The 72,089-nt window shown below is 36.7% G+C and overlaps 1 non-coding gene and 1 pseudogene across 1 annotated transcript; both read right to left on the bottom strand.

The window, feature by feature from the left end:
* Positions 1-38,826: 38,826 nt before the first annotated feature.
* Positions 38,827-38,933, bottom strand: LOC114006174 (U6 spliceosomal RNA). Its single transcript, XR_003547930.1, has one exon. It is a non-coding gene; the product is annotated as a U6 spliceosomal RNA (small nuclear RNA).
* Positions 38,934-40,260: 1,327 nt separating this feature from the next.
* On the bottom strand, positions 40,261-40,999 carry LOC102482396 (40S ribosomal protein S6 pseudogene; annotated as a pseudogene).
* Positions 41,000-72,089: the final 31,090 nt, after the last annotated feature.

The raw sequence follows: 72,089 nt of genomic DNA, 5'->3' as shown, positions 1-72,089 counted from the left end.
GGTGGCTGATTCCTTTGTAGTGGCAAGCTCTGAATAGTCTTTCTTCTAATTTTGTTGATTATTACTTCTTTCCACAGCTATAAAATACAATTTTCTTGATAAAAAATAATTTAAATACTACATATAGAAATGGGTATGCTTAAATAAACAACAGGAGCTGGCCCTGCAGTGCAGCAGTCAAACATTGAGCATGGGGAATCAGATCCCACATGGCCAACTGAAGTTCAGATTCTCACCCCAACCGCTTGAAAAATACACTGAGCACGTATGTAGGCATGCCCAAAGTCCATATGGGATGGGGAAATGGTAGAAAAAAGATTGCAACATGAACATACCATGTTAGGGGAGCCCTCTCCTTTTCTCTCACTGGCAAGCACATGTACCTTCTGGCAATTAAAAAAAAAAGAAAAGCTATGAAAAAATAAAGAAATATGAGATGAGCAATGGTGTAAGGTTATATCACTGGACTCATGTAGTTAACGGAGTCCCGGACCCAGCACTTTGAAACTCACATTGGGTATGTGTGCTTGCATGCCCAAGATCCTGCAAGGAGAATGGAGAAGGAATTGCAGTGTCTCTGTTTCTCTCTGTCTCTCCAGCAAGTGCACATGTCCTGTAACAAAAATCTCTCTAGAAAAAATAAAAATAAACAAGACTACACGTGCGATTTTGTTGAGGATAATCATATCAGGGATATAGGACAGCATGTATCAAATGACTAAAATAAAAAAAGATAATATGATGCCTTCATCTGACCATTCACATATATAGAACTAATTGCTATGTGAAATAAATTAACAGTTTAATGTAATATGATGGATATTTTAAAGATATTTATTGTATTCAAGTGGTCCATGTGACTATTTTCGGAGACATGTGACAGCTGTTCTTCTATGTGAATGGGAATTAGAAACGAAGAGTTCTTAAAACTACCGGAAAAAAATTTGTATTTTAACAAAAAATATTTTGCTTGGTGAGAAAAAAAGTCTTAAATGCTTTCCTGCTGTTCTTTTCAATATTCACTCTGTGTTTTCTTCTCAAGTTAGTCTTGGACACACACTAAAATGTCCTGTAGTTTTATCTTAAGTATTGCTATATCCAAAGGAACAAAGAATTTTTCTTATCAGCCCCTTCCTGCTGGACTTCCTAATGCATTTGATTCCTAGCTATTAACCCAAGAGACCTATGTTCACAGTCACTTTATGTTTCTTAAAATCCTACAGGTTTAGTCATGTGTAGACATTTTTATAAAGATCATTATTTTTTTTTGACTCAAACGTGTTTGCCAATATTCCCATGGTTTGTGGCTAAAAGATGACTAGCAGATCAACCAGTCAAACCACTAAGGATTTCAGCTATTCTCTGGGAACGTTGTTTGCTTGAAGGGGAAAACCTCCCTGGGAATATGAACTTGTAGCAATGGTACCTGGTGCTCTTTTGTTAGGAAAGGGAAAAAACCATCCATGTGTTAGTCAGTTATTAAGCTTTAAATGGCTTCGAAAGAGTGTTCAGCAACTCTTAACAAATAAAAAATGCGTACTTGTAACAAAATAATTGCAGTCAAAGAAAACAGATCATTTCAAGTTTTGGTGAATGATTGCAGGAAACTCATACAATTCAGCACCTTTCCCAAACCCTTTACTATTTACAAGATATTAAAAAAATTAAAAAGGAGAAAATTATTTTGGGCTGCTTGTGTGTATGCATGTGCATGCATTTTAAGTATATTTTTCTTCCATGAGTAAAAGAGAGAGAAATGGAGAGAAAGGATTCGTAAGAGGGTCTTCTCTCTGCATTCCACCCCCATTTTCAGCCCGTCCCAGAGGTTGTCTGGGCTATTCAGGGAGATCTCCAGCACAAACCCAGAACCTTCCCATGTGAGTCAGCTTTGCAGAGTTGTGTTTCTACTGCACCAATATCCCTTCTCCAAAATTGTTTTAATTCATAACTGTATGATTTTTTTCCTTCCCTTTAAAAAGTCCTCTAAGCTAAAAATTGTCTTTTTTTTTTTTTTTGGAGAGGTTTTTGCTATAGGGCGCGTGTGCTCGCCAGACAGGCAGAGAGAGACAGAGAGACAGAAAGCGAGAAATCACCCCCCAGAGGGGATGGCCACGACACAATCCCTTTTCCTCCATTATCCTCTCGGGATCTTAGGCACACATGCACATGTGCCCGGCGTGAGTTTTAAGCCACTGGGTCCGGGACGTGAACCGCAATCGACTACGTGGGAGTCCAGTGACATAGCCATTATGCTAACTGCTGGTCCCATCACTTTTTTTTTTTTTTTAAGAGAGATATTTGCTGTAGAGCACATGCACCCAGTGACACAGAAGAGAGACAGAGAGAGAAAATAAGAAATCACTCCTCTGGGGGGTGGGGTGGGGGGCCATGCCCCAATTCCCTCTCATATATTCTTCTCTTGAAATTTTGAGCACACATGCACACATGCCCAATGTGAGTTTCAGGTTCAGGACTTAAAGTGCAGTCAGACATGTGGGAGTCCAGCTCCTTAACCATTATGCCACCTGCTGGCCTCCCTAAATTGAAACTTTTATAAATGAAAAACCTACAGCATAGGCTTTATTTATGAACTATCTTGATTCCAAGATGTACTTAAGGTTTTCAAATAACTTCTTGGTGTGCATATCTAACATTCCACTTGTCTCTACAGAACAAAAATAAATAAGTTATTTCACCTACTCTTACAAGAGTCTTGGGAACTCAAGTAGAAAATGTTTTTTAGATCTTACTTAGGGTCACTTTCATCAATTATAGTAGGATATATGTACAAAAATTTCAAATGGCTCTCAGTCGGTCGTTATTCACAAAGGTCACATGGACAATATGTACAAAGGCTTTGAGTTGAAATTTAAAGTTTTTTGAACTAACAAATATGTAATCATTGCTACAAAATATGTATTGCCTATTTCAAAGTGTGCTAGGATAAAATTATGAGTGAAGGAAAAAGCAGCAACGACAAGTCAAATGAGCCAGGTATACTTTGTTTCTGGAAAAGTAATAGTTCTATTATTTAGCCTTCTGAATTCCATGTAAGATTTTTCTAGTTTTTATTTAATTTTCCTTTTTAACAGAAGAGGCAAAGGGTTGGTTGTCTGTGGTCACAAAATGCTGAGAACTGTTTACTTCCTTTCAAAATATGTATATGTATATATATAATTAAGAGATTTACATAAAATCTCACTTTTTAGAGTAATTATGTTAAACCACTCAAAATGTGTACTTTAGGGTCTTAAGTGTTTTCTTTTTTTTTTTTTTGGACAGATTGTTTGGATTGACTACCATTTACAAAGATGGTGGAGATACAAAAAGTAGTTATTTGAAATGAAGGTGTTGCAGGATTCTGAATTTATCTGCTGTTTGATTCTATTCCAACTTAAACTATGCATTCCTATGTCATTTATTGCCATGGTAACTGGATACTCATTTTAAAATCACATCAAAATGTGAGTAAAGATGGAATATTTAACTGAAAAACTCATAATGTGATAGAAAACATTCTAATGATAAATGAATATTTAAACAAACATCCTTATGTGATAATCATAAACTAATACATTGATATCTGTGATTACTATTATATCCCCCATTCATATAAACATTGCTCTTGTTTTTATATAACATCAATTATTTTCTTCTCATTTAAATAATATATCTAACTTCTAAAAAAATGGAAAATAGGGGATCAGCAGTTAGCGTAATGGCTGTGTCACTGGACTCCCATGTAGTCGACCACGGTTCGCGTCCCGGACCCAGTGGCTTAAAACTCACGCCGGGGGCGTGTGCGTGTGTGCCCAAGATCCTGAGAGGAGAATGGAGGAGAAGGGATTGCAGTGTGACCATCCTCTCTGGGGGGTGATTTCTCGCTTTCTGTCTCTGTGTCTCTCTCTGTCTGTCTGGTGAGCGCACGCGCCCTATAGTTGGGGGGGTGGGGAAAAACTCTCCAAAAAAAAAAAAAAGGAAAATACAAAATGCATAAGAAAATGTTACCCAAGGATTTTCAATATACAAGGATAACTTGCATAGGTTTTAAGATATTTACTTCTAGCTTTAATAGATTTATTTACTTAGATATACTTATTAGATGTGAAGAACATTCTGAAGGAATGACAAAGGTTTTATGAAGACATGATTGAGAAAAAAGAAAATAGAATAAGATTTATATTAATTTATAGGAATATGTCACTTAATGGCAGGGATGTATTTTGAGAATGCATCACTGGGTGATTATATTACTATGGAAACATCGTAGAGTATACTTACATAAACTTATATGGGGTAGCCCAGGTGTGCAGTTACCCCTAAGTTACAAACCTGTCAGTGTGTATTGAATATTACAGGCAACTGTAACACAATGGTATTTGTATATCTGAATATATCTACAAGTAGAAAAGGGATAGTAAAATTATGGTATAAGAGATTTTTTTAAAATGGCACACTTGCATAGGGTACTTACAATGTAAGGAGCTTACAGAGTAGAAGTTGCTTTGGGTGAGCAAATGAGTAGCAAGTAAATGTGAAGGCCTAGACGTTACTGAGCCCAACTGTAGACTTTCTAATTACTGTATACTAGGTTACACTGAATTTACTTTTTAAAATGTCTTCAATAAAAAATTCACCTTTATTACAGTTTTATTTTATGAACTTATTTTTTCTTTTAATCTTTTGGCTCTTTGGTAATAACAACTTAAAACACAAATACACTGCACAAAAATATTTTATTTTTCTGATCCTTATTCTATAAACTTTTTCTATTTTTAAAGACTTTTACTTTGTATTTACTTTAACTTAGTTTAACATTTTTGACTTTTTAATTTTTTTTTGTTTTTGTTTCACTAGAAAGAGACAGAGAAGGAAAGTGAGAAATCATCCCCCAAGAGAATGGCCATGCAGCAACCCCTGTCCTCCATTCTCTTCTTGGCATTTTGGGAATGTACATGCATGTGACCAGTGTGATCTTCAAGCCTATGGGTCTGGGACTCAAACTGCAATTGACCATATAACAGTCCAGCCCCTTAACCAACACGCCAACTGCTAGCCACTACTTTTTAATTAAAAAAAAAAATATGTTAAAAACGACTATGCAAACACAAGATACTATACAAACAACCACATTAGTCTAGGCCTACTCAGGGTTAGGATCATGAATACTACTATCTTTCACCTCCATATCTTGTCCCATTGGAAGATCTTCAAGGACAGTAACACTCAGAGCTCTCATCTCTTGTGACAACAATGTCTTTTGGAATACCTCCTAAAAATACTTTTGTAAGAGTCTCAGTGTAGTATACTGTTTACACCAGCACTCCCACAAGCAGGTGACTAATGTGTTTCATTACATTACCATGACATTCCAGCTCCATTACAATCTTTTTTTTTTTTAATTTTTATTATCATCATAATCTTCTTTATATTACATTGGATTACATATAACTTTACAGTGTATTACATTGTTTTTTCAAAAGGGAATGCCATGCATGTCAGTCAGTACAGAGACATTAATCTCCCCACTTCAACATTCCATATCTTTTCTGTTTTCCCCAATCATTATTTTTATTATTCTAATTATTTTTATAAAACAGTCAATTGCTATTTCTCGTTTTGCTTGTAAAAATACATTGCCCATCATGAAATAATTCTCAGACCAATCCAGTTGAGAATACTATACATGTCATCAACAGTTAATAAGCCCTATCTGTTTCTCACTAATGTCCTATCTCTCTATTGTTCACTTGCTATCTTTCTCTATCCTCTTCTCTTCACTTACCCCATTCCACACTGTCCTATTCTCATTAAGTACCTTCACTGTTTTTATGTCCTCCGATTTTTTGCTCTCTATTATAGAGTGCGGATAGTCGGTATATATTGAGTGGATACATACAATATCTTTCTTTCATAGCCTGGCTTACTTCACTCCAGCTCCATTACAATCTTATGAGACCATTGTTGACTGTTGTATACCTGGTTCACCATTGATTAAAACATCATGTGGTGCATGACTATATTTCATTGGAGAAAAATTCAAAGGGGATATTTCAGAACTATTAACTCTGCCTAACTATTGATAATACCTAAGTAATAGCAATTTTTAGAAAAAAAATATTCTTATGCCAAGAAAATTGAGGTACTCCATAAAAAAGTTGTGTAACTATCCAATGATAATATCATCAAGAATATTTATATATAATCACTCTGATAGCCCTTAATATACTGACTTTTCACCTCATGCTGCCAACAAGGCTTCATGGCTTCCTCTCTGGTTGAAAGCAAAAGGAAAGAGAAAGGACAAAGCAACTGAGATACCAGAGACAGTATTGGAGGAGGTTGGGATTGGCAGATGGTGAGACGTAGGGAATAAAGTGGTGGGGGGAGGGAGGGAGAAACAAGTAATGGAAAATTATTTGTTGACGATAACACATATGGAAATATCCTTGATTGAGCCAATACACACTGTACTCTGGATGAAAAATTTCATCTCATACTTTAATGATGTACAGTGAATTAATATAATAAAATAAATTTAAAAAGCATATGAAAATAATGATGATGATAAATAAAATAAATAAATCTTTTTTTTTTTGAGAGGTTATTTTTTGCTATAGGGTGCATGCACTTGCCAAAAAGACAGAGAGAGAAAGAGAGACAGAAAGTGAGAAATCACCACCCCCCTCCATGGGGGACAACCACGCGACAATCCATTCTCCTCTCGGGATCTGGGGCATGCACTCACACATGCCCGGTGTGAGTTCAAGCCACCGGGTCTGGGACTTGAACTGCGGTCAACTACATGGGAGTCCAGTGACATAGCCATTACGCCAACTGCTGGTCCCATAAATAATTCTTAAAAAACAAACAAACAAACAAACAAAAAAACGGAAAGAGAAAGGACAGAAGCCAAGAATCTGTTCCTTTTATGAGGATAGCATACGTTTTTCTTATGGTCATCCTAATAGACTTCCCCTTTAGTTTTGCTGATCAGGTCAAATTTATACCTCTATCTTTGTTGATACACCAATTATTAACCACTGCTCTCTCTCTCCTACCACAACAAAGGCAAAATATTAGTACTAGGTTTAGAGTTTTGTTTTGTTTTTTGTTTTTTTTTTAAGTCCTTCTTGGGAAAGTGGACAAGGGACAAAAGTGCTTGGAAATGTATTAGTTTGCTGGGGCTGCTGTCAAAATACCACAGTCTGAGAGGTTAAAACAACAAAATATATTGTCTCAGTTCCAGAAATTGGAATCCAAAATCCAGGTATTAGCAGGAGCAGTTCCTCCTAAGACTGTGATTTGTAGATGGTCATCTTTTCTCTTTGCCTCTTTCAATTATCTTTCCTCTGTGCTAGTCTTTGGGTCCCAATTTTCTTTTCTTTCTTTCTTTTTTTTTTTTTTTAACAAAAACTCTATTGACTTCACTTTCTCTTCATTATATCTGCAAAAGACCTACCTCCTCCAAACAAAGTTATGTTATGAGGTTCTGGGAGTTTAGTACTTCACCATGTGAATGGAAGGAAGCACAATTCAACCCATAATAGAAACAGGGTAGAGGGGTATGTGGGACTCTTTGTAACTGTCTCCTCATGCAGACCATGTTCACACTCCAAACTTCTCAGAGCATGCATGATGATGCAGTTTGGAATAAAGAGCTGAGATGGTCACAGTCCATGAATTGAAGCTGAACCTGCCGTCTGAGTGGCAGCACTCAGGCTCAGTATGTGATAGTTCTTGGGGGTCTCCAGGAGATATCTTGGTACAATTAATAAGATATTTCCCGATCATTTAGGATTGCCTCTTTAATGATTCAAAGAATATCTAGTGAAAAGAATTCAATAATTAATTGTAAATGCCTCATTTGAATACTTAGTGATCAAGAAAATCATGTTGAATATCCTAATGTGCCTATTATGAGTTTTGAATATTATCCAAAAGGGAATGCTGTGGTTACTGGAGGTTGATAAAAAAATTAAATTGGCAAATCTCTTTGTAACACAGGAAATCTTTTCAGCCTAAAAAGAAATGAACATCTTTGTTCTCAACAGACAGACATCTGGCATGAACGGTCGTATAGGATTTAAATAATACATATATTTTATATAATCACATATATAATTTATGAAGTTTATATTCTACATTTTTCTCATTTTTAGACTTATATAAAGGATATATTGAATAAAATATTATTCAGAGGAATCAGAAATGTAAGTTTTTAGTACATTGTTTAAGGTAAAATTTCTATAACATAAAATCAACTCAGCTACTTGACTTATCATAGGGTCACATCATGATAAACCCATCATAAATTGAAGATATCCTTAAGTCAAAAATGCCTTTAATAAACCTAAACCGCCAAACATCATAGCTTAGCTTAGTCTACCTTAAATGTACTCAGAACACTTATATTAGCCTAGAGTTGAGCTAAATCATCTTAACACAAAGCCTACTTATAATAAAATGTTGAATATCTTAGATTAGATTAAGGCACGAATGCATTCATCAAAACATTTTTTTTAAATCCATGAAGTTTGTTCATAATATGCATTATCCCTAAATTTTGGAGACCCTCCCTTATATGCGTTTGCCTGTTTTCAATTATTATTTTTTCATAGCATGGTTGTTTATTGTAAGTATTAATGTACTGTACATAATAGTATTGCTGTACTCTTTTATGACTAGCAGCACCATGGATTTGTTCACAGCTGCACCACCAGAAACACATGAGTAATGCATTGTGCTGTGATGTTAAGACGGCTACAGTATCAGGAGGTGATAGAAAATTTTTCAGCTCCATATAATCTTATGAGATTACAATTATTTTTGGTATATACCTAAGACTATACTCACGAGAACATGTGATACTTTTATGGTTAACATTTTTTTTCATGGTGGGTGAATCATTTTATATTACTATTGGTAATGTACAAAAATTCCAATGTGTCCACACCTTTACCAACATTTATTACTCTCTGGTTTATTGTTCTTATTGCCCTCCCAGTGGGTGAGAAATGGAAACTACTTGGTCTTGATCTGCTTCTGCCTGAAGAGTAATAATGTTGGGCAGCTTTTCATGTTCTTATTTCCCATTTGTGTATCTTTGGAGAAATGTTTGTTCAGCTCCTTCATCTATTTCTTAATAGGGCTGTCTTTCCATTAAGTTTTAAGGAATTTCTGTATAATTTAAATACTAGACCCTATGAGCTATATAAGGGGACTTCAAAAAGGTCTTGGAAAATAAAATTAAGGTTTGAGTTCATGGGGCCAGCACATGGTATAGTGATTATGACATGGTATTCCCACAAGGTCGACCATAGTTCGAGTCCTAAACCCAGTGGCTTGAAACTCATATGGGACGCAAGTGTGTGTGTATGCCCCAAATCCTGAGAGGCAAATAGAGAAGAAAGGATCACAGTGTAGCCGTCCCCACTGGGAGGTGATTTCTCATTTTCTGTCTTTGTCTCTTCAGTGAGCATATGCACCCTATAATAAAAAAAATATCTTAAAATAAAGAAACTGAGTTCAACAGAGGGCATAGTGGTCACATCACTGGACTCCCACAAGGCCAACTGTAGTTCAAGTTCTGGACCAGGTGGCTTAAAAATCATGCCAAGCATGTGTGCCCAAGATTCTGGGAGAAGAATGGATGAGGAGAGATTGCAGTGTGATCATCCCCCCAGGAGGTGACTTCACACCTTTCCTCTCACTGTCTCTGTCTCTAAAAAGTGTGTGCATCCTCAGGCAAAGATCTCTTTTTTAAAAAATCTATTTATTATCATCATAATCTTGTTTATATTATGTTGAAGCACATATAACTTTACATTTATTTTTCCAGAAGGAATACCAAGCATATCCTAAGGCAAAGATTTCTCTAAAAACAAAGAGTTGGGAACCAGCAGTTAGCGTAATGGCTATGTCGCTGGACTCCAATGTAGTTGACCACAGTTCGCGTCCCGGATCGGGTGGCTTAAAACTCATGCCGGGCACGTGTGCATGCATGCCCAAGATCCCGAGAGGAGAATGGAGGAGAAGGGATTGCGGCGTGATCATCTCCCCTGGGGGGTGATTTCTCGCTTTCTGTCTCTATGTCTCTCTCTGTCTGTCTGGCGAGCGCATGCGCCCTATAGCGAAAACCTCTCAAACAAACAAAAAACAAAGAGTTCATTTTAGTGGATATTTCTTTAAAAAATTCATGAATGTAAGCCACTGGGTGTGCGACTCGAACCGCTGTCAACTACGTGGGAGTCCAGCAACATAAACATTGCACTGTCTGCTGGTCTGAGCACACTACATTTAACAGAAGTCTTTTTCCTTTTTCCATATCACCTCGTAAGATTGACTTGTCGGGAGGACGAACCATGGGACCCAAGGCTTAGAGCAACCTGGAGGATTTGAACCCCGGTTAGAGGCGTGATCCTGCACCAGTAGGTTGTGCTCTTGTTCGTCCCAGGGACGTTCAGAAGGAATGCGGATCCTGACAACCGTAATTTGTCCAGCTTTGTTTCACATTTTTGGCATTACCAGTCATTATTCAATACCCCCCTGCCCTAGCCTTTACTGGTTTATTTCATCGTCTTCATTCTAACAAAAAGTAGTTACTGGGACCAGCCCATGGTGTAGTGGTTATGTTGCCAGACTCCCACATGGCTGACTGTGGTTCAAGTGCCAGACCTGGGGCCTTGAAACTCAGGCCGGATGCTTGTGCATGTGTGGCCAAGATCCCAGGAGAACGGCGACGGGATTGTGGAGTGATTTCTCATTTTCTGTCTTTGTCTCTTCAGTGAGCATATGCACCCTATAATAAAAAAAATATCTTAAAATAAAGAAACTGAGTTCAACAGAGGGCATAGTGGTCACATCACTGGACTCCCACAAGGCCAACTGTAGTTCAAGTTCTGGACCAGGTGGCTTAAAAATCATGCCAAGCATGTGTGCCCAAGATTCTGGGAGAAGAATGGATGAGGAGAGATTGCAGTGTGATCATCCCCCCAGGAGGTGACTTCACACCTTTCCTCTCACTGTCTCTGTCTCTAAAAAGTGTGTGCATCCTCAGGCAAAGATCTCTTTTTTAAAAAATCTATTTATTATCATCATAATCTTGTTTATATTATGTTGAAGCACATATAACTTTACATTTATTTTTCCAGAAGGAATACCAAGCATATCCTAAGGCAAAGATTTCTCTAAAAACAAAGAGTTGGGAACCAGCAGTTAGCGTAATGGCTATGTCGCTGGACTCCCATGTAGTTGACCACAGTTCGCGTCCCGGATCGGGTGGCTTAAAACTCATGCCGGGCACGTGTGCATGCATGCCCAAGATCCCGAGAGGAGAATGGAGGAGAAGGGATTGCGGCGTGATCATCTCCCCTGGGGGGTGATTTCTCGCTTTCTGTCTCTATGTCTCTCTCTGTCTGTCTGGCGAGCGCATGCGCCCTATAGCGAAAACCTCTCAAACAAACAAAAAACAAAGAGTTCATTTTAGTGGATATTTCTTTAAAAAATTCATGAATGGTTTTTCCATAATATGCATTTTCAACGAACTTTTTGAAAATCTCATTCATGATTTACAAATATTTTTCCCATTTCACAGGTTGTCTTTTAACTTTTTTGATGATGTTCTTTGATGGTGTCTTTTGACAGACAAATGTTTTACATTTTGATAAAATCCAATTAATCTATTTGCTCTTTTGTTGCTTATGCTTTTGGTGAATAAGCATTTGTTAATAATATACATCTCTTTTGCCCTTTCTCATACACACATACACAAATGGTAAGCAAGTAGTTATTCTGTTTGTATGAGCTATTTTTTTCAGAATATCAGAATGCATGTTAATAAAAATATAATCAGTTTATTTTGCTTCAATGGACCTGGTCATTATTAAATGAATTTATTACTTTAATCACATATTTTCTATCAAAATGAAAACAGAATATTATCTTTCTGTAAAGTACAAAACAATGGAATATAAGATTTTCTCATTTATTTGATCATTTTTGAGAATCTACAATATATAGGTACTCAAAATTCTAGACAATGGAGACATGCTGATGAAAAGATAGACAGTTTCCCCACCCTCAATGAGCTTAAATTATTATGAATAAATTCAAATAAAATTAATGTAAATACATAAATCCAGGTGATAATAAATAAAAGGAAAAATTAAGGTAGACTAATGACTTAGCCAGTGGGCTATTTTAACTACAGTGACCAAGGAAAAGCTACTGATAATATAACAATTAAACTGAGACCTGAAAAACATTAATGAGACTTAGGAAGTAAGCATCCCAGGTAAGAAAATCACAAATGCAAAGGTTCTAAAGTGTGAATGAATGCTGAATTTTCCACTTATAAAACAAAGGGCTACTATGGCTCATGCGCAGATAATGCTTATCTTGGAGTAAGGCAATGACAGACATAACATGTAGAAAGTAAATGGTTGTTGTTGGCCATTGGAGTTACTCAACCATAAATTGGGCATTAAACACTGTGATACTTATACAGGGTTAAGGGAGAAAATTGGGGGGTTGAATTGGAAAAGAAGGATGCAAGAATGAAGATGAAACTACCCTCATCTCCATGGTGATGCACTCCAGTAAGTATTTTATTAAGAAATCATCTAGCCATCACATAAGGCAGATGAAAGGTCAAGTATTAAGGGTTGAATCAGGGAAGCTTCTTGATCTTGTATTTGAAGTAGAAGTAGGATTTCTATAGTTCTGGAAAAAAACATTTTAAGGAACACAAGGCTCAGAGATAAGAATGAGCAAGGCATATCTGGGAACTGGGGCAGTGTATTGTAGATTAGAAAATAAGATATATGATGATGTAAACACAGGATATAAAGACAATGGCATTAAAGCTAGCACCTGCATGTTTTATGACTCTTTGATTGAAGTACGTTAAATGTTTGTTTATGTCTTATTTCCCCAACAGAATCCAGTTCTGAATCTGAGGTTTGCTTGAAAATCACTAAAAGGAATATCAAGGACTGGTCTTCCATTCCAATTAACTCATTGAGACAGGAATCTGCCATGGACTTAAGCGAGTGAAATGTTAATAAACTTCATGCCCATGAAGGATCACTGTTTTTCAGAGTTTCTCTAGTAACTAGAATTCCCAGGTTTAGAGTATACATTCATGTCTCTAAGAATCATAATCCAGAGTTCAGGCTGCACCAATTAAAATTTGATCTTGTGATAGGCAGAATTCTAATTCCATCTCCATGATTCCCACTCTGCAATGTACACACTTTGGATACTTTTCTTCACTGGATGGTGCCTCAAACTTATAAACATGATGGGACAGTTTCTCACTCAATTATGTTAAATTATATGCCAAATGGTGGTGAGATACACACTTCCATGACTCCCATGTTATGTTACTCCATTATAGCTGATGGGAAAGAGAAATCATCCAAGATGTGCTACCACTAACTTAGATGAAACAAACATCAATGCTGTCTATAGAGACCCTATGGCAAAGACCTGAGCATACAACTCAGCTGACATCCAGCTAGAAGATGCAGACATCAGTAATACTTCTGTAAGAACATAAACCCTGCTAACGACTGGAGTAACTGTGGAAGAGAACCTCTGATGAAATAGCAGTCCTGGAAGGCACCTTGATTAAAGCTGTGTGGTTATGAGTCAGATGTTGAACCTGGCTTTATCAGTCTCAGTAAGAGATGGAGTTTTCTTTTTTCTTAATATTCATACAGTGGGGAATTCCTAAATCTAGGAAGTATGTCCAAGTACTAGGTGTTACAGGCTGACTTGTATCCCCTCAAAATTCTTGATAAACCCAATACCTCATATATGAATGTAAAAAAGAAGTAATTACACTAAAATGAAAGAAGTGAAAGCTCTAATTCAATCTGACCAGTCTTTATAAGAAAGGATTGAGACACAGACACACATAGAGGAAGCCCACAGGAACACACAGAGGATTTGGCCATCTACATAACATCAAGAAAAAACTCAAAAGAATCCAACACTGCTGACACCTTTGTTTCAGATCTAGATTCCAGAATTGTATTAAAATAAATTTCTATTACTTAAGCCTCTCAGGTACTTTGGTACGGATGTGCTTTGTTACAGCAGCTCAAGCAAACTAGTACATCAGGCAACTTAAAATATGAGTTATACTCCCAACAATCCACATAAAAGTTTAGGAGTTTAAAGTCCTGAAAAGTTAGTTGGCAAGTATCACATAAATCTAATCGTAAGACATAAAAAAAATCATTCTTATCAAGAGTACATCATTCTTATCTAGAGTACAATCTACTATCCTAACTGAAACATTTTTGCAAATATACTTGGTACGATTAATAATAGAGATGGGAAAAAATTGTGAACTAGGTTGTATAGCTAAACAAAAAATACCTTAGGCTCCCTAGAAAAGTAAATTGTTCTCTCTTTAATATGTTTCTCTGGAATAGTCTAGTTGAAATTGAAGATGTTTAATAAATTATTAACAGGATATTGCCAAGTCACACATTGCCTCCTTTATGAGTCTCCACAGTAGAAATTTCTAACATGAGTACCAAGACTAATTGTACTTCTCCTGAGCAATGAATTGGCTTGGTTTATCTTTTGGAAATTAGTGAATGTTTCATTGACTCTGTTTCCCTCTTTAACTTAGGCTGCTGGAAAGCTTAGCTCAAATTAGCACTCTGATGCAAATGTCAAGATCAATATTATATAGCATTTTCTTAGCCTCATCTTTGTTTTCTTTTATTTCTCTTCTACCTTTTTCTTCTTTGATCTTGTTAGGCTTTAGGTATCCTTTTATGTCACCTTAAATTTTGTTCTTACACAAATCAATCAGTCCCTCAACAAGATGACCTTGTTTGTTGCCACAATTCAAACTTTCTCTTACTGCTCAGCAACAAAATCTGCATCCATAGCCCCTGTTATTAGATTATCCTGTTTGTGCTCTAGATGGCTATAACTTGCAGGATTCCAAGTCCAGACGCAGTCATGAAGAGTTTCCAAGGTTGGATAAAGATGTGAAACATGGAGACCATCTGGTAAAAGCTCACATTAGATTGTAATATCTGCACATGTTATTTGGCTGAAGTACGGAAAAGTAATTTTCCTTCCCCAAAATAAAAACTGTACAATTTTATGTGTTTATTTTTAAATAAAAGAACATTTTCTAAACTATAGCAACACTATAGGTTGTCTGTAATTATAATGTGCCATTTTACTGAAATTACCCTGGATCCAAAAGAATAATTCTAGGTTTATTACATTGTACTGTGTGTACCATTACTAAATATAGAATTTCATATTGATCTGCTCCAAATATACAACTGTTGAAGATGAGGAAAAGAGCAATTCATTGGCATGATTTCAGCAGAGTTCTCGCTGTATTATTCTTTCTGGGTATATATTTTTTTCCAGACGTTTTATTGTAATACACCTGTCTTATTTCTCAGAGATCCATAGATATAAAGTATCCCAGTGTGTATGGTGCTGGACTGGGACTAAATGAGCAACTGCATACCCACTAAGAGTCTTTCTTGGATACTACCTGCTACATTTTATTTCAGGTAGGCAAAGGAAGAGAAATAAACTTTGCTATATCTCTATCTTCACTCAGCAATGCAGAGGTTTTGAGACAGTTCATGAGGAAAATATGCAATGTTGTATGCCTATAAAGTATACTCTGAAAATTCTAAAAAGCAAGGAAGGCATTATAGAATGAATTGTGTCCCCTTTTTGTCCCCCAAATTTATAAGCTGAAACCCTACCTCACAATGCCATAGTACTTGGACAAAGGGTCTTTAAAGAGGTAATTAATGTTTAAAAAAAAAACAAAAAACCCTCATAGGGTGGGGCCTAACTCAATAGGACTAGTGTCCTTAGAAAAAAGAGGCAGAGATACTAGGGACGCCCAAAGACAGAGGAAAGGCTATATGAGGACCCAGAAAGAATACATCAGCAAGTAAAGGAGACATGTCTCAAGAAAAACCAAACCTACGACACTGTGATCTTGGACTTTCAGCCTCCAGAACCATGAGAATAAGTTTCTATTGCTTAAGTCGCCCTGGCTGTGGTATTTTGTTATGGTAACCTGTGCCTGACTATTACAGATGTGAATGAGGATTGGGGTTGATAAGATATACATTTACAATCTCTGTATCCAATACTAGGCAAACTATATTATATTTAAACCCTAATAATCAAACAGTAGGCAGCTCTCTTATATCTGTTTTGTAAGTAAGAAGATAGAAGTAGAAGCATTTAACCTTGTATGAGGGAACTTTAAAAATTTTGTGAAAAATGGCTATTATGGTATGAATTTATTTTGGTGCAAAAAGTAAAATCCATAAGCTTTTCATTCATACTTTTTCACAAACTTTTTGAAAATCCTTTATACTAGTTGTTGACTAGGACCAATAAATATAAGAATTAAAAAAAAACTTATTCTTGGATTTATTAATTTTCCAACATTTTTCTTCTATCTATTTTGAAGTACATATTCAAATAGACATATATGTGTGTGTGTGAGACACACACACACACACACACACACTTATCTACATGATACATTTTTATTTGGCCCTGTGTACATTTCTAGATCATTTTTCTATCCAAAAGCAACATAGAAGTATTAGCACTGGAAAAATATCTTAGCTCCTATATTTCCCTGATAAGGTAGACTTAAAATAGTGCAAGATAACTAAACTAAACCAATGACGTTACAGGACTTTACTTCAGTGACTTCAGAGTACTCTAAATTATTTAGTTTTTTTTTTTTTAACTCCCACAAAGTAGGTTAGAAGCAAAAAATTAATTTTTTCATAGTGAATCCAGGACAGGAATGTAAAAGTGAAAGCAATCAGTGCAACTGAGTAAAACAAGAACATATCAACCACTGTACAGGAGCACTAATTTACTCCCAGTCTTCCAGATGTGTTTGTAGTAATTCATTCAAAACAAATACGGTTTAAAAAATGTAATTTAAATGCTGTTTTGGATGATAAGCCACTTGCTTATAATTTGATGTATTTTGACAATTTGACAATTTTTATTTTTTTGCAATGATGTTCATGGAGCAATTTTTAATTATACTATAAAAAGCAATAAAGTGGCCCAGGTGGCAACAGAAACACCACTTTCTAAGTATGCAGAGTTTTTCTCCCCAGTTTTTATATCTTACTTACCTCTGACAAGAGCTTGTCAACAGAGGCAAGTGAGCTGCCTGGAAGTCAGTATTAGACATGGCTGCTGATGTGCTGACAGCTATTGTTGTGTTTCATTATGTGGAGAACAGTCCTTTTTTATAACTCACAATGATATTTCCCTTTGATAGTTCAAAAGAAAAGACTATTTGTACTAGAAAAAATGTTATATGTCTATTTCCTTCTTTTTTTTTTTTTTTTTTGAGAGAGAGAGAGATTTTTGCTATAGGGCATATGTACTCACTGGAGAGACAAAGAAGGATGGAGAGACAGAAAGTGAGAAATTACCCCTGTCCCAGAGGGATGGCCCCTTTCCTCCACCGTCTTCTTGGGATCATGTGCATGCATGCACACATGCCTGGCATGAGTTTGAAGCTGCCAGGTCTAGGACTTCAACTGCAATTGGCCACATGGGAGTCCAGCATATTAACCACTAAAACATCTGATGGTCCTGTATGTACTATTTAAATTTTATAAACTAAACAAAGATTTGATCAGGTTTAGTAAAATTTTAAAAATAAATGAGCTTATAAACTAGAGTTTAATAGTAAAACAGACAAATGTTGAAAGCATATTTATCTTAATGAGCAGGAAGGATTAGGCACAGGAATAAGATACTCATGCCCTTTGACAATGAGGACTTTTAGAATCAAGTGAGAAGCAGCCTCAATTGTCTAGGGTACATCATTCCTGTTTCATATGCTTCCCCTGGAAAGGCAGAGCTAAAAAAGTAGAAATCACCACTCATCTTTCTTTCTCAACCCATTCTTATATCTAATCCATCCATGAATCTGATTGGTTTCCATTTTCATTGCCAAGATATAATTACTTTTCACTGAACACTACTACAACAGCCATTTTCTGTTCTCCCTACTTCCTGTCTTATTTTCACCCAAACCTGTTACAAGTTCAAAACCAGAATAAAGTACAACACCGGGGACCCACATTAACACTTTCTATGGATGCCCAGTGGTATTAGCAAGAATGCTGAAATCCTTCATCTAACTACCTGGCCTTGTATGGTCCTGCTCGTGTTTCTCTTCCATCTTCCCTCATTCCAGGCTCATTCTTCCTTCTCCATGATACAGCTCCATGGGTTTCTTTCAGTTCTTATAATTAACCTTGCTTCCTTCTGCCTTTGGTCTTTCTCCATTTGGTTTCTGCTATTAAAATACCACATTCAGTCCTCTTCATCTAACTCACCTGAACTTTCACATCACTGGTCCGTTTATCATTTCCTCATGGAAGCCTTCTAAATTAAAGGTAGGTCAATTTCTTCCTAGCATGTGCTTTCAAAGAGTCTTGCACTTCTATCATGTCACTTTTCACACCTTCAATTTTACTTTTGTATGTATGACTACCTCAAGCATGTTCATCAGTGTCACCTTATAATCAATGGCGAGGCAGGTAATGTCTGTTTTTACATACTGTCCTATTCCAGAGCCAAGCAGAGTAACTAGAACACAGTTCATTCTCAATCATTTAATTTAAAGTTAATATATTTTATTTTTGTACATCCAATGATTCATAAAAAATATAACACCATTATTGCTTCTCCTCCTTACTCTATATAATTCTGTATACACAGTATGTACACACAATTTTTCATGAAAATTTCAATGTCCTAGAGAAATGCAAAGTAATTGTAGAAAATTTTAGTGCTATGATATACCATGGTGTGTCTTATGGTATTTATATATTTGTGTATTTAATTATTTTTACTTGTATTTTGCAGTGAGTCCCTTCTTAAGCAATGTTTAAATATTTATGCTGTCATATTGATTAAAAGATTTTGTTATAAAAAACTCAAAGCTAAAATTTTGTCAGTAATCTGTCATGTCTTGATTATGCATGTGATTATGCATGCATTTCCAAAAACACATAATCATGCTTTAAAATATGTGGCTATCCAGTCGAATTTTAGTGTTAGTAAATGTTATATTTAGATGAGATTTTTAAAAGAAAGAATAGGCATATTCATTTTGAAGTATATACCCTCAAATGAAGATAAAAAGACAAAAGAATGTCTTTAATAATATAGAGCTTAAAAAAGAGATCAGTATGTGTTTGCAAAGCTTTTCAGTTACTATATATTTAACTCAAGTTATATGTATTTGAGCATGATTAATCTACTTAGATTAGAAGGCAGTATAGTTATTTGTATTGGCTAAGAATAAACAAAAGAGACAAGTCTTTAAAAATATTTTAGTTTTGCAAGTCAGTGAAGCAAATGGACCAATTTTATGGGTTCTACATTCATTTTACATAAGCCAGGTTGACTTATAAAGTGGTTTTTTGTGTTTGGTTTTTCTCTGCACCTTACAGCTTCCTCCTATGAGACATTCAGCCTTCCTCCTCAGGCACTATTTAAATGATCTGTTTGTCATAATATTTTCCAGATCAAGTATAAATTCAATATTCTTTTGATTATTTGACACTCAGGATATTTTGTTTTCTTACTGTCCTATTTACAGAGTTTACAAAAATGGGTGCTTTATATATAAACTGTGGCAAATGACTAGATGACCATGGTGCATTTTACTGTAATTCCACAAGGTAGTTACAACTTACAAATAAAACTTCACAATGACCCAACATTTTGATTTGTGTTTAAAATCAAGGCCAGAATTACAGTAGTTTTCATTAGTAAAATATTCATTTCTCTATGTCCGGAGGAAACGTATATTTTACGCTTGAATGTGGAGCTCATGCTATCGAATTTAGTAATTCCAGATAAGTCAGAGGGTTCATTATAGCAGGCCCCACCGTGCACCGAGTTGGGTTAACTTAATTGTGGCTATCTTTCCCCCATGTTAACAGCAACACTGAAAATAATTTAATACAGTCTGGGGCACTTTACCCATTCTGTGAACTCCAGATAAGTCCCAGATGAGCTACAGAAAGGAAGCAATATATGATCAGGCAGGAGGTCTACACTTATTAGCAGCAAGTGTTCAGGCTGCCACTGGGTAGCAGAACCTAAGCTGCATAAATGATCCTTCTCTCATTCACTTCCTGGCTGCCAGAATGTACCCGTAGTTCCAATGCATATGCAACAGCCACCAGTGTGACTGTAAGTCCAACCTTAATAATTGTTAAGGTTGGCAATGTTTTATATTCCCACTTTATAAACAACTTTCTACCCAATAGGAGAGCTTCATTATTAATCATTTTTAAATAAATAGGTTAAGTTTTACCTAGGTTAGATGTTATTTTGAGATTCTTAACCTTGAAAGCATTCTGTAGAGGTTATTAGGAGACTATAACCTGAACATTCAGAAACTCAAATTCCCCTTCCTTCATGGTTACTTGGAGGAAGAGCAGAGCTTTTAATATTCAGGGCTAATTTCTTCTAAGTTGTACTCAATCATCCCTAAGATGTTTTTATTTCTAACACACTCTGTATAATGTAAACTTTTAAAAATATGTCACCTATTGTATGTGTGTGTGTGTGTGTGTGTGTGTATGTGTGTGTGAGAGAGAGAGTGAGTTTGTAGGCTACTCCTATATTATTTAAGCCTTTGCTAACACATCCTTTCATTTGACATCCTTTTAGAAAATAATCAGCACCCTGTATCTTTTCTAATTGCTCTATTTGCCTTTTTTAATGTTACAGGTAAACCAACATTAAAGGAACTGTAGCTTTCTCTTCATTTTTTTTTCCCATTGCTATTGGAGACAGTTGTCTCAGAGGTCAAGTTAACTTCTAAATTAGTTTGGCAAACATTGTATCTATAGGCCATTTAGGAGAAGCACCAATATCTCTACCTGAAGAACAGAATTGGGTCACCAGCTACATTAGTGTATCATAGGCAATTTTTCTTCCACATGCTGAAAAAAGGGATGTGAATGAGGCGCACTATAAATGCAAAATCTTCCATGATTAGTTTGTGTTTGAGAAAGGAAAATGTGTACCTGTGAAGTGATTAGTTTCAGAAACATCAGCTTTAAAAGCTGTGTAAATCATGGCAAATTTTGCAGAGACTCCTTGATTCCGCTACCTGAAAATCATCATGGAAGTTATGGATTTTACAATACCTGAGCATTCGAGCAGAAACAATTCTCAAGGCTCACTGCTGTGAGAATCCTGAGCTGACACATGCTTTATCAGAGCCCTGAATATCCTCCCTGCCCATGAAATAAAAACAAGGAATTCCTAAATCCTATCACTAATGCACTGTCAATTTCAAACTGCTCAAGATTTACGTGCTAATAATTTGAAGAAAATGAAAAAAATCTTACAGCTTTAATAGAACAGTGTAAGGTAGGTTCCAGTTTTCAGAAACGCACAATATTTTCTGGTGTTGAATTTCCTTTCTGCCTAATAGATTTTATGAGTTCATTGTCTATTAGTGTCAGGGAGGACTAAGACTGCTGGGAAAAGCATCATCCTTTTTTGTCCTCAGAGTGAAAAGAATAACCAGCTTAAAACCTATCAGAATTTAATCTATTATGAAGGCAATTAAGTGAAAAAGGGGTGAAGTAGAGAGCAGTTTAAGAACAGCTGAAACTCAAGAAGGAAAGACATAAACTTCTGCAGGAAAAACACACAGAATCCATGGACACCCTCAATTAGTGGAAAACATGGCTAGAAAATGTAAAAGGTGGGGAAAAATTAGATGGAAGGGTGGGTAGATAGGAAGGGAGGGAGACAGACAGGAGGAAACAGGAAGAACAATGAAAGGAAGGAGGGAGGTCAGATGGAAAAAGTAGGAAGGGCCAGTCATGAAATAACAACATTAATCAAACTAGCAAATAAGAAACAGAAGCAAAAAAATAACCATTCTGAAATATGTCTTCAAGGGAAGAGATTAATTATTATTTTTAAGGTTTTTGCTATAGGGTGCATGCGCTCTCCAGAGAGAAGGAAAATGAGAAATAATCCCTCAGAGGGGATTGGCTATATCCCCATCCCATCTCCTCCATTCTTCTCTGTGGGATTTTGGACAGGCACACACCTGCCCAGCATGTTTATCAAGCTGCAAGGGTTCCAGACTTCAACTGTGTAGTTGACCATGTAGGATCCAGTGCTTTAACCGCCATGCCACCAGCTGGCCCGAGATTTATTTTAATATTTCTAGTGATTAGTTCAGTGTATGGCCTATAATATGGTCTCAACTAACATAATGAACGGTTATGACCTGAGCTAAAAAGGTCATTTATTTTAATAAGTCCTATGCATTGAGATAAAAAATGAAAAACTTGCTTACAATTTTTTAAAAATGTACAGTCCACTGTTTTCAAAGCCTTCCATAACACACAAATGAAGGGATGTTTACATCAGCAGTATAAAGTCTATATCTTCTTAACCTTGAACAAGGAGAAGGAAGGAAGGACGCTAGAAAGGAGTAAAGACCACAGTAAGCACATGAAAATGAGCATTTGGAGAGTGAGTGACCCTACTCTGGAGCTTGTAGGCAACATAAACATTCAACTATTAACCAAACTTTGACTTGAAGCTCCTTAACTTCAATGCCCAGAAAGATGGCAACATGTTAGGCAAGGCTTCTTCTGCTTATTTCTCCTAGAACGTACTGTTCTCCCTTCGTCAATCCTATGCCAATTGGTGATCAGAGTGAGACAAATTAAAATAGGACCTAACCAAAATAAATGACCTTAGCTGGTTATGAGAAGAACATTCTCTCCCATGAAAAATTGACTCCACACTCTAATTCTTTGGCTCATAAGACACAAATCTATTCATGAAACTAAATTTCTCAAAACATGTCATGTCAACATCAGTGTTATTTGCATCATCTTCATGCCTAGGTAAGAGCACAGTTGAAAGTGCTGACTCTAAAGCCAAATGCATCATCAAGTTCCTGGGAATCGTTGAAGTATGTAAAGCAATACATGACACACAAGAAACATGAAATAGATGTTATAATGTACTAATGCTGGGCTAACTTGGTCTTGTGCATATTCTCTGCTGATTAGATATATCACTTTACACGTCCATGGTAGTTTTATTTGAAAGAGCACATTCAAATGCCCTGTTGAGTTTGGTGGGCAGGGATGCATTCTAGTTAGCAGCCTAACTTCAGACAGTCCTGGCTTGAGCCTTAATTTAGTTAATCTGCACAACCGTGGGGTAAATCATTCAATCTATGAATCTCAGTCTTCATATTATGTAAGTAAAACTGGTGTTATATTCACTTATATTATAGTTCTAAGTCAAATGAATGGAATCCATATCACAATACCTGTATATATCTTGGTAGGTACTGCTATCTTAATCCATTTAGGTTGCTATAACAAAATTACATAGACTGGTAATGTGTAAGCAATGTTAATTTACTGCTTACAGTTCTAAAGGCTTGAAAGTCCATGGCACCAGCAGATTGAATGTCTGGTGAAGGCTTATTTACATTCTGCTTCATAGTTAACATCTACTCATTATATCCTCACTTAGTGGAAGAAAGGAACAAGATTTGTTGGGGCAGTTTTATTAGGGCACTAATCCCATTCGTTGAGCCCTTATAACCTAATCACCTCTTATTGGTCACATTTTTAATTATTTTCTTTTTTAGAGGTTTTTCCTATTGGGCACATGCACTTACTGGAGACGGAGAGACAGAAAGTGAGAAATTACCCCCTGGGGGAGATAGCCATGCCACAATCACTTCTCCTTTGTTCTCCTCTAGGGATCTTGGGTACACAAACTCCATGCACCTAGCATGGAGTTTTAGGCTGCTGGGTCTAGAACTCTGACCACATTCAACTATGTGAAAGTCCAGCGATGTAACCATTAAGCCAAGACCACACTTCTTAATACTATTGCCTTGATGATTAAGTTTCAATATATTAATTGAGGTGGAAGGACCATACAACTACATAAATTATGGTTGCCACAATTCTTACAATATCCATAGTCTCTGCCTCCAAATGGTACCATTTGCTTGGATATGCCGGCATCTCTGTCAATCAACAAATCTAAACTGAATTTACCCCATAAACTAAACTTCTTCCTACATTTGTATTTCTGTTATATTTTCAAATACACATATTTAGTAGGACTCCATGTCTTGGTTACCATATTGACTTTTTTAATACATGAGGAAAACGGTTATGACCTGAGCTAAAAAGGTCATTTATTTTAATAAGTCCTATGCATTGAGATAAAAAATGAAAAACTTGCTTACAATTTTTTAAAAATGTACAGTCCACTGTTTTCAAAGCCTTCCATAACACACAAATGAAGGGATGTTTACATCAGCAGTATAAAGTCTATATCTTCTTAACCTTGAACAAGGAGAAGGAAGGAAGGACGCTAGAAAGGAGTAAAGACCACAGTAAGCACATGAAAATGAGCATTTGGAGAGTGAGTGACCCTACTCTGGAGCTTGTAGGCAACATAAACATTCAACTATTAACCAAACTTTGACTTGAAGCTCCTTAACTTCAATGCCCAGAAAGATGGCAACATGTTAGGCAAGGCTTCTTCTGCTTATTTCTCCTAGAACGTACTGTTCTCCCTTCGTCAATCCTATGCCAATTGGTGATCAGAGTGAGACAAATTAAAATAGGACCTAACCAAAATAAATGACCTTAGCTGGTTATGAGAAGAACATTCTCTCCCATGAAAAATTGACTCCACACTCTAATTCTTTGGCTCATAAGACACAAATCTATTCATGAAACTAAATTTCTCAAAACATGTCATGTCAACATCAGTGTTATTTGCATCATCTTCATGCCTAGGTAAGAGCACAGTTGAAAGTGCTGACTCTAAAGCCAAATGCATCATCAAGTTCCTGGGAATCGTTGAAGTATGTAAAGCAATACATGACACACAAGAAACATGAAATAGATGTTATAATGTACTAATGCTGGGCTAACTTGGTCTTGTGCATATTCTCTGCTGATTAGATATATCACTTTACACGTCCATGGTAGTTTTATTTGAAAGAGCACATTCAAATGCCCTGTTGAGTTTGGTGGGCAGGGATGCATTCTAGTTAGCAGCCTAACTTCAGACAGTCCTGGCTTGAGCCTTAATTTAGTTAATCTGCACAACCGTGGGGTAAATCATTCAATCTATGAATCTCAGTCTTCATATTATGTAAGTAAAACTGGTGTTATATTCACTTATATTATAGTTCTAAGTCAAATGAATGGAATCCATATCACAATACCTGTATATATCTTGGTAGGTACTGCTATCTTAATCCATTTAGGTTGCTATAACAAAATTACATAGACTGGTAATGTGTAAGCAATGTTAATTTACTGCTTACAGTTCTAAAGGCTTGAAAGTCCATGGCACCAGCAGATTGAATGTCTGGTGAAGGCTTATTTACATTCTGCTTCATAGTTAACATCTACTCATTATATCCTCACTTAGTGGAAGAAAGGAACAAGATTTGTTGGGGCAGTTTTATTAGGGCACTAATCCCATTCGTTGAGCCCTTATAACCTAATCACCTCTTATTGGTCACATTTTTAATTATTTTCTTTTTTAGAGGTTTTTCCTATTGGGCACATGCACTTACTGGAGACGGAGAGACAGAAAGTGAGAAATTACCCCCTGGGGGAGATAGCCATGCCACAATCACTTCTCCTTTGTTCTCCTCTAGGGATCTTGGGTACACAAACTCCATGCACCTAGCATGGAGTTTTAGGCTGCTGGGTCTAGAACTCTGACCACATTCAACTATGTGAAAGTCCAGCGATGTAACCATTAAGCCAAGACCACACTTCTTAATACTATTGCCTTGATGATTAAGTTTCAATATATTAATTGAGGTGGAAGGACCATACAACTACATAAATTATGGTTGCCACAATTCTTACAATATCCATAGTCTCTGCCTCCAAATGGTACCATTTGCTTGGATATGCCGGCATCTCTGTCAATCAACAAATCTAAACTGAATTTACCCCATAAACTAAACTTCTTCCTACATTTGTATTTCTGTTATATTTTCAAATACACATATTTAGTAGGACTCCATGTCTTGGTTACCATATTGACTTTTTTAATACATGAGGAAAAAGAAATCATACAGTTTATATGCCTTGCTTGTGGAAAGATAGGAGTAAGGGACAGAAATGAGCTGTTCACAGGTCTGAATTCAGAACTTCATTTTCTTCTCTGCAATAGTTTCCTGTTACTGTTTGTTCAATGTTACATAATCGCAGATGGTTATTGACCAAAGACATTCTCTAACTGAGTGGATGTCTGAGATTTGCACATATTTATCATCTCTTTTGCATTGACAAAACATCCAATCTAACAAAATCTATACCATGGTCTTGTAATAAAATAGGCTTTAAATTGAGTACTACATAACCATTCATTTTAGGGTATGAAGTAAACATACTGCTGGTACCTGCAGAGTAAATTGATGTTTTTCTTAATGCTATTCTTTTATTTTTTTTTTTGTAGTAAACTCAAAGGTTGTACTTTAATGCAATGACGCTAACCAAAACGTATAAGTAAACAAATGCAAGCATACTCTTAAGTGGTACACATACAATTTCTTATACTAGAGTGCCAGAACTTCTCCTAAACTCTAAGCATTTCATTTCCCCATGAATTTTTGTTCTAATCAAAGAGATTAGTCGCACTGATATCTGAAATTTATCAGTCATCTGGTACATAGACAAAAAGTTGTCACTTAACATAAATACCTTACACACAGACATACATACACACACACACACACACACACACATGCAAGAGCCTCACAATTTAATGCTTGGGAAACTAACTGAAAATAATTAAATCTATATATCACTCATGGTGCTTTTTGCTGCTTTCTGTGAAAGCATTTTAGAAAAAGCACACCCTATCCAAGGACTGAATTAGTATGTTGAATTGTACATTGGACTGATGTTGTGTTTCTTGAATTTAATTAATTAGTTTTGGTTGCTATTGTTGTTCTAGCAAAGCATAAAGCTTCCAAAGTAATACTGGGTCACTGGAAAAGTCACGATGCATTTTTGCACAGAAAAATGTAGAAAAATACATCGTGACTTTTCCAATGACCTAATAGTTTTCTAAAAAAAAAAAAAAAAAAAAAAAATACTGCCATACCTATTCCAGATCCCGGATGTTTCAGACCAGAAGAAATTCTGGGATAGAAAAAAATTCCCAGAATGTAAGGTAAAAAAAAAAAAAGATGCTTTACCAATGGTCTGATTTCTGCTTACCATTTCTCTGGAACCGGGTCTCTCAACCATTAGTAAGAACTCTCTGAATACCAAGAACCTTTCCTCTTTAGACCTCATTTTCTCTTCCTCTGAGGCCATACTGAACACTGTTCATAAACCCCTTTCTCCTGAACTCTCTTTTTTGAAAACCAATGTTTATCAAGATATTCTACATGCCAGGCACAATTTTATTTGTTGGGAATATATCAGTGAATAGCCAAAAATCTACCTTCTTCTCTTTTTACTCAGAACTATTCACTTTTTCTTTTCTTTTCTTTTTTGTTCTTTTTTTTTTTTTTTTTGGTCCTATAGGACACATACATTCACCAGAAAGAGACAGAGAAAGTGAGTAAATTTTTGTCAGTCACACCACAATCTCTTCTTTTCCACTTTCCTTTCAGGATTTTGGGCACACATACACATGCATCTGGTGCATTTTCAAGCCTCCAGGTCCAGGTCTTGAACTGTGAATTTGGCAATGTGGGACTCAATGCCTTAACCGCCATGCCGCCTACTGGTCTGCTACTCACCAATTTTACCACATCCGTTTCAAGTCTCTAGATTTAATTTTTGCTCAAAGTACACAGAATTAAATCTATATATCAACCTCTCTATAGTCACCACCTCTAAAATGACTCACTGGGTATATCTGTACCTCTGTAGCCAATAAATCTAAACTGAACTTTTTCCTCCTAAGCTAAGCTTCTCACCAAGTTTCCATTTCCATTATCTTTCCAACCACCCATATTTGAGAAGATTCTTTCTTGTCTGCCACATCATCTGTCATAGTTTAGTTCTACATCTGCAATAAATCTAGAATCTATTCTCATTCACTAGGCCCAATTTCATCTTTATTAATGCAATAATTTCCCAAGTGGCTTGCCTGTCTAAAATTGTTCATTGCTCCAGTCCAATCAATGCATGGTCTTTTGCACACTAAATTAGAATCTGATCATTTTTTTCAGACTTTCTCAAAAGCCTTCAATTGCTTCTTGTTACCCATTAAATAAATGTCTGGCCTTCCAATCAAGACCTTTTATAGTGTTTTTTTTTTTTTCCTAGTTTTTACGTACAACTTCCATAGGATACAACTGCTTTTGTATAATCCATATAAAGAATTATGCATACTATATTCTAGTAACCATATTGTACCCTAACTAAAATGCTATATTTTCCTCTGCCTTCCATGTCTCCTTGCATTCTCAAGAGGATGTTTCCTCTCATAAAAGTTTTCATCATTTCCCCTAACCATAGGTCATGTTTCTTTTTAAACTCTTAATACCTATGGAATCTATGTAAAGATTTGTAATAATCTGTCCACTCAACTAGACAAGATCATACACTACACCTGAAATATATATACTGGGATTGCAAGAATAAGTGAAGAAAAAGGTGCAAAAAATTAGAGGAGAGTACCAGAACCATCATACTAAGACTACACAAAAATTTGGTTATTTTTGCCCTTATTACCCACATCTGATGCTACCACTTCTCATGTGGTAAAGACCAGAAACAGTTGTAAGATATCTTAATATATCTAGGATCAAATGAATTTGTATTTCCAGTTAAACTCCTCCTTGTGCTGAAAGACTAGAGTCCATAATAGCACTTACGATTTCTTAATAAATATATTTCAAGAGATATGCAATATCAAGGTGCTACTACTGAGAAAAAGACTGTCCTAGGAGTCACTAAAGAGAAAGATCTTTGCTATTGTCTTGAATACAGAAATGGCTTTGCTAGTTTATATTTTAAAGCTATTATCTGTTTTTATTTGAAAATGTGAACATGAAAATGATCTATAATCCCATCTGTCTACCATAATTACTGTGAACACTGGATGTATTTTTCTAGGATTTTTGTCCTATATCTACATATGTAAGTACAGGCTCTAAACAATCAGTGAAGGCAAACAATACATACAATTATGGACCTTAACTTTTTCACGTGAAATATATTAGAAATAGTTTCATATTTACCAACAGATATAAACCTGCATCCTCATTTTACTATCTTTATAGCATTGAATATATGAAAATCTAAAATTTAATTAATTATCCAGTATTAGATATTTAGGATGATTTTATTTCCTTTAAGCAAATGGTTTTAATTCATTTGCTACAAACTTTGGTGAATATTCTTAAATATTTATGTTAGAAATATAGTTGTCACATAAAAGCTTGTGCATTTTTTTTTTATTTGATAGGTTTTGTTCTGTGTTTTAAGAGAGGTTTTTGCTATAGGGCACGTGTTCACCAGAGAGACAGACAGAAAGTAAGAAATCACCCCCAGAGGGGATGGCCACACTGCAATCCCTTCTCCATTCTCCTCTTGGGATTTTGGGCACATATGCACACGTGCCCAGCATGAGTTTTAAGCTACCAGGTTCAGGACTTGAACTAAGGCCAACTACATGGGAGTCTAGTGACATAACAGCATTACACCATCTGCTGGTCCCTGATAGTATTTTTTTTCTTAAATCATCTAATAATCATCTTGTTAAATGATAATGAGCATATAAGGTGATTTTCTTTTTCTACTTGATTCATTAAAGTTCCTTTTAGAACTATTAATTCACTTCATTGTATATATGTTTATCATTTGACTCACAATTTGATAATAGGAGAAATATGAGTAGAGGTACTGTCTTATGATTTAATTTTAAAATAATATGTTTATTAATAACTTAATAGTTTTTCCTTGAAGCCATCCTTAGGAAACCTTCCTACACCAATGTTATAAAGTATCCATCTGTAGATCTTTCTATACGGTCCATTATTTCCTTATAATATTCCATAAGTATTCATTTTGCTATGAAGCATGGGATAAGGATACACGTTTATTTGTTCCCAAATGAGTAGAGTGTTGCCCCATATTATACAAATCCAATCTTTTTCTCGTTTAAAATGTCGTATTTTATCTTTCCTCCAAAATATGTAGGTCTCTTTGTCAGCTTTGTATCGATTGGATTATGTTGCTCATAGTGATATGTGTATTGAAACATTGAGTTATTTTATCTTTATAATACACGTTATTATCTTAAAAGGCAAAACTGCTCACCTCACTCTTCTTTTTTAAAAAAATCCTCGAGCCAGTAAGTGGCATGGTGGTTGGGATGCTGGACTCCCACATGGCCAAACACAGTTCAAGTCCTGGACCTGTCAGCTTAGGGATCATATAGGGTGTGCATACCCAGGATCCTGGGAGGAGAGTGGAGAGGACACTGTGGCATGACCATTCCCCCAGGGCAGGGTGATTTATAAATTTCCCTCTCTGGTCTGTCTCTCTCTCTTCTCCCTCCTCCCTTTGGCAAAGAAAATAAAAATCCACTACCTGACTTTACACAGTTGTACACTGGTTGATCCTGCTGGTGGGCATGCTGAGGCTACATGGGAAGCCCTCAGTCTACCTCTCTCACCTACCCTAAAAGCTGGTGCAATGGTATGTGCATGTAGTCCTGCTACTCAGGAGGCTAAGGCAGGAGGATCACAGCATAGTCAAAATAAGACAAGACAATAAAAACCGTGTCCTGAGTTTATGTTTTTGCATTTTCTTTCTTCCAGATAAACGTCATAGTCACTTTGTTCTGCAGTCAACCCTCAATTGTTTAGACTGAGTACTATTATTTTATTTTATTTTTTTTTAGAGGTTTTTGCTATAGGACATGTGCTCTCACCAGACAGACAGAGACAGACAGAGAGATAGAAAGCAAGAAATCGCCCCCCCCCCCCCCCCGCAGAGCGCGACACCCAACACACCCCCCCCCCCCTCTGGATCTTGGGCACGCACACCCACACCCCCAGCATGAATTTTAAGCCACCGGGTCTGGGACGCAAACCATGGTCGACTATGTGGGAGTCCAGGGACATAGCCATTACACTAACTGCTGGTCCCTGACTTACTATTTACTACCCTCTAGGGCATCTATTTCTCACGAGCCCACAACTAAGATTAAGATACTAAATGGCCACTTGATTAGTGTTTAATAAAAATTTACAGTCAGAGAGGGGAACCAGCTGTTAGCACAATGGCTATGTTGCTGGACTCCCATGTAGTTGACCGCGGTTCGCGTCCCGGACCGGGTGGCTTAAAACTCATGCCAGGTGTGTGTTGCGTGCGTGCCCAAGATCCCGAGAGGAGAATGGAGGAGAAAGGATTATGGCGTGACCATCCCCCCTGGGGGGGGATTTCTCGCTTTCTGTCTCTCTGCCTGGAGAGCGCACGCACCCTATAGCGGAAACCTCTCAAAAAAAAAGAAAAATTTCAGTCAGAGATATTGAAATACCTGTCATTGTTTGATCAGCAGATTCTCTTCCTGTTGTGTCAATTTCCAATAAGGAAATTCTCATTTTAATTACTCAAATTCCATTAACCTCATTCTCTCCTTTAAACAGTCCTACATGAGTAGGTAAATTATAATTGGAACATTTCCAAGTGAGCAGAGAATCAGAAGATAATGATATAAATGCAGAAAGTGGTTAATTGTATCAGAATCACCCTAATGCACCCATTATACAATATACGTGCTGTTGGCAAGGGATCAAAACACTAGGATTGTGTGGTGTGATGTCACTCCACAGCAGACGAGGCTTGGATGGCAGCTACTGATATTAACTGCAGTAAGTGGCCCTTTCCAATCGCTGTTGCTCTGCCTAATGGGATCTCATCCTGATAGGCTTATTCATCAGAAAGCTACTCCAGGGACGCCTTTACTCATACAAGATTTAGCCCCTTGTGACTCAAACATGATCTACCATCTAGCAGCTTTAGTATTCCTTAGGAGGAATACTATACTCTCACATACTCTCAGCACTCCCACCCCAACCTAGAACTACTGAATCTAAATCTATATCCCCATCTGATTAATTTGCACATTAAAGTTTGAGAAACACCGACTAGTTCATAATGAATTGATCTTATACTTTGACATTTAATATAATAACTATACTGAGGCCAGCAGGTGGTATGGTGGTATAGGTGCTGGACTCCCACATAGACAACTGTGTTTCAAATCCTAGACTTGGCAGCTTGAAAATTATGCTGGGTGCATGTGTGCCCAAAATCCCAGGAGGAAAATGGAAGAGAAAGGATTGTGGCGTGGCCAGTCCCCCTTGGGGATTATTTCTCACATTCCCTTTGTCTCTCTCTCTCCAAAAAGCACACATACCCTATGGCAAAAATGTGGAAAATAAATAACGTAATGAAACTATCATAAAGCTCTGGTTGCAGATTTCTTGGAGCTACTTACTGTTATGACAGTGTGTGGCCTTCATGTTATGACAATACTTGGTATTATTTTAATTGCTGGCTAGTGCATAAAAAATAGCAGTACTTCTTTTATTAAAGAGTCAAAATGCAAATGTCCATCTGTACCCAGCCATGGGTCATACGCTCTAGTTTTTCTCTCATGCTATAAAAACACCGTCAATGTCAAGAAAATAATGAAAGCCCACTCCAATTGCTGTGTGGTTGTAAATATCAATTTTTTTTCTTATTTCTTCTAAAAATAGTTCAAGAATCTTCTGTTTCTCATTTTATGTCAAGTTCCAAAGTTGTCATCTTCCACTATACAGCTTTCCTAAGCTTTGTGTGACTAATCCAACACGTGTGACAACACTGGCTTCAGTTTTAATAAGTTCTTTAAAAAACAGAGAATGGAGGGGAAAAAAAGCAAATCTACTAGGGGAGAAAATGACATGATTCTTAAACAAAGTCTTGCTACAATAACCTCTGTGTTATTTAGTGGATTGGGGACTTTGAAATTCTGCCAAAGAATTCTTTGTAACTCTAATTCAGTTGGTTGGTTTTTAGAAATGCTAACGACTATTGACTAGACTTTCACAGTATGTCAATCTTTCCAAATGAGGAAAATGGAGGGAAAGTGGGCTGAACGTGTTCTTTGCCTAAGGATGACTGTAGGATGTTTATTGACCAGTTATGTCGTTAATCACTTTTTATTTCAACTGCCTAAGTTCTTCTATGGTGTATGAGCTAAAAGCCAAAGTTGCTTGAAAGTATTCAGAGGGAAGAAAAAAAAAAAAAGAAATGTGCCTAGAGGTGGTCTGCAGTTGAAGTCATTTCTATTCCTGTAAAGTAAAATGTATTATTTCAAAATGTTCAGGGAATATAGGCCCCAAACATGTTTTGCAAAAATACAAGCCCAGAAATCAGAAGCTTTTTGCAAACATGACACTTTGAACTTGCCATAGTAAAAATAGCCTCATGGCAACAGCCTTGCCTTTCATTTTGCCAACAGATTCAGTGTTGAAGAAAAAAATGTTAGGCCAAATTCCAAGGACCTTCAGTGACATTGCGATTGGACTTTATTTTATTTTATTTTTTTAAGGTTTTTGCCATAGGGCATATGTGCTAGCTAGAAAGAAACTGTCATAGGGAAAGTGAGAAATCACTCCCCAGGGGAAATGGCCATGCTACTGTCCCTTCTCCTTCATTCTCCTCTCAGGATTCTGGGCACACACATGGCGTGATTTTCAAGATGCCAAGTCTGGCACCTGAACCCTCTTAAGCCACATGAGAGCATAGTGCCTTTACCACCACGCCACCTTCTGGTCCCCCAACCGGGCTTTGAGGTAGATAGAAGGCAGAGGGCTCACATTCCCTTTGTCTCTCTCTCTCCAAAAAGCACACATACCCTATGGCAAAAATGTGGAAAATAAATAACGTAATGAAACTATCATAAAGCTCTGGTTGCAGATTTCTTGGAGCTACTTACTGTTATGACAGTGTGTGGCCTTCATGTTATGACAATACTTGGTATTATTTTAATTGCTGGCTAGTGCATAAAAAATAGCAGTACTTCTTTTATTAAAGAGTCAAAATGCAAATGTCCATCTGTACCCAGCCATGGGTCATACGCTCTAGTTTTTCTCTCATGCTATAAAAACACCGTCAATGTCAAGAAAATAATGAAAGCCCACTCCAATTGCTGTGTGGTTGTAAATATCAATTTTTTTTCTTATTTCTTCTAAAAATAGTTCAAGAATCTTCTGTTTCTCATTTTATGTCAAGTTCCAAAGTTGTCATCTTCCACTATACAGCTTTCCTAAGCTTTGTGTGACTAATCCAACACGTGTGACAACACTGGCTTCAGTTTTAATAAGTTCTTTAAAAAACAGAGAATGGAGGGGAAAAAAAGCAAATCTACTAGGGGAGAAAATGACATGATTCTTAAACAAAGTCTTGCTACAATAACCTCTGTGTTATTTAGTGGATTGGGGACTTTGAAATTCTGCCAAAGAATTCTTTGTAACTCTAATTCAGTTGGTTGGTTTTTAGAAATGCTAACGACTATTGACTAGACTTTCACAGTATGTCAATCTTTCCAAATGAGGAAAATGGAGGGAAAGTGGGCTGAACGTGTTCTTTGCCTAAGGATGACTGTAGGATGTTTATTGACCAGTTATGTCGTTAATCACTTTTTATTTCAACTGCCTAAGTTCTTCTATGGTGTATGAGCTAAAAGCCAAAGTTGCTTGAAAGTATTCAGAGGGAAGAAAAAAAAAAAAAGAAATGTGCCTAGAGGTGGTCTGCAGTTGAAGTCATTTCTATTCCTGTAAAGTAAAATGTATTATTTCAAAATGTTCAGGGAATATAGGCCCCAAACATGTTTTGCAAAAATACAAGCCCAGAAATCAGAAGCTTTTTGCAAACATGACACTTTGAACTTGCCATAGTAAAAATAGCCTCATGGCAACAGCCTTGCCTTTCATTTTGCCAACAGATTCAGTGTTGAAGAAAAAAATGTTAGGCCAAATTCCAAGGACCTTCAGTGACATTGCGATTGGACTTTATTTTATTTTATTTTTTTAAGGTTTTTGCCATAGGGCATATGTGCTAGCTAGAAAGAAACTGTCATAGGGAAAGTGAGAAATCACTCCCCAGGGGAAATGGCCATGCTACTGTCCCTTCTCCTTCATTCTCCTCTCAGGATTCTGGGCACACACATGGCGTGATTTTCAAGATGCCAAGTCTGGCACCTGAACCCTCTTAAGCCACATGAGAGCATAGTGCCTTTACCACCACGCCACCTTCTGGTCCCCCAACCGGGCTTTGAGGTAGATAGAAGGCCATTCCTGTAGAAATAAAATTCCTGTTTGGGGACCAGCAGATGGTGGAATAGTTACATTGTTGTATCCCACATAGTTGACAGCGGTTTGAGTTCTGGACTGGGTGGCTTAAAATTCACACTGGGTACGTGTGTATGTGTGCCCAAAATCCCAAGAGGAGAATAGAGGAGAAGGGACTGAATTGTGGCCATCCCTCCTGGGGGATAATTTCTTGCTTTCTGTCTCTCTGGTGAGTTCACATGCCCTATAGCAAAAATCTCTGTTAAAAAAAAAAAAAAAGACTATTTTAATTCCTTCACATGAAAGATCAGATTGAGTCCAACTTCATTAAATTCCATTGTACCTAGCATAGTGATTTGTACATAGTAAATGTTTGAGTAATACTGTGTTATTGGAAGAAAAAAAAAAAGGAAAGATGGAATGGACTAAGGTAAAAAGAGGGTTAAAGTCAAAGTATCATTTCTATTTCTAAGACCACTCCCTGTTTCAGACACTATAGGCTTTCTCAGTTCTTCAGAGTTAATTCAGACACCATTGACAGAGAATCATAGGAAAACATTGACGTCATGAGACTCGCTATTATCGTTTGTTTTTGTTAGTAAGAACTGAATACCACACTGAGTAACTTATACAGAATAGTTTTATTTAGGTTGCAGTTTGGGAAGCCCTAGGTCAAGGAGCTGCATCAGGTAAGAACCTTCTCACTGGTGGGATGCTTGGCAAGTTCTGAGATAGTACAAAACTTCACATGGCAACAGCATGTGGATCCACACATGTCCATGTCCACCTTATAAAGTCACCAGGATTAAATCATGGGGGCCTCACCCTGATGACCTTATCTATCCGAATCACCTCCTGAAAACCACACTTTATAATCCCATAGTTGGATTAAGGCTCCCCTCTCTTCATACCATCACAACCAAATTTCAGCACATTAATTTGGGTGGGGACACATTCAAGCCACAGAGTTCATTGAGGTTCAGAATCAGGACATGATGATGAACACAGGTGGAATCACCATAAATGTGACCTTTTCCCTGAGCTCTAAGGTGTTTGCTCTGAAGATCTCATCTGATCATCTTCTGATGTGTTCTTGGCACTTCTATGTCATTCAGAATGTTCCCACTAAGGCTGTAACTGTCCCAAGAAAGATTTGGACACTCTCATTTCCTCAGCTCTTAGAGTTATACAGGGATCCTCAAAATATTTATGAAAAACATATGATGAAAAACTCATGCATAGATTTGAAGCTTTTTTGTACTAAAATATTCATACTTTAATTCCATTTTTCCAAGAGCTTTTTAAAGATTCCTTGTGTCATGTTTTCCTCTTTACCCTCATATCCAAGATAAATTTAAATAATTTTTTAAAATACATGAATAAAGTCTACATTTAACATTACTATTCAATAAAGAACCTAGTTCTAGGTAACTAATCATAAAAGAAGATACTTAAAGTGTTGTAAAGCCAAAAGAATTGTTCAATAGCAAGCAAATTAACCAACAAAAGATACTAACTCAGTGTTAATAAAAGGGAGCAGAAAAGGTGTCCTTAAGGGAAGATTCTTGTTTTATGTTTCTCCAACATATCTAATATCCTCTTGCTGCAGAAGTGATATTAACATATTATACACAACTATTAAGTGATCTAGTGTGTCCTCAATGATATACCCATGATCAAAACTGTCACATGCAATTTCTTCTACTTCATCCATCCCACCAGAACGGAAAAAGTTTAAACCGTGTGTAAACGAATAACATCTACAGTATCAGAAGACAATTAATCATGCATTTGACCTTGGTAATTTACGTCATAGAATGTTCACTGCATGTTAATATAACGTTCTTTTTTTTTTTTTTTAATGTTTTTGCCATAGGGCACATGAGCTTGCCAGAGAGGGATGGAGAGGGGGTAAGGGAGAAATTACCCTCCAAAGGGAATGACTATGGCACAGTCTCTTCTCCGCCATTCTCCTCTTAAAATTTTGGGCATGCATACACACGCATCCAGTGTGATTTTTCAAGCCACTGGGTCTGAGACTAACCGTGGTTGGCCACATGGGAGTCCAGCATCTTAACCACCATGTCACCTTGATGGTCCCAATATAACTTTTTTTTTCTTTTTTGCTTGCTTGTTTGTGGAGAGGTTTTTGCTACAGGGTGTGTGCGCTCGCCAGACAGAGAGAGACAGAGAGACAGAAAGCAAGAAATCACCCCCCCGAGGGGGAGTGGCCATGCCACAATCCCTTCTCCTCCATTCTCCTCTCAGGATCTTGGGCATGCACGCACATGCGCCCACCTGAGTTTAAGCCGCCAGGTCGGGGACTCAAACCACAGTTGACTACGTGGGAGTCCAGTGACATAGCCATTAAGCTAAGTGCTGGTCCCCAATATAACATTCTTTGACATGTGTTCTCTCTCTCTTTCACTCACTCATACACATGTACACACACACACACACACACACACACAGAATGCTTTTGAGATCCTCCATGTCTTTAGGCTACCCATGTGTGGAAGACAACGCTAATTCTCAACAACACTACTTCTCACCAATATCTTCAGTTCTAGCACATATATAGATAAAATACATTTCCCAGAAGCCTTGAAATGTCTAGTTTTATAAAAACTATTGTGTTTTCAGAAAGGTCATGTATTTTTTGTTTTTGTATGCAAAAATGTGTCATAATTTTTCTGACAACCCAATAGTTGGGAGTGGCAATATGTAAATACCAGTATGTGTCTCTCTAGGTGCTTCTGCCAAATCCTCACATGACAAAATGTGACAGCCTCATGCAGAATAGAATTCTGAGAACCACAAATAAGATAGTCACCTGACAGAGTCAGCCAGACCCATAGACTTTAGAAGAAATTTCAGTTGTGTGAACCCTATGAGATATGGGTACTCCCTAGATTTTCCTGAGTAAACCATAGCAGTGATAGTCTCTTTTTTGACTATGTGATATTCTGATATCTAACCCTACGAGACCTCTGCAAATTAGCTTACTAGGATTTCTATAGTAGTCTGACTTCACACAACATAATTTTTCTTTTGTATTTGGTGAACTATTTAAACCTTGGCCTCTTTTCTAGGCTTTCTGCAATTGAGTTAACCTGTTCATATTGGAAGAGTATTCCATTTAAGAGTTTGGGGGATGTATTTATGCATTAGTCTATGATATGTGAATATTTCAGAAATTTTTCAGAATATTTCAGTGAACATATTTTTGTGAGGTTTCCCTTTGTCCAAGTCAGATTTTTGAGTTCAATATTTCACGAAGGTTGCTCTAGCATAATTTGCGCTGACTACGTTGATGCACTGCAAAGAGGGGCACTCCCCAGAAACTCTTTATTTTATTTTATTTTTTTATTATCATCATAATCTTCTTTAAAAATATGGAACGCTTCACGAATTTGCGTGTCATCCTTGCGCAGGGGCCATGCTAATCTTCTCTGTATCATTCCAATTTCAGTATATGTGCTGCCGAAGCGAGCACTCCCCAGAAACTCTTAAGGTGGACCCTTTTGACAGCTTTTGATAATAGCAATTGGCTATTCCCTGTCCTTGTGACAGTATGACAGGTTTATGCTGGATGATAAATCGAATGGGTTTGTTCTTATTTCACACACCAACCCTCTCAAATGTAAAGGTTAGCAATTCATTTTGGGGATGAGGGGTTGCTTAGAGAGAGCACATTTGTGTGTTATCTGGTACTTTAGGTCTCTCTGAGGACCCTCTGGACCAGGTGTCAGTGTTCATGCTCACACTGTGAATGTTTGGGGTTTCTACTGTTATGTTTATTTATTCCATGAGAGAAAGAGAGACAGAGATAGAGACAGAAATATAGTGAACCCAACATGGTCTTGATGCCATGATCTCCTCCCAGCATCAGTCAGCCCACTGGCATGCCTGTATCAGGCCTACTCAGGAAGATCTTTGGCCACAAGACAGTAATAGTTCTACATTGCAGAGATCAAGTTTAACCACTTTCTGGCCTGTGTGTGTGTGTTTTAAAAAAGGTATTTTGTCATAGAGCATGTATGCTTGAGAGAGACAGAAAGTGGGAAAGTGAGTGAGAAATCACACACACACGCCGCCCAGGGGGATGACCATACCACAACATACCACAATTCCTTCTCCTCCATTTTCCTCCCAGGATTTTGGGCATGCACACACATGCACCCAGTGTGATTTTCAAGCTGCCAGGTCTGGGACTTTAACTAGTACCTTTATTACCACACCACGTGCTGGTCCCTGGCTCCTATTGTTTTTAATCACAGATAAAAAGAAATATGATTCAAGTAGATCCCATTTGCAATTTCTCATCACAATGCTCTTTGTTCTTTTTCCGAAGGCTAAACTGATACTTATTTTTTGATATGAGTATACAGGTGTGAATACTAGAAAAGCTATTCTTTGAAGAAGACTATGAGGCCTGGTATTGATTGGAACCAGGTAAAATTATCCATAGAATCTTGCTCTTCCAAACTCTGAAAGGTAATTTATTCCTAAAAGGTATCAACTGACAGACATTTACCCCTCAGAACAAGCTAAGTTCACAGCCAGAAGAGAAACTTGTGTTCAGGATCTAGAGACCCATAGTGTCTCTGTGTCTCTCTGTTCCAGCTTGTAACAATGATGGCACCTCACAGGGGAAAATAATAAAAAATTTTTTAAAAAGGAAAAAACTTGCTTGATTAAGCTCTTGCTAAAGGGAATATTTTTACAGCTATGAGAAGGATGGACAGGATGGAAACACAGCTCTTTTTTTGAGATTCGATCTTAATTATTTCTTTTATAAAAATCTTATTTTTGATGGATTCAGACTTAGAAGTACAAGCTCTCAGAGAGGACAGACTGTGTCTCTTGGCAATCTGCTCTTGGCATTTTTCTTTACTCTCTTTTATTCTCTTGGCCAGAAGTTTAGCATATTCTGCTGCCTCTTCCTTATTTTTTTTAGTACGTTGTTTCTTGAGAGCAATACGCTGGTGTTTGTATTGCAGGACACATGGAGTCACAGATGCTGAATCTTAGGTGCTTTGGTCCTAGGTTTCTTGCTTTCTTTATTTAAGGGGTTTCTTTACAACATAATGGCAGACACTGTCTTTAGAGAGATTGAAAAGCTTTTATATTCTGCCAGCTCCCTTAGGCCCCAGGGGATGAGGCACTGTAGTATCAGTCAGTCCTGGAATATCCTTCTCTCTTTTTTTTTTTTTGTTTTTTCAACAACTAAGTTGAGAACACTCAGATTGGTATCCACGACGTAACCCCAAACACATTCGTACTTTATTTCTCCAGTTCTCCTTGGTCTGGAACAAGAATGTCGCTTACTCAGTAGCAGGCGGACATGGCCATGGGTCAAGACATCCCACTTCATGAGGAAACCTTGTTTGTCGTTTCCATCCCAATTCGGACTACATAACCCTTCCATTCTTCACCCAAAGTATCAGCAGCAACTTCTGTGGCCATACACTTCTCATAAAAAGTACAAAGTTTGTGTTCACTGTCTACTTCAATGAGTTTCTGGCAGCCAATGGCAGGGAAGGAGATATTCAGATTCATCTTGAAGGCTGACCTCCTTCAAGTCACCACAAAAAAGAAGCCAAAACACAGCTCTTTAATGTTTAGCAAATTATCTTACTCTGAGGTTGGCCTGTACAATGTTTGCTGTATTTATTATCTAGTCTCATACTTGATCTCAGTCTTTAATACCAAACTCCTGACTCTATTTATAGTATAAAGGGTATACTTTATATACTGAAGTAATGGTTCCCCAAAAGTGTCCACATCCTAATTCCAGAAACTGTGAATATGTTAAGCTACATTGCAAAAAGGGCTTAGCAGATGTGATTAAAAACCATGGCATGGGGAGGATTATCCACGATTATCCATTTGAGCCCAATCTAATCGCATGGGTCCATAAAACCACAAAACCCGGTATGACTGAAGGAAGAAGTGACTATACAAAAATGCTCAGAGATGTACTGTTTACGAAGAATGAGGCAGAAAGCCTCAGGTCAAGGGATACAGGTGGTCTCAAAAAGAGGGAAATGGCAAGGAAACAGATTCTTTCCAAGAAGCACCAGAAAAAAACATTCCTATGCTATTGTTTTGTGTTACTCTTTTGTTTATTTTCTACATGGTGTGTGCTCACATGAAGAGATGGAAAGTGAGAAAGCACCCTTCCAAGGAAGATGGAGATGGCCTTGCCACAATCCCTTCTTCTTCATTCTCCTTTCAGGATTTTGGACATGTATGCACATGTGCCCAGTGTATTTTTCAAACTGCCAGGTCCAGTTCTCCAACTGTGTGGTTGGCCATGTGGGACCCAGCTGCCTTAACCACTATGCCAATCAGCTGACCCTTCTTGTGCTGTCTTGATTTCAGCCCAGTGAGCCCTGTGCACAACTTCTAGTAGAACTACAATATAATTATGCTGTTTTAAGCCATGAAATATGCAATAATGTTACATTAGTAATAGAGAAGATCTGTATTAAAACTCTGGCAAACTTTCAGACTTATTATTCTGCCATTAAGAGCTGAGATTCCAGTTTGTGAGAGTCCCAAGTCTACATCTGTTTATTTTTGTTTTTTATTTTATTTTCCTGCTTTGCCATGTGGTATCCTACCTGGTATAGATAAAATCAAGCACATATAAATTCCAAGAAACTATTCATCATGATCCATGTATTACACATCTGATCAGACAGTGAAGCAAGGTAATGCCCGGCCTAAGAGCAGGAGCCTGGAATGTGAAAGACCCTCTAGAATCCTGGATCTATCTATTACTGTCTGTAATTTATCAGGCCCATCACGCAACTTCTCTCACTTTCAATTCTTCACTTGTTAAGTGAGAACAGTAATATTCACAGTCGTTTTGTAGGGGTATGAGAATTAATGCATTAACAAACACCAGAGAATTCTTGGGATTCTGTAGTGAGTAAATGTTTCTGTGGCGATCATTATTGTCATTATCATCTAAGTTAAGGGTGTTCCTCCTCTGCACACAACCAATGAAAGGGAGATATTTAATTATAGCTTTCTAGCCTCGCTGTGAGTTTTTGTTTTCCTCCAGAACTGCATGTCCTTTTACATGAAAGGATATTCAAAATATTCATGGAAAATGCCCATTATGAAAAAATCATGTAAGAAATCTACTGGCCCCAAAATAAACTCATATTTTCATTCCATTTTCCACAAACATTTTGAAGTCCCCTTGTTTTGCCTAACCTGTGTTTCATGCGTCTCGGATCATCTTCATTGTGTGTTCACAAGTTATTGGATGCTCACCACCCTTCTTTCCCTGACAATGACATCCCTGTCAATTCTGATTCCTGAAAATTATTCCGAGCTTCATTCCTTAATATCTGATAAGTTACTTGCCAAGAACTGCTACATCTCAGTGAATCTCCAATCACATATTCAAATGCAGAATCCTTCATTAACCCAAAACTTCTGATGTCTTTTTTTCTACGTCTTAAGATTGTTCAGAACATTACCAAGAACCACAGTCCTTGCAACAGTATGGTAAGTGCGCCCACCTTGGAAACCTATTGTCAATATACCTAGTCCCTCTCAGGAATAGACAAATCCCAGACTCAAGACAACTCTGCTTACTTTAATCAGGATGGGTAATTTTTTAATGGAAAAGTCAAACATCATTTCTGTGAAGAGTTAGAGACTCTCTAGACATGACTTCTGTTGTAAAATCATATTAACAGGCTCTTTTGACAGCCTCAGGATATGATCCATATAGTATAAATCTGTTATCACTGTGGAGTGCAATGATTAGCAAAGTCTTTGTAACTAACAGGAGATAAAGATGTCACTGTGATGGCAAATTCAGAGAGCTGTGAGTTCACTCTGCTTTTCCTTATGGCAGTGTCTAGGATCACTTCCTCCTCCCCTGTTATTTAATTATAACCATCTTATAACAATTTTGTATTTCAGGCTACAGAACAATTATACTTTTGCTTGTTAGACAAAGTTGTGTTTTGTGAATGACTAATGATGATGATGATGATGATGAATGATCTAAATTATATTTACAGCAAAACACAACACAGCTTTATTAATTAACACACACACAAAAATAAAAGAAATAAGAAAACAGGCTTTTGAGCAAATGCCTTATTTAATAAAACAGTTCTTCCACTTGGCTTCCATTTGAATTTCTAGGTGTAGGACAGATTTCTAAAAAGGAATAGAAAGAGTCTTTGGAATGGTGTGCTGAGATAATAAATTGTTGATTAATGTAATAAAACTTGTGCTTTTGCAAAAATAAAAATATTTGGCATACAGGCTCAAAGATTTTGAGTTTGAATCTTTACATCATCACTTAGAAACTGTACACTTTTAAATATATTTTTTCAATGGGGCATGTGCGCTCGCCAGAGGGACAGAGACAAAGAGACAGAAAGCAAGAAATCACTCCCCAGGGGGGATGTCCACAGTGCAATCCCTTATCCTCTATTCTACTCTTGAGCATGCACATGTGGCTGGCATGAATTTTAGTCACCAGGTCTGAAACTCAAACTGCAGTAGAGTTCTTGGGAGTCCAGAGATGCAATCATTACACCATTTGCTGGCCCCAGAAAGTTCCAGTTTTATAAACTACAGTAACTTCATCTATGAATGAAGAAAATAAGATCATCTTCCCTCTGGCAACAGGGTTGAGAAGGTACAATTATGCATGAAATATACCATGAAAGCATTTTAGAAAACATAAAGCATTTCTTTAATTTGAGGCTTTGTTACAAGATGTAAAAATGCATATTGTTTCTGGAACTGAAAGGGATACTCTAGTTCTTCTGACTTAATCCTTACCTACAGTTGAATAAGTAGATCTAGAGATAATGAGAGTCAACCAGATGTGGAGGATGAGTCACTGTCAAGATGACATAAGCACATTTACATTTTTAGCTAAAAGATATACTCTCTGCCATTTACTAAAAGCAGAAATAACACTTCCCAATTTATTGAGTTGTTTGGAAAGTCATGATCCATTTTTGCATAGAAAAACAGAAAAATACATCATGACTTTCCCACCACCCTAATTTTAAAAAATTTAAAAAGCTATAAAGTAATATTTTTATTGAACATCAACACAAAAATCCTGAATAAAACATTAGCAGATCAAACCTAGCAATAATTAAAAAGTATAACAATAACCAAGTAGAGTGCATGCTTGTATGTAAACTTGGTTTAACATTTATAAATAAAGTCAATGTAATTCATCCTATCAACAGAGTTAAACCACATAAGCATATACAAATTCATGCAGTAAGAGGATTTGATAAAATAAAAATCCACTTATGACCAATAAATAAATAATAAAAGCTTTCAGAAAATTGGACATAGAAGGGGCAATGGTTAACTTTATGTGCCACCTTGACTAGACCATGTTGTCCAGATATTTGGTCAAACATTACCCTGGATGCTACACAGGAATTTTTTTTTTAAATGAAATTAACATTTAAGTTTGTTTATTTATTTATTTATTTATTTTTGAGAGGGATTTTTGCCATAGGGTGCACGCATTCACCAGAGAAACCGAGAGATAGACAGAAAGCGAGAAATTACCCCCCAGAGGGGATGACTATGCCGTAATCCTTTCTCTTCCATTCTCCTCTCAGGATCTTGGGCACACACACACACACGCACCCAGCGTGAGTTTAAGCCGCCAGGTCTGGGACTCAAACCACGGTCAACTACATGGGAGTCCAGTGACATAGCCATTACGCCAACTGCTGGTCCCAAGGAACTTCCTTGAACTAACTAAAGCTATACTAAAACCTGAAAGCTAACACCATACCTGATGGTGAGAGAAGGAACACATTTTCAATAGCTGGGCAACAACTGTGTTCTCTTTCTCAGATCTTATCCAGCATCATACTGAAAGTCCTAGCTAATGGCCATGGCAAGAAAAATAAATAGAAGTTATATGACTCGAGGAAGATGAAACTTTTCTCTATTTGCAGAGGACATAATTGCTTATGTAGAAAAATAAAAGGCATCTACAAAACCTTGTAGAGGGCCAGCCTGTGGTCTAGTGGTTAAGGCTGGATCCCACATGGCCAACTACTCAGTCTGAGTCCCAGCAGTCAGGAAACATACCAGGATTGTGTGCACATACAACCAAAATCCTGAAAGGAGGGAGAAATCAAGGAGAAAGGATTGTAGCATTACTAAGTCCCATGGGAGTAACTTTGTCACTATCGCTGTCTCTTTTTGTCTCTATCTGGTGAGTGCATGAGCCCTCTGGCAAATTAAAAAAAAAGGGGGAGGTGGGAACCAGATGATGGCATAATGGTTATGTTGCTGGACTCCCACATAGTTGATTGTAATTTGAGTACCGGATCTGACAGCTTAAAACTCACACCAAGTGCATGTGTGTACATGGCCAGAATCCTAAGAGGAGAATAGAGGAGAAAGTATTGTACGGTGGCCATCCCCTCAAAAGGGGTGATTTCTCACTTTCTGTCTCTCTCTGTCTCTCCGGTGAGCACATATACTCTATGGTAAAAATCTCTCTAAAAAGTAATAAAAATAAAACTGGAAAAAAAAAAAAAAACCCAGAGTAGGGACCAGCAGTTAGCATAATGGTTATGTCGCTGGACTCCCATGTAGTCGACCGCGGTTCGAGTCTCAGACCTAGTAACTTAAACTCCTGCTGGGCGCGTGTGTGTTCATGCCCAAGATCCCAAGAGGAGAATGGAGGAGAAGGGATTGCGGCGTGGCCATCCCCCGGGGGGGGGGGTGATTTCTCGCTTTCCGTCTCTCTGTCTCTCTCTCTGTCTGGCGAGTGCGTGTGCCCTATAGCAAAAAAACTCTCGAAAAAAAAAAAAAAAAAAAAAAACAGAGTAGAAAGAACAGTACAATACTGAAAAACAGCAACAAAGATGAAAGATTCATGTTACCTAAATTTGTAATGTATTATAGAACTATAATAATAATGACAGAATAGTGTTGGTGGAAAAAATAAACACTCATGATCACGGCTACTGGGAATGTTTGAAGGACGGAGAAAATCATAAGTCCCCAGTGAGGGTACTTGTCTTTCTCTTTCTCTCTCATGAAGTAAATAAAGTTTAAAAAAGTTAATGGAAAATGGAATTAAAGTATGACTTTATTTAGGTGTAAAATATTTGAAGTGTATGCAATGTTATTTTGCAACATGTATTTTCTGTAAACTTTGACAATTATTTTTAAGTTTATTTATTCTTTCCTTGAGAGAGAGAGAGAGGGGGGAGGGAGGGAGGGAAAGGGGCACCCCCAACAGGGTCTTCAGGCCCCCAACCCCTTGTAGTCCCAAATAGCCTAAATTATGGACACATACACACATGCTTTATGTGCATAGGAGGTCCCAGGACGCAAACCCATGACCTTTACCATGGGATTCAGTTAAGTCACCATTGTGGTACCACCTCATCCCTTCCCATGAACTTTCTGAACACCCCTCTCACACATGGAAAATAAGATTAAAAGATACTTAACACCAATTGTGAACTTCACTAATATAAACTTCTCCTTGGGTGATAATGATGCATCAGTGTATGTTCATTGGCAGTAACAAATTCACCACTGTAGTGATGGATGCTAATAAAGGAGGCTATGTATGTCATCGGGGGAGGAGAATACAGAAATCTTCTGTATTTTCTGACCGTATTGCTGTGAACCTAAAATTGCTCTCATATACAGTCTATTGAAGAGAAAAATCATGGTTAACATCATCTGTCATTAAAGAAATACAAACTAAACATACAGAGAGACACCAATTTGAATACACACCTATTAGAATCAGAAAAAAATAAAACCTGACATTATAAATTGTTAACTAGAACACAAAGCAACAATAATTCTCAATCATTGCTAGGGAGACTGTAACATGGTAGAGGCGATATGGAAGACAATTTGATGTGTTCTTACAAAGCTAAATTCTTCTTACTATATAATCTATCACACTCCTAGGTCTTCAAACTTATGTATAGACAAAATCCTGCATGCAACATTTATAGCAGCTTTATTTATAACTTCCAAAATTCAAAAACAACAGAACTATCGTTCAATAGGAGGATGAATACACATACACAATGAGCTATAAAGGCCATGCAAAATTGGATGAATGCACATTGCAAAGTAAAAAAAGTCAGTCTAGAAAGCTGTATATTACATGGTTTGATTTATGCGACTTTCTAGGAAAAGTAAAACTATGGAGAAAACAAACAGACAAATAGTTGCCAGGGCAATTGAAGAGGGAGAATTGAATAAGTTAAACACAGGTGCTTTTATTAAATTTTTAAAGGCACTTACCACCACTATGTATCATGGTAGACATAGGATAAAACTCATCTGTCAAAATAAATAATTTATAGCATGAAAGATAGAAATTTGAAGAGAACTTTATTTAGGGGGTCAGGCAACTCTAGAATAGAATACAGATTGATGAAAAAAATTCAACTGTTTTACATATATAATACTATAAAATAACCTCACTGAGGAGGGTGAGAGAAAAGGTTCTGACTCAAGTAATTTCATAAAGAAGCAGAAACTGTAAGACTATAAGGAAAAGAAACATGTGCGTAGGCACTGTACTAGAGTCGGTGGCATTATGTCCCAAGGGAGTAATGGACAATCCTGAAATGATTATACATGTATACTGGCATAGAACAATTACACAAATTGGTGGTAGATGATGGAATGGGAGACAAGATTTTCATTGCTAGGGTAGGAGGTTACAGATAATGAGGGAAAGTTTGAATAATCCATGTGGTGCTAGATCAGAGTCTGAGACATTGCTTTCAACTCACATTAACTTACTACTGATACACAAGGAGACATGTAGAAGTAAATGTAGATGTGTACCTGTGTGGATATATATATGAGGGCTCCAAAACATTCATGAAAAATGGAATTAAAGTACAAATCTATTTTGATGTGAAAATATTTTAATCTGTGCATAGCTTTTCCATAATATCCATTTTCCATAAGTTTTTGAAGGATATGTGTGTGCATACACATATATATGTACATATACACATATATATACACTTACATATATATTACATAGTAGTAGATATTTATACTCTACATGCTCTATATTATAGACAGACATACATGTTGTCTTACATATATGGAAAGAGAAATAATTGGCATGTGTTCAAATATTTTCATCTATTTCCTTGCCCTGTTAGGTGAGGAGGCCTACAAGCGACCACACCCAGGAGTAACAGTTTCCTACCTGGGACCCAGATCTTGGTTTCTATAAGAACAAAATGTATTAGGGCTCTTTAGAAAGAAGTCTGTTTCTGGGGCCAATATAGGGGCTATACAACCAGAGCCTAGAGTTTCTTCTGTTGCTAGAAAGTAAGGAAGCGATAAAATGTACACACACGCATGTGCACACATGTACACATGCTCACATACGCAGAAAATCATGTGTGTCAAAGTGACACAGGAATTAGTGATACATGTCAAAGATATCTGCCTCATATTTTTAAGAGGAATTACTTTAAAGAGATTCCATTTTCCAAGGAAAAGTATTTATTATTGTGGCATAATTAAAGAATAGATTTTGAAGACTTCTAGAATATCATAATATCAATAATTAAAGGGATCACAGACAATCTGTTTTTTATTAGCACTTTTCTATAGTAAAATATAAACTGTTCTTTGCATAATTCAAGTTACAACTTATTAAATTGGGCCATCAACATTAAACATGTGACAAATTCCCTTAATTGGGGACTAGAGCAGGAAGATATGGGACCTATTTAAAGTTTACTGATGCTAAGAAAGATGAAGAGGAATTACATGGGGACTCAACATTTGCAAAGAGAGCTTCAACATAAAAAGTGCAAAGATGCGATTTCAAACATTATCTGGAGAGTTTCTAAGTGTATAAGACCACAGAACATTATTTCAGCAAAGGGAGCAGTAACATCATACAGTTAAATAATAGAATACTTTAATTATCTAGAAATAATTTTGAACTGCCTAAGGTAATACTGCCTACAAGTTCATACTAATACAGAAATAATTTCACTTTTTAAAAATAACCATGAAATTTGCATGAGGAAAATCCAAGGTTGAAAAAAACTGTCTGGTGTTGAAATATGCATTTCTGTTTAATGTACATTTTTAATGCCTGCTTAGCTAATTGTCTCCAAGTGAAGAATGCTCATATTTTATATACAGGTGCCATAAATATTAAAAAAGAAAAAAAGTACTTGTAATGTGGCAAATATATTGTACTCAAGAGTAGCCTTAACTTTTTAAAAGACTTCAACATACATATCAATTCCTTCTCAAAAACCACATTTTGAGTCATAGTTGGCTCCATCCCCATTTTATAGATAAATGAATACAAGCTGAGAAGTTAGGATTCTAATCATTTCATTCCACAGGTGTTAATTGTGAAACTACTATGTGCCACTCACTATGCTAGGTGCCAGATACATGTTGCCAACTAACCGTGATATGATCTTTTCCTGGAAAATTCAATTCAATCCTAGACTTCTTCATTTGTTTTAATAGACTACTACAATAGCTCTTTATCTGCCAAGTTAGTGGCAGCTGCATTTTTGATGTGGTTTCCACAAGAGAGCTCTGGTCTCTAAAACACTGACATGTCAGGAGTTAGCCTTCGGAAGTGTAAATAGCAAAGTGATGATTGTGCCCCAGAAAGAGTTATTTCACATATTTGTTCCCCATTAATCTTTTTTCTCTCTACTCATGGCCTCTTGGTCATACTCACACTCAGAATGTAGAAGAAAGTAAATTTTCAGGACCAGCAGATGGCATAATGGTTACATCGCTGGACTCCCATATGGCTGACCCAATCCTAGACCTGGAGGCTTAAAACTCACACTGGATGCGTGTGAATGTGTGCCCAAAATCCCAAGAGGAGAATGGAGGAGAAGGGATTGCAGCATGGCCATCACCCCTGGGGGGTGATTTCTCACGTCTGTCTGTTTCTCCAGCGAGTGCATATGACCTATAGCGAAAATCTCTCTTAAAAAAAAAAAAAAAAGTAAATTTTCTTCTCTTCCTCCATGCAAAAACCCACCAAATAGCTCAGTTTTCTCCAATATGTAACATGATGGTACATTTCTCATCTATACGTCTAATATTTCCTTTTGAATTAAATTTTATCTGTTTTAATCAATGGACTAGGGTTTATTCATATTTTTATAGTCTACCCATTTTTTTCATGAGCAAGAGTTACAGCAACCCTGACAGGATCTTGACCCTGTGATCCACTCCTACCCTTCAGCCAGCCCCAAATCATGGGAATATGCATGTCCATTGTGCTCAGGGAGGTCTCCAGATATGAACCAGCGACCTTTCCACATGGGATTGCCTTACAAAGCAATGTATTTTACCACTACACTATGATCTGGCTTTTAGTTTAGCTTTATTAATTCTAAAGGACTAACTTAGCCAATGTTTACAAAAGCCAGATATTGGCAAGTTGAAAGCATGAAGGGACTTCAAAAACTTTATGGAAAATTGAATTAAACTACAAGTTTGTTACAAAAAGATTTTAAATCTGTTCATACTTTTAACGATGACACACATTTTCCATTTTTTTTCCAGACCCCTGCAATGCTATAATCATCCCCATAAACTTTAAAATGAGGGAAAATAAATGATTTACAGGAACACATAATTTTATTGGTATTTGAAGCTCATATTTTCATTTTAAAGCATATTTTAAGATTGTAGCAAATCATTTGAACTTTGAAATAAACATTTCTGGACAATAGATTTATATTTGATTAAAAAAAAAAAAACCTGACCTTTGTAAACATCTATATTTACAAAAGAATGGAAAGTTATTGACAGAGTACAGATATTTTTAAGCAGCCATTTAAAGCTGTCCACTCTTCTGCATAACTGGTTTGATTTATTTTATTTATATTCAGCTGGTCAAGTCAGTCAAAATAATTGAACTCTTTCTAGTACAAAGCAAGCAATGGTGTCATTGACATACTCAGATTCACAAGTGGGTTGTAAACAACTGAAAGAGGGCATCAAGGCCCTTGTACAACCTAGAGAATTAAATATCCACATGGGACAAGTAGTTTGAAAATCGCAGCAAGCCAAGCAAAAAATGTATTTTGATTTTTAAGTGCAAAGTCCAAATTTGTTTTCAGTTTGTCTCTAAACCTCTTTTGGAGTTTTCCCCCTAAAACCTTCCTTTTCCCTGTGGGATCATACTGAGCCATGTTTTGACATCTTAGTCATTTCCATAACAACAGATTAAAGAAGCAAGACAAGCAATCAAAGAAGTAAAATGGTTTGAATTTAGAAACTGTTCTAGATCACTTTGAAAAGAAACATGAGACTGTATCTTGCTCTTGGAGAGAAAAACTATCTTTCTTTACTGTTGATAATTCTTGACTTCTAAATGTAATCTCACTATGCTTTATTAAAAATATTATGGGGCCCAGTAGGTGATGTGATGGTTAAGACACTAGACTGCTACATATCTGCCCATGGTTTGAGTCCTGGACCCTGTAGCTTGAAAAGAAAAAAAAAAATCACACTGAGCGCATGTGTGTGCGTGCCCAAATCCCGAGAGGATAGTGGAGGAAAAGATACTGTGGCATGGTCATCCCCTCTGGGAGGGCGATTTATCACTTTCCTCTCTTTGTCTGTGTCTTTCTCCAGAGATGGCATGTGCCCTAGAACAAAAACATAAATAAATAAATTAAAATAATATGTTTCTTATATTGGGATGTTGGAAAAGTCATGACACATTTTTGCACAGAAAAATATTTGAAAAAGTCATGACTTTTCCAACAACCCAATATTTTGCTAAATGTTCACATTTCTTTCCCACCTATCCCTTCCTCTTGCCATTCCACCTCCTCATAGTTCTTGCTAAATTTGTCAGTGGGATATGACAGTTAAATTATCAGTATTGATATGTCAATTATCACTCAGAGAAAAAGGTGCCAGGGCTTCATGCCAGCAGTCAACATCCCTATGAAAACCACACTTCATTGAAAATAAACTGCATATTACACACAAAATCTCTAAGATAATAACACTTCATTGAAAGCAAACTGCATATTACGCAAAAATCTCTAAGCATTTTAAAAAATTTAATTTAGCCAAATTATTTAGGGGAAGTAAAAATGGCTGACCCAGCTTGAATGTGCATGCAGCCTCAAAGATTTACCCATACTGGGAAGAGCACAGGTTCTAGAGGAAAACTGACCAGATTCAAGCACCATTCAGATGGTTACAGGCCAACAATAAACTCTAAGCAAGAAGTGGAACCTCTTGGAGCCGTAATTATTCACCGATATAATGAAAATACCTGCTTTCAAACTTTAGCTGTGTGATGCCAAAACAAAAATTTTAAAAGTCCCTATTTGTTGCATGTATCATTTCACATGGTGTTATGTTCTCACCACGGCCAGTTTCTAGCTCTTAATGTCAATAAATAAGAACTTGGAAAAGATGTGTCGAATAGCCTCTCAAGAACCAGTAAGAAACCAGTTTCAATATATAAGGTTCCTAGAAAATGAGACACTGAATTGTAACAGTTGGTACAGTATTAGGCTCTCAGTAGTTCTTATTGTTAGTAAATCAGCCATAATCACAAAGATAAGGAGCTCACCAAGGCATTCTTTATCCAAAATACCAATAATGGTGGGTTCTGCCTTATAGTCTACATCATGCCTATATGTGGAATATTATTGATCTTGGGCAACTTTATCACCCTAAGCCCCAATTTATTTTACTTTTTTTTTTTTTTTTTCCAAATACAGTGAAGGAGGGTAGTAAGTTAGGTGGGCATCAGATTCTTTTAGCTGATGTTTCCAAACTAATGACCTGGGTTATCAAGATCCACTGAGCTGAAATAATTGTGATGGTGGAGCCAGAGCCATTACATGATTGAAGATTTGATTTAACGGTTGATAGCTCACTCAGATCACTGTCAGTGTGGCAGGCAGTTCTTGCATGTAGGATCAGCACGGTGTCAAAGTATGTTGGCTAACTAGGTTTCCACACCATGATCATAAACCAGAGCTTTATTGTGGCAAGAAATTAATATCCAAATGACTGTATATGGCTAGAATGTTCTTTTCTCCCTTTTGGAGTGTGCTTGATAAATCATTTACTATGCCAGTGACAATAAAGCAAAATTTACATGTCCCCCAAGTATTGTTGTCCATAGTAAATAATGTTGATTGAACTACACAACAACAACAAAAAAAATCAAGGTTTATAACCTTTTGGAATACATGCGACTTTCTCTGAATGAAAAATGGAAGGTTATAAATCATAGATAACCACATTGTGAAATAAAATATCCAAGACCTCCTTTACATTGGATGGAAATCAGTCCTATTTATTTGCTTGATTGTATTTTGGCAACTATAATCTTTATGACATAGTTGGTAAAGCCTTTCAGGAGGAGCTCAGCTCTGAATGTATACTGAAGGTTTATCTCAGTCACCTCATTCTCTTCGACTCGGGATGTGGGGGATCTCATAAATATGGTCCTACCATACTTTGAACTGCCTAGTGAACCATAGATTTAAGCTGAGAAAAGAAAAAGGCAAACTCATATATTATTAAATTCCATAAACTCTATTAAATCAGCTAAGGAAGACAATATTAGGAAATGAGTTGAAAAACTACTTTTTTGTTGTTGTTATATTTCATTTTATTTTAGTTTTGGTTTCACTTAAGGAAGAAAATATGAATCCAAGAGCTAGTTTTGCTGGCAAAGTTTCCATGTTCCATGAGAAAAAAAGTTAATTCTAAGAATGCATTTTAATTTTTAATCCTCTCCACTTATTAAAGTTTTTTTTTTTATCTGATGAAAGAAGAAGACAGAGAGATAGATACTGTTTAATAGGATCTCACACTGCAACCCTTCCCACAATCTTCCCAGACAGCTAGGATCACAGGCACAAATACCCTACGTGTATGGGTCAATCTGAGAACTGAACCCTGATCCTCCATATAGATCCAACATGGCAGAGTGGTGTGCTACTATCAAGCGCACAGCTGGACACTCTTCTTTAATTTTTTTCTTTAAAGTCTTTGTCACAGGGTATATGCACATCCCAGAGAGAGACAGAGAGAGGGACAGTGAGAAATTACTCCCCAGGAAGATACACATAGAGCAATCCCATCTCCTCCAGGATTTGGGGCATGCATGCACGTGTTCCTGGCATGCATGAGTTTCCAAGTGACCAGGTATGGGACTGAAACTATGGTCAGTCATGTGGGAATCCAGCACCTTAACCACCATGCCCTCTGCTTGCCCACTACTCTTGATTTTAATAAGCCTAATATGAATGCTTAGAAAAAGCAATTAACTAATAAAAAACATGTCAACTGCCCACTTTGTACCAAAAATAAAACTAAAAATACTTTGTTGAGTAAATGTAGGGCAAAATGGCAGATAAGACAAAATCCCAGGTCTCCAGCAATGTATGATCAGGTAAGAAAGAAGTATATCTAAAGCAAGTATTGTGAGAGAGCTGCAAACAGCAGTATATGGTTAATGGATGGAACTGTCGAATTTGCTGTGGAATCTGGTTTTGCATTCCAAAGAGTTAATTGGTACTGAGCCATCAAAAATAAGACAGAATTTTAACAGATGATGATAGGGTAGGAGAAGATCATTACAGCTGGAAAGCATGACAAGGAAAACCCCAAACAAGGAACATAAAGGGGAATTTTTGCAGAATGAGAAATTGCCCAATAAGAGCTAACTCTAAACCAGATCAGGTTCTGAGATTAGTGCAAGGTCATGAATGCCAAATCACCAATAAATAATTAACTTAAAGAGTACGGCACAGTTCACACATCGCAGGAATGATACAGCTGAAAAGGAAGTCTGCCTCGCTTTTCCTCATTTCCCGTAGCCTTTCAGAAGTCCTTCTTGATCCCAGCTCTCTAACAAGTAGGTCAAGGGATTCAGATGCTATAAAAAATGTAAGCAGGTTCATTGTTCACTTGAGTGAAACATTGGCACACAGTGTCTGTAGGAAGTAATGAGAACCTCTTTCCCCAATTATCATTATTCTCCCCATGTGAAAAAGCTTTCTTCCTTCTTGCCCGGAGCCTATACTTCTGATGGAGTTTCCAACAGTGTCAAACAGCAAGGCATAATTCCATTACTCCTGGAACTATTCTTACATATTTATCCCTGCTGGTATTTGTGATCTGGAAAAGACAGTATGAATACAGATGAGGCTATATGATATAAATATAGGTTTTTCTTTGTTTTGTATCATTTCACTAAATTCTGAATGAAATAACAAGACTCCATTTTAAGGTACTATATAAATTTGGTCTGGTCATCATGTTGCTTTGGAAATAACATAAAAGTTGTTAATTATCCTGTACCTTCCTAAATCTCTGGCTTATGAGATAAGATGTACAAAAATATTGTAAACTATGTAAGTCTTCTTCAGTATCAGACTTGATAAAGTAACAGATCTAACAAGACTATTACTTGTTTTAATAAGATACATTGAGTGAGAAAATCTCAAATGAAGAAAAATACAAATGTTTTATCATCCACATGAAGATGATTTCAGAGTTTGTCCACATGAATAAAAATATGTGACTTGCCCATGATCACACAACTAATTAGATACAGAATGGGATTCTCTTTTTTCACACCTATAAAAATCTTATCTGACAGAACAAAACTGCTATCTTTTCTGCTTTATCTAGGTTCAAATTCCATTATACCAGGTACCAAAACACCAGATTAAGTCATCCCCCCAAAAAATGGCCATTGTGACAAATTTGACCATATAAATGGCTTAAAAATGTCAAAATGCTGGGGCCAGCAGGTGGCATGGTGGTTAAGGATGCTAGATTCCCACACAGCCAACTGTGGTTTGAGTGCCAAACCTGGCAGCTTGCTTTTTCACTTTCTCTCTGTGTCTCGTTTTCACTCTGTCCTTCTCTGATCAAATTTTTAAAAATAGAGTTAAATAAAATAATTCGAAAAATCAAAATGCATTTTAAATACTAGTTACTGAATTCGTCTTCCAATTAACATGTAAGGGTCTGTTAGTAGTTCACAGCATTTTACCTCTGAGTGTTTTATAGAATTTTATAGAGCTTTATAAAACTTTTCTAGAGTACAGTATTCTTAAGGTACAATGATATTACTGAATGAGGTTCAATTGTCTATATTTTATTTGATGTTCCCAAGACACCAACCTCACACTCAGAATCACATGAATCTTGTTATTTTTAATTTTATTCAAAGAAAAACTGTTTCAAAAGCAAATGTGAGTTAAAAAATAAAACCAGCAGGATTCCATTGTGGACTATCCTTCAAGTGGTTATTTTCTTAGTTTCAGCTGCCTGCTTTGTACTACACTTTTATACAAATTCCAAGATCGTATCCTCAAGATTAAAGTGGTTGCTTTCACTTTTGAAAAAAGATTCTATGAAAGAGATAGACAGAGAGAGACAGAGACATAGGTACCTCCAACAGGGTCTTCATGCAGCAATTCAACCCCTGTTCTTAGCCATCCAGAATCAGCCATGTACTCAGTTTGTCCCTCAGGATGCAAACCTGGGACTTTCCCTATGGCCTCGGCAGTGAGCACTATTACGTTACCCCCACACCACCGTAGATGGTCTGCTTTCACTTTCGAAGTGAATAAATCAGAAAAGAAAAAAAAATTTGTCTTACACTATTAAACTAAGAAACTTTTAAATTATCTAATTAGATTGAAAAATCATACATGAACATATTATAATGATTTTATAATACAGTGGCATTCATAAAGTGTTTTTTTTTTTTTTTTGGAGAGGCTTTTGCTATAGGGTGCGTGCACTCGCCACACAGAGAGAGACAGAGAGACAGAAAGCGAGAAATCACCCCCCAGGGGGGATGGCCATGCCACAACCCCTTCTCCTCTAGGGATCTTGGGCACATACGCACATGTGCCCGGCATGAGTTTAAGCCACCGGGTCCAGGACTCGAACCACGGTCGACTACGTGGGAGTCCAGCGACATAGCCATTACACTAACTGCTGGTCCCATGTGATTATTAAAGATACATGTTGGGATAACTAGAAATATGTAATTAATTATAAATAGATGTTTATGTAAACTATATAAGATAAAAATAATGCAAGACTATTTCCTTATAGAAAAGGATCTGTATGTACCAAACATCAGTAATATATAAATATATATTTATAAACCAGCGACATAGCCATTACACTAACTGCTGGTCCCATGTGATTATTAAAGATACATGTTGGGATAACTAGAAATATGTAATTAATTATAAATAGATGTTTATGTAAACTATATAAGATAAAAATAATGCAAGACTATTTCCTTATAGAAAAGGATCTGTATGTACCAAACATCAGTAATATATAAATATATATTTATAAACATATTTATAATTTAAGAGGTTTTTGTTTTAGGGCATGTGCACTTACAGGAGAGAGAGAATGAGAGAGACAGTGAGAAATCACCACCCAGGGGAAATGGTCCCTCCACAATCCCTTCCCCTCCATCTCCTTCCAGAATCTTGGGCACACAGGCACACAAGCCTGGTGTGAGTTTTAAGCTACCAGGTCTGGGACTCAAACCATAATCAGCCATGTGGGATCCAGTGACATAACCACTATGCCATCTCCTGGCCCCTATATCAGTAATTTTAAATATGATATATTATAAAAATTAAAACATTAACAAACATTAAACTATTTTCCAGGAAAATTATAATCATAAATTAATGTCTTATAAATATTATACTATAAATATTTTTGAGAGGCAGAGAAAAATCTAAGGTGATATTTTCATATAAAAAATACACACACACAAGAATAAAAATATTCCAGGGACTGGACAGTGGTTTGGCAGTAATACAATGATCTGCAAGGCTGACCACATGGCAAAGTTCCAGGAATGAGGCTGAGACCCCTGAGTATGCCACGCATACTGGTGCCCAAGACCCAGGGCTGGCTAGGGCTGGACTGCAATATAAAGACCTGGTAAGAATGCTGTTTCAATCTCTGTCTTTCTCTTGCCCACTCACTCACCCACCTATCCACATACATATACATACACACACACACCAAGCACATGCATGTGTGTGCGTGTGCACACACACACACAAGAAAGGAGGGTGCAGAGAGTGGGAAGAAAGAAAATGCTAGAGTTTTGTTAAATAATTTTTCTTTCAATCCCATGGTTTCTCCATTCTTCTATTGATTTTCCTATTTCTCAGTGATCTTCAAGAGCTCTGTTTAAATTAACACTATACTCTCCTGTCATTAAATTAAGACTAGATTCTCCATTTAAGTCTTTGTTTTGTGAATAGGACCTCTAATTCTATTGTATACATTTTCATACTTTTAATCATGTTTGATGAGTAGTATTTTATGAAATCTGATATATCAATCTTGCTTTGCTTGAGCTTTTGGTGCCCTATCAAAAAAAAAGTCTGCTTATCTTAGTTGATGTATTTGTCTAGGATGCTGTTGTCTGCTAGTCACATGGGACTACAGAACATTTAAAATGTAGTCAGTCCACATTGAGATGTGTGCTAAGTGTAAAATACACACTGGAAACTAGCAGATGCACAACATAATGTAATGTTCTTTGTTGAAAATGATGAATATGGTAGTATCCTGATTTGATTATCACATGTTGCATGCTTTAAAAACACATTGTACCTCACAAAAATATACAACTAAGTGTAAATATAAATAAAATTATTTAAAAATACATACTGGATTTGGAAAACAGCATGAAGTAAGAATGTAAAATATCTCAAGATATTTTTAAATAAACGTTAAAATGGCATTTTGGTTATCTTGAGTTAAATGTTATTAAAATTTTAGCTGCTTTTTTTTCTAATGGAGCTAATACAAATTAAAACTTTCATACATGGCTCACATTTGTGGGTTGCAATATTTTTCTACTGGGCACTTCTGTTCTAGATCTATCTTGCATTTTACATTTAGGTCTACCATACTTTTAGAATTTATTACGTAGGTTGTGAGTTAGGTTTTAAATTTTATTTCTATTCATAAATATATCCAAATACTCTTGCATCATTTATTGTGAAGTCCATATATTTCCCTGGTGAATTGCAGTAAGACCTCCACTATTACTTGAGCAATCACATTTGAATATACTTCTGTCTCTTCTGTTCCACTCATCTTTTTGTCCAGCTGTGCTCTAATAATCAATGTTCTGATCATAGTAGCTTGATAGTATATGTTAATATCTGGTAGAGTAAGCTCACTTGATTTGTTGTTTTTATTCAATACTGTCCTGGTAACACATTTCCATTTCTATATAAATCACAGGATTGTGTTAAACAGAAATTTTGGTGGGATTTTGATTAAGATTATATTGAAGCTAAAGATCAAGTTTCTCACAGAATTTAGTTAACACTGGATGTTCTAAGATGTGTGACTTGTATATTCCCATCTCACTCAATAATAGGCTATATTTTCCAATCCAGGTGTTTTATACATATTTTTTAACATTTGTTCTTTAGATTTGATGTGTAGAGGTGCTATTGTGGCAACTGTAACATATTTTATATATTTTAAGTGCTCATTTTCCAGTTGTTTCTATTACTATATAGATTAACAATTAAATTTTAAATTTTTTTGAGTTTGATCCAGTACAACACTAACATACTAATTTTTTAAAATTTGTATGGTCTTTACAAATTTGGATTTTTCTACAAAGAGAATCATGCCATCCCTAAAAAATGACAATGTTGCTTTAGTCCCAATGTTTTGGACCAGTTAAGAACTTCAATATGATATTGAGTAGAAGTAGTAAGGGTAGGAATCTTTGTATTACTCCTGCCCTCAGAAGGAAATCATTTACTATTTCACTGTCACGAGTGATATTAAACATAGTATTATTGTAGATACCATTTTTCAGAAAAATATGATCTTTTCCTTACTTTTCTGCTAAGATCTTTAATCATGAACTGCTGTTGAGTTATATTTATTTCAGGGAAATCTATTCACATTATTGTAGGTAAGCTTTTCTTTATTCTCTTGATGTAAAATTTAACTGGTTGATTTTTTAATCAACCTTGCATCATCCTGATATATATTCCAAAACAAACCTAGTATACTGGTTATATAATACTGGATACAATTTAATAACTTATTGTTTACAATTTTCCATCTATGTTCATGATAGAGTTTGGACTTTAACTTTCCCTTCTTGTAGAGTACTTTAAAGACTTCTGTTAGTCTTATGTTGCCCTCATAACATAAATTAGGGAATTTTCCCTTTTCTTCTACTGTTTAAAAACATACTTAAGATGATTTCCTTTCTAATAATTGAAATAAACTGGCTTGAAGCCTGGCTTTTGCTTTATGGTAGATTTTAATTACAGGTAATTTTTTTTAATTTACATAGAATTATTCCATTTTTTTCTCTATTGCAGCCAACAAATGTGAGCCATGTTTGGAGTTCTGATTTTTAGAAATTTTATTCCCTCTATTAAATTGTCAAATTTGAGGCCATCAAATGGCATAATGATCATGTTTTTGATCACCCACGTAGTTAACCATGGTTTGAGTCCCAGACCTGGTGGCATAAAACTCATGCCAGACGTTATGTCCATGTGTGTCCAAAATCCTGAGAGAGGAAAGGAGAAGGAGGGATTGCAGCATGGCCATCCCTCTTGGGGGGTGATTTCTTACTTTCTGTCTGTCTATCTGTCTCTTTTTCTCTCTGTCTCTGACTCTCTAGCAAGTGCATTTGCCCTATAGAAAAAATTTCTCTCTAAAAAATACCCCTCAAATTTACTGATAATACATGTTTACAATTTAATAGATTTCTGAATTTATTATTTTGTGTATGTGTAGGACATGTTTCATTCTCTACTTAATATCCTATTATTAGTTTAGCCTCTTATTTTGGAAACTGAAGCCACTGATTTTCTACCATTTTTTTCTAGCATTATTTTAAAGTTATACATTTTCCTCTAAATAATGCTTTAGCTGCATCCCTCAAATTTGATACACTGCCTTTTCATTATCATTTATTTAAAAATATTTTTTAGTTTCTATTGTAATTTATCCTTTGATCTAGGGGTTATTTAGCATTGTGCTATTTAACTTCCAGAAGTTGGAGATTTCCAAGTTTCTTTCCGCTAGTAATTTTTAATTAAATTACATCCAGAACATACTGTTAGGTAGGTCATTGAGGTGGGAGACAGGACAGTTAAGTTGGTTAATCATATTGATTAAACGTTCTATAGCCTTACTGAATGATGTTGACAATTTGTTCTATTATAGTGATGGTTAGTGATATGACAATTTTTGTCATATCTACTTCATCTTAATTTTAATGGATACTTATTTTGAAGGCACAGAAGTTTGATTTCTTCTTTTTTTTTTTTTAGCAGTATAAGTATACCATTTACATTTCCTTTGGCTTTCTTAATTCTCGTGAAAAGTCATTGTAGTCTTATTGTTATGACTTTATTTTAAGAGAGATTTTTGTTGTAGGGTGTATACGCTCAATGGAGAGACAGAGACAGAAAGCAAGAAATCACCCTCTGTGGGGTATGGCCACACTACAATCCTTTCTTCCCCATTCTCCTCTTGGGAGCTTGGGCACATGTGCACATGTGACTGGCATGAGTTTTAAGCTACCAGATCTGGGACTCGAACCACAGTTGACTATATGGGAGTCCAGTGACATAACCATTACAACATCTGTTGCTCTCTGTTACAACTTTTTGTATATGGCAACTTTTACTATATTTTTGTCCTCAACTTTAATATATGGTTCTGTTTCTAATTGGGTCTATGAGTCAGAATGATGTCTTTCTTTGGAACTGAAAACTTCCAGATGTTATGTCTTTAAGTATTTCTTCTGTTCTCATCTACATTCCTTACATCTGGATCTCCAGTTACACAATGCTTTACTTTTTATTGTGCGTGACATCTCTCTTCTGTTCTATTTTTTTCCCCTCTCTATATGTTGTCATTTGGATAATTCCTACTGATATGTCTAAGTTTACTGATCTATTTTTCTCATATGTCTAGTATTCTAAGAAATTGAATGAGTTTTTACTTTCTGATATTATACATTTTTAATCATTTCATTTATTATTTTTTAATTTGCTACAGGGCATGTGCACTCATGAGAGAGAGCATGTACGAGCAGGCAGGCTGCCAGGTCTGGTCAGCCATGTGGGAGTCCAGCACCTTAACCACCAGACCGCCTGGTACCCCTTGATATTATGCTTTTAACTTTTAGGGTTTTTTTTATTATTTTATAACTTATAGCTCTGTGGTTAAATTTCTTAGCTTTCCATTTTTTTCAATCTTTCTTATGATTTACTTGCCATGTTAATTATAATTATTTTAAATTCCTTTTCTCCTAACTCCAATATCACTTCCATTTGAGGGCATATTTCCAAGACTTCTGTTATTTCTTGATAATTATTCACATTTACATCTCTCTTCACATCTATAAATGTTTCAAAATCTTATGCTACACATTATACATAAGTGAATTATGGAAGATTAATGTTATCTCCTACCAGCTAATAGTCCAACATTTTTTCTATTAAGCAGATAAGAGAGGGAATGGTCAGTTCATTCCAATGACCAATTGAGCTGGGTTGCAATAATAAGACTTAGTCCACCACTGGTTTGCCTCTGTTTATCAGGCACAACACTCCTGTGAAGATTCTGGCCTGTCTACTCAGATCCGAAAAGACAAAGTAACCCTTAGAGATCAGAGCTGAATTCCTTATCTTCCATGCCATACAGCTTCAAAAGATGTAAACATTTCACTTGTCAAAAGTCTCTGGTCTCTGCAGGAACTTCGTTTCCTAAGTACCAAGATAAAACAGATTTTACTCTGCCTTTCTTTCTGTGGCTCCAGACTCCCTAGACTTAACTAGCACCCTCTTTGGGGTTCCTTTCATTTCTATTTCATCAAGCTGTTTGTGTGTAGACAAGGGCCTAAGTTCTTCTCTTCATGAAAGGAAGAATTCAGCCAAGACAGAATTATAGCAAAATAGTAAATCGCTATAGCAGGATAAAACAAAAATATGAAGGTTTATAGCAGGGTAAAAGCAAAACAGTCCTCAGTAGGTGTGCGCTGGCCCAAATGTGGTACCGGCCTCAACAGTTTCTGTGTTGGGTGCTTTCACTGGGTTCCAGACTCTTTGCATTGTTTTCCCACTCTCTCCTTTGGCATCTACCCTCTCATCTCTTGACACTGTGCATGTTCTATGGGGCCTTGTTTTATAATAATCTCCCGTGAGTACGTTAGCAATGATGGGGCAATGGGGAACCACATTGCAAATGACATATTACTGAGCTAAAGGTCGCTTGGGCATCAGCCATGCTCAGCAGCAAGCATGCTCCAAATCATGTGAAGTCCTCCAAGTCATTTAAGACCCCCCTGTGGCAGTCTATTCTGAGTAGCAAAATGTCCCTCACCACCAAAGAGCAATCCAGGGACATTTCCTGAGGACAGAGCCAATGAACCCCTAGTTTCTCCCCTCCCGACTCATGTTAGAGTAGGTAGAGAGTTAGACAATGCCAGCTTCTTGCTGGTTTCTTTTTTCATGGTAGATTCTCCCTTCCTTGTGGGCCAAGACTTCCTTAGTTTAAAGTCAGAATCAGCAGAAATGCCTATAGGTAAAAGCAGCTGGTTATTGTTAGTTTGTGTATGAATGTCATCTTTTTTTATTTTTATTTTTTTGAGAGATTTTTGCTATAGGGTGTGTGCTCTTGCCAGACAGAGAGAGACAGAGATACAGAAAGCAAGACTCATCCCCCAGTGGGGATGGCCACACTGCAATCCCTTCTCCTCCATTCTCCTATCAGGATCTTGGGCATGCATTCACATGACCTGGTGTGAGTTTAAGCCACTGGGTCCAGGACTGGAACTGCAGTCGACTACATGGGAGTCCAGCAACATAGCCATCATGCCAACTGCTGTTCCATCTCCTAGGTTGTTAACATTAGGACCACACTGATGTAGGATAGACACTAAGCAGTAGTAAAAGTCATTTCCAAAATATATTACTCTGTCAAGAAAATTTCAACTACTTGCATGGAAATGACATAAAATCCTTTACCAATTGATTTTTTAAAAGTTGTACTTCAATGAATAGTTGTCATGACTATATTAAAAATAACTATGCCTATTATACATTATTCACAGCATGAACTTAGGCAGATTGTTTCATTGTTGACATGCTAAAAATGACATACCAACCTATGTGTTCAAGACTTTATAAAGGGGAAGATGTTGCTTTTATGTAAGGAGAATTATTTGAAACAACTCTTAGGCTTCCCTAGCTCAAAAAAGTAATCCATCAGTCAAGAAGATCTGTTAAGCCTTAACTATGAAGAAATCAATGACTACTTTTAAAAGAGATTTTTGTTATAGGGCATGCATGCTCATTGGAGAGAAAGAGACAGAAAGTGAGAAATCACCCCTCAAAGGAGGGATGGCCACACATCAATCCCTTCTCTTCTTAGGATCTTATGCACACATGCACATGCCCCCAGACCGAATTCCAAGCCACTAGCTTTGGGACTCAAACCATGGTCAGTCATGTGGGAGTCCAGTACCTTCATCACTATGCCACCTGCTGGCCCCATTAATTACTATGAATAGTACTGAAGTTTACAAAACTGATAGGCATTCAAACAGTACTTGTTTTTAAGGAAGTTTTACTATGTGGTTGGTGACAAAATTACTACAAATAGCAATTGCATGTAATGAAAATATCATCAAAGAGAATGCAATGAAAACCTGTAACAAAGGAACGTAATTGAGTCGTGGAGCTCAAGAGTTTTCCTGAGGAAGTAACCTGGATATCAGATAAGGATATATGGTATAAGGATACCATATGTCCAAGCAAATGGGGAGGCATAACTATGCCAGACAGAGTCAGTAGCATGCTAACATCTTGGAGGTTATGATGTAGGAAGTAAAATGTGCACTTAGTGTAAAATATACATTGTAAACTAGCAGAATGAAAATCAAAGGTCTCTAGACATTGGTATTCACATATTTCCCTGGTATATGTGAAGTCCAGCATTGAATGAAAGGAGGAGATAGGTCTTGCACATTCTCGTTATTCTATAAAGTGCCAGTTTATGTGCTCCCTGGCCCTATGCTACTTAAAGTGTGGAAACAGGACAGTGCTGGACCTCACACTGTTCATAAACAGTACACAGTGAAGTAAGTTCAGTAACGGAGAAGAAGGTTTTGGAGACATTTATAGAAATTTGACGCATTGTCATTAAACTCGATAGTTAAAAAAAAAATCAAACTACTGGGCTTTATATTTGTACTAGGGCTCTTTAAGAAGTTCATGAAAAATGTTTATTAAAATAACTATTCATTGATTTTAAGGTTTTTTTTTTTTTTGGCACCAAAATAAATGTGTAATTAATTCCATCTTTTCTGAACTTTTGGAAGTCTCTTTATATATCTTTGTTCCCTTTTCTACGATTTTCTCTAGTAGTTTGTTTGGGAGGAGTATTTATTTATTTATTTATATAATTATTATTACTTTTTAAACATTCAACTGTTATACATCATTCAGCTTGTAAAGGGAATTTACCCAACATGAAATACTTCTCAGACCAGTCCAGTTGAGAATACTATACATGTTATCATTAACAGGTAATAAACCATTTCTGTGCCCCACAAATGTCATGTCTATTTCTTTCCCTTCCTTCCTTCCCTATATACTTCTCTTCTCCCCCTCAACTTCCACACTGTCTTCAGCATCCATAACTATTTTTTCACTGCTTTTATATGGGAGGAGTATTTATAAAATTATTTGTCTGCAATGGATAACTCTGTTTTAAGGCCCAACCCCCTTTATCACAAATCACTTGGAAAATACTGCCCTAAAGTAATTCTGGTAATCTCCAGGTGCTGCTGTTACTTAAAGTAAGCCAGTGAGGTAACTAACTGCATAATTATAATGGAAAGTGGGGATGAAGTTTTTCTTTACATATTTTCTAATGTGTAAGACACTTTCGGGTTCAGCTTATAAGATAAAAATAAATTTTTTATCCTAATACAAACTTTTTGAGGTTATAAGTATACATAATTGATCTAAGGCCACCCAGGTGGCAAATGATAAATTCTTCCATCTTGGTTTGTTGATGACTAACCTTAGAGACTTACATTGGGGACCTGTGTAGGGTGCTCACATTCACAGTTTTTTCCTCATTTCCTCTGATATGAACTCCTCAAGAGCTGCTAACAAGCTGAAATATTATGTGACTTGAGGTACTTCTTTCCTTTTTCAAGTTGTTCACTGTCAAAGTAGTAAAGATCTCAAAGCACTATGGGGCTCCACACCAGGAAGAAGAGAAGCAGAGCACTAGAATCAACACCCAGATAATTGAGAACCAACCCTGCAAATTTGTCTTGTCCTCCCTCTGGAACCAAAATCCCAGTCCTTGATTTATGGTCTAAAACCACATCCTTGACCAAATAACAAAAGATCAAATCGTTAGCTATTTTAATACAGTTTACCAATTATATTTTATGTCTCCAAGGATGTAAAATTGGGGAGCTTTCATTCTTCATCTGTATAGGAGTTCTGATATAAATCCTTTATATATTGTTGATTAACAAACACACATACACACAAAAAAATTTTGTTTGGGGAATCCCTCCAACACTCACGATTCATCTCACAGTTAATACAATATCTTCCTGGTATCTTGTTAAAAAGAATGAAAGAAAACAAGTCAATTTAGTAGCATAGAAAAATGGCAAGTCATGGGTATAAAAAAACAGAACAGGACACTCCTGAGATTTTAATCCAATTCACCAATGTTTAGAATTTATAAAAACTATTAGAATTAATGTTGTAAACCTAGAGTCCAAGTCTAATAATTACTCCAGGTAGAAGTGACTGCTTTTCGGGACCAGCAGTTAGCATAATGGCTATGTCACTGGACTCCCATGTATCGACCATGCTTCGAGTCCCAGACCCGGTGGCTTAAAACTCACGCCGCACACATGTGCGTGTGTGCCCAAGATCCCAAGAGGAGAATGGGGGAGAAGGGATTGCAACGTGGCCATCCCCCCTGGGGGGTGATTTCTCACTTTCTGTCTCTCTGTCCGTCTGGCAAGCTCACGCGCCCTAGAGAAAAAACCTCTCAAAAAAGTGACTGCTGGGAACCAGCAGTTAGCGTAATGGCTATGTCGCTGGACTCCCACGTAGTTGATCGCGGTTTGCGTCCCGGACCCAGTGGCTTAAAACTCACACCGGGCGCATGTGCGTGTGTGCCCAAGATCCCAAGAGGAGAATGGAGGAGAAGGGATTGTGGCATGGCCATCCCCCCTGGGGGTGATTTCTCACTTTCTGTCTCTATGTCTCTCTGTCTGGCGAGCGCATGTGCCCTATACCAAAAAAAAACAAAAAAAAAAAAAAAAAAAAAAAAAAAAAAAAAAAAAAAAAAAAAACAACCCCCCCAAAAAAAAAAAAAAAAAAGTGACTGACTGCTTTTGAAAGAACTACAGGACAAATAGGTTACATCGTGGTTGCTGAGAGGTCATTTAGTAGAGTCTGACTAAGGTAGGTTCATCTGAATCTATCACTTAATATTTTCTTCTAAGTCTTAGTTTTCTGTTTGTAAAATAGAAATAATCACAGCCATCTCATGGTATAAATGAGTTCATGCATTTAAGGTAGTTATTATACCTAAGATGCTGTAAGTGTATATAATCACATAAGCATCATTACTGTAAGTCAGCATTATCTGTTACTTCAGTAATATATGACTTTTTTGTATGTATAATGAAGACATGTGTTTTTAACATTTTTGTGTTTCTGAAATCCAGAAAATTCTTTTAGTCAATATTATACCACAATTGAATTAGAAACCTTTCCTTAATACTACATGAAATGACATATTACAGAGAACCTGTGGTGTTTTCATCATCATTATTATTACTTGGAAACCACAATAATCCAATTATAGGCCATGAGGATGTGAACTACTGGGTTGTCAGTAAAGTCATGATACAACTTTGCATAGAAAAGCAGAAAAATCATGACTTTCCTGATAACCTAATAGAATCATTGAGCACTACACTAGGAAACAGCACATTAGTTGCTTAAAACGGCAAGGTAACATAGCTTAGAACTTACAGCTTACGTGTCTGGTGTTAATCTTTTTTTTTGGGGGGGGGTGCTATAGGGCATGTGCGCAGGTCAGAAAGACAGAGAGATAGAAAGCAAGAAATCACCCCCCGGGGGGATGGCCACGCCACAATCCCTTCTCCTCCATTCTCCTCTCAGGATCTTGGGCACGCAAGCACATGCGCCCGGCATGAGTTTAAGCTGCCAGGTCACAGCAGTCAACTACGTGGGAGTCCAGTGACATAGCCTTACGCTAACTGCTGGTCCCTCTGGCGCTAATCTTTATACTGATGAGATAAGGATCTATTTTCTTACTATGAGTTTAGCAAAGTTGGACATGTACTAAATGTGTCTTGCTGTTGGATGTAATGAGGACAACAAAATATACGAAAGCTTTTCTTTCCTTAGGAAATATCTTAAAGGAAGTACATATCTACATATGACATATAGGATAAAATAATCTTATAATCACAAAAGGACCTGATGGGATTTGCCAAAAAAAATAATAATAATAATAATAAAATAACCAAAAGGGGAAAATGAAAGTACATATAAAAGTGACTTTAAAATTCTTAGACACAGGTTCTGCATGCTAACTAGGGCCAGCATATTTTAAAATTGGATGAGACCCTAAAAACTGGCCTTTTCTTAAAAGTAAAATGGAGGTTACTTGATCTAATCATGGCACTTTAAGATGAGGACCCTGAGCCCAGGAGAACTTACTGAGGTTATTATGTCACCTGACTGGGAACTGACAGCTCCAGGGAGTAAACTCCATCTTCTGATTCTGAATTCAGAATAAATATATAATCTCTATTGTATCCAAACAGAATATGAAACACATTATGTCATCAGTGGGAATGCCAAACACCGTGCTAGAGAGGGTAGAAAGAAAGATACTCTCCAATGGTGTGGTTGTGTCCAACTAAAACCGAAGGAAGTTGTTCCATTACTAAGAAGAAAAAAAAGAAGAAGAAGAAAATTGATGAAGGGAAATTAAGTCAGCCACAGGGTCTTTGGGGTTATGGCTGGAGGAGAGAGTGCCATAAGATGAAAGCAGTTGAGGTTGCTGATTTTTGTAGGTAAAAAGTCACTGAATATTTCATATGGTAGAACCTGGTATATTATGGCACAGAGAAAATAGTCAAGAAAACAAATAGATTTAACAGCACTTCATTCCTCACCTGACCTCACCTTTTTCAGGGCAATTAGAGATTGAACCTTAAGACAGAAGGTCCATGAAGGACTATGTAAATGATAAAAGGAGTAAAACCAGACTGTCAGCCTCAGGGGACACAATGGCCACTCCACAGGGGTCGGGCTGTCTTCCTAGTTCTGCATCCATCCCTATATCAAGAGGAAGCTCTCAGCACAGACGTGCACATTCTCGTATTGGGCTGTATCCATGGTGGCAGCGGCAGCAAGTGGCTTTGAACACAATATTTTTAAAAGAAGAAAATAAGATAGTAGACGAATCAAAGTAATTTTAGGAGTTCCACCACTATTTAGTGGGGTCTCTGCAATGTCTGGGGTATCCTTCAAGTGTATGATGGAATAGGAGATGTTGAATTTGGATTTCTACTGTCATATTGTAACACATCCTCATTACATAAAGCAACTTGGATTCTCTCTCATTCACCTCCTCTCTCTCTTCCTCACTCTCTCTCTCACAAACACATACATGTCACTTCACATAGACAAGGAGATATATGCAAATGTTGCCAGTGCTTATTGGTCAGTGGTGTGGTTACAGCTTTCAGTCCTTTTATTTCTCAGTTTATATAGTGAATACATGGTACTTTTTTGTTTTCTGTTTTTGTTTTTCCATAGGGTGTACACACTCACCAGAGAAAGAGAGACAACAGAAGAAAAAAATCCCTCCCCCTCATGGAGGACAATCATGTTGTAAACCCTTTTTAATTCCCATCTTGGGATTTGGGGCATGTACACACACATGTACCAGAGTGATTTTCAAGACACCAGACCTAGGACTTAAACCATAGTCAGCCATGTGAGAGTCCAGAGCCTTAATCACCATGCCACATGCTGGCCCAAAATATGGTACTTTTAATCTTAAACTACACATATAATTGTCAATGTCTGATCCACCATTACAGAACATTTTAATTCTATTTTTAAAGTACAAATGTTGTATGTTAAAGACTATCCAACTATCTAAATTTCTGTTCAGACCTGGATGCCACCATATTGTGATAGTACTGAATAACGGTAGGATATTATACCTCCCTAGTACATTTACAATTTTATTGCTAATATACATTCTCCCTGCTAATCTGCAGGAAACGTTATTACCATTGTATTTCATAAATAACACTCTTATTATTGTAACACTGAGCTAAAATATAAGAACTTGGAAAATATTTCAGGTTTTAAATTTTTCTTCTTCCTAAATGCTGCTTTGGGTGCCTTAGAAAGATCTCAATTACATTTTATTTTAGCATACATTACATGTGCTCTGTTACATTTACAGACTGTTTGCAACTGCAGTGTGCTTGCTACATAAACACTTCGGCCAGGTAAATCACCGAGGCTTATCTATTCATTCAACAAATTATATAGAGTATGTGTACATATCATATATGTATATATTATATATTGTATACACACACACACATAGTGAGGACTTACTGTAAGCAAGGAATAATGGCCTTCATTGGAAAATATTTATATGTAAATAGAGTTCCAGCTTTCCAGAATAACCAGAAGTAGCATAATGTTATAGTTAAGGGCACAGAAGTCAAGATAGTCTCAAGTACCACTTTCATCATTTATAGAGAATGTGCCAACAGACAAATGACTTAACCTGTAGATGTCTCAGTTTACTTACCTGTCAAATGGAAAACGGCATCTATATGGTTAGGTTGTTACGGAGATCTAATGATATAAATTAAAGTGACTTGTACTAGAAAAATCTATGTTGTTAAGAGTTTTAGTTCCTAATGACTTAAATTCTCATGAAAGTTCTATACAGACCTTTTTTCTCGTCTAGAAGAATGAGTAACGAGTGATGTTTAGAGAAACGGGGTTAGAGAGTCGTGGCATTTGAGACCTGGAAAAGAACTTAGTGATCCCTTAGGTGAAGTCATCATATATGTGAGAATGCAAGTGCATGGAGATACTAAGTGAAATATTTAGCAAGTTTCTGAGCTTGATTAAATTTTAGTTTTTATGATTTTATGACTGACAAATGTTCTTTCAGTAGTTGTAAAATGCATGTTCATTCATTCATTCTGCAAATGTCTATGAAACAGCATCTGTATGCCAAGCAGGAGGCTAAATGCAGGTTACATTAGGATGAATCGGATAGGTTACTTACCCTTTAAAGGTTCACTGTCTTTTGGGGAGAACATGTAAATGCAAGAGAGTGTTAAGTGTGCCTGGATGAAATACGTATTGGAAGTAATAAAATAAGGTAGTGATAGTAAAATGGGGACAGTGAACAATTCTACTGAGGAATTATAAAAGTCATA

This window comes from Tupaia chinensis, unplaced genomic scaffold (assembly GCF_000334495.1).
Source record: "Tupaia chinensis unplaced genomic scaffold, TupChi_1.0 Scaffold145889_1, whole genome shotgun sequence".
Classification (NCBI taxonomy): domain Eukaryota; kingdom Metazoa; phylum Chordata; class Mammalia; order Scandentia; family Tupaiidae; genus Tupaia; species Tupaia belangeri.
The sequence above is the reverse complement of the archived record's forward strand: the minus strand, read 5'-3'. Positions and strand labels throughout refer to the sequence as shown.